This window comes from Lotus japonicus, chromosome 1, assembly GCF_012489685.1.
Source record: "Lotus japonicus ecotype B-129 chromosome 1, LjGifu_v1.2".
Classification (NCBI taxonomy): Eukaryota; Viridiplantae; Streptophyta; class Magnoliopsida; order Fabales; family Fabaceae; genus Lotus; species Lotus japonicus.
Window position 1 is genome coordinate 62,294,902 of NC_080041.1, and position 72,089 is coordinate 62,366,990.

The 72,089-nt window shown below is 38.0% G+C and overlaps 3 protein-coding genes across 3 annotated transcripts; 2 read left to right on the plus strand and 1 right to left on the minus strand.

The window, feature by feature from the left end:
• Nucleotides 1-2,952: 2,952 nt before the first annotated feature.
• Nucleotides 2,953-24,028, minus strand: LOC130736724 (uncharacterized). Its single transcript, XM_057588514.1, has 11 exons — nt 23,862-24,028; nt 23,558-23,668; nt 23,376-23,465; nt 12,377-12,526; nt 11,756-11,860; nt 10,943-11,065; nt 10,325-10,451; nt 3,760-3,837; nt 3,514-3,644; nt 3,301-3,389; nt 2,953-3,096 (listed from the first exon to the last, which is right to left on the minus strand). Exons 1-11 carry the CDS (start codon nt 23,891-23,893, stop codon nt 3,089-3,091), a joined length of 1,044 nt encoding a protein of 347 aa, XP_057444497.1. The 5' UTR covers nt 23,894-24,028; the 3' UTR covers nt 2,953-3,088.
• Nucleotides 24,029-29,594: 5,566 nt separating this feature from the next.
• On the plus strand, nt 29,595-30,471 carry LOC130741367 (uncharacterized). The gene has a single exon (XM_057594248.1). The coding sequence runs from the start codon at nt 29,595-29,597 to the stop codon at nt 30,186-30,188; it is 594 nt and encodes a 197-aa protein (XP_057450231.1). The 3' UTR covers nt 30,189-30,471.
• A 17,825-nt stretch (nt 30,472-48,296) lies between these two features.
• On the plus strand, nt 48,297-50,845 carry LOC130736729 (uncharacterized). Its single transcript, XM_057588520.1, has 2 exons — nt 48,297-48,572; nt 49,488-50,845. Exons 1-2 carry the CDS (start codon nt 48,360-48,362, stop codon nt 50,634-50,636), a joined length of 1,362 nt encoding a protein of 453 aa, XP_057444503.1. The 5' UTR covers nt 48,297-48,359; the 3' UTR covers nt 50,637-50,845.
• Nucleotides 50,846-72,089: the final 21,244 nt, after the last annotated feature.

A 72,089-nucleotide genomic window follows, 5' to 3' on the forward strand; every position in this document is an offset into this window, starting at 1 on the left:
GATTGGTAATTCTACATTTGATCAAGGAGAGTGTGTTTTCGGTCTATATGCAACAAATTGGTGCTTTTTGATGAGGGTGAAAGCGGCTCTGCTCAAAGGTAAATGGCTAGGCTTGTCTTATGATTGTTTTGACGAAGCTGCCCTCCAAGACATAGCATATCAGATTAGCTATAGGAGGTTGAGGCATAGTTAAGTGGTTGGGCTCTTTTGGGTTGGTTTTGAGTCTTGTGGTGTCTATAGGGTTTATTTTGCTTTTTGGGTGCCTTTGTTGGGCTTTACTTGGTTTTTCTCTTAGGGGGTTGATCTTAGTTGTTTGATGATTAGCTTTTTGTAGCACTAATCATCTCTTCCTTTCTGTATTCTTTTAAGCTTTGTGCCTATATATATGGGGAATGTTGTGCTACACCCATTATATTTTATGCAGGAGTAGCATAGCATGTAACACCTTTTTCTTTTGTACAAAAGGACCCTCATCTTTTCTTTTTTAAAACACTAATAGTGTGACTATTTAGGTAATTTGGGTTTTCTTTCCCTTTCTCATTCCAGCTTTCACTTTCCCCTTTCTTTTTCAGATTTTTTTTAACTTATCATCCTCTTCACCGATCACACCCAAGGATATGTAAAAAAATAAAAATTGAAATTCTGGTTCTCTCACAGGACAGATGTCCTACACGATGCTGGGACAACATGTTCAACAATTGACTAACAGTAACAGCAATAAATAAAAAACACAAGTAAACAAGACACAAGAATTGGTAACCCAGTTCAGTGAAAAACTTCACCTACGTCTGGAGAGTTTTCACCCAAAGAAAGTGTTGGGTCCAGGTGGGCCAGCATCCTGCCTGCAGGTAGCATTCGAAACGGGGCGCTGTCTGCTACGCTATAAGAAATAACGTTGCGCCCTCACTAACACCAATTGGTTTTGGCGTAGTGGTAAGCGCGTGATCCTACAAGTGGTATCAGAGCCAGGTCCCGTGTTCGAATCCCACGGAAGGCATGCTGTGCAGCTAGTTTGGCTGGCAGGTGCTGGGGGGGGATTGTTGGGTCCAGGTGGGCCAGCATCCTGCCTGCAGGTAGCATTCGAAACGGGGCGCTGTCTGCTACGCTATAAGAAATAACGTTGCGCCCTCACTAACACCAATTGGTTTTGGCGTAGTGGTAAGCGCGTGATCCTACAGAAAGGAAATCCACTATCTCAAGATTCAGGAATTACAGACACTTATGAACACAACAGTTCATAGTTCACTTCCTAATCTACCCAGTGTATTTCTACTTAGAACTTCAACCTAAGTATGAGAGCCCCTCTCACTTTCTCTCAATCACTGCCATAGTGATTGGTAACAAACACTCAACAATCAGAGTTTGCAGATGCAACTAACACAGATCATAACCTTGCTTTATAGAATCAGTGAGCAAGGTATGATAACAAGCAACAAAGAACAAAGAACAATAACAATCCTAAAATACTTGATTTCTCTATTAGCTTCGGTGGTCTTCACGCGTTAGGTCTTTGTTCTTTTATAGACTTCAGCAGCGGTGGCTTGGGCAATAGGGTTTGCTTGGCAGAAGTAACAGATTGCAGCAACAAATCAAAACCGAATCTCCAAGATATTGTTACAAAATTCAAACGTGAAGATAGAAACTCAATCTTTTATCATAGATTGTTTCAACAAATAACAACCCACAAATCAAACCCTTCTGGTACAGCTACCTGTTCCTCAAGTAACTACAAAAATATGTCTTCATAAAATCTACATGGGCCCACAAGTAACGTTCCACATAGAGGACTGATGTCCTAGCAACACAAAGGCAGATGCCACGACATTAGCTTCGACATTCGGTTGTTTTTGACAAAATGCAAGACAACAAAGTAACAACAAAAATAAAAATCACACCCTAGGACCACTGTCAGTGTGCCTCCATTCTCTCCACTGAGCGCATTGCTTGCCACCGTTTGACACTGCGTCACTGATAGAGCGTGGAACGACGAAGTGTGGAGCGTTGTTTGTTGTATGTCATCAATTCATTTGTCGTTCATCGTCGAGTCGTTCTTCGTCGAGCCAATGTTGTTTACCATCATTCACTTTGAATTTCATGTATTTAAGCTGATTTGAGTTTTGGGTCATCTATTAGGGTTGTGATTGTGAAGGAATTGGTGTATTTAGTCAAGTTTGTCATTCCTTCTTCTTTAACCAAGCCATTCTTGAGTGTGCAGTTATGAAGGATTAGGGCTAAAATTGAGAAACATTGTAATAGTTAGGATAGAAAAGAGGATAATACAGTTGTTTCCATTAAATAGTTTGCGCATATTTTGTAAGATGTAATACAATGATAAAGGAGAGTATTGATTTTCCTTGATAAAATAATGTTTGGAGTCTTGAGGATGTCTTGAAACACTTGGAGCACGGGAAGCAAAATCTGAAGAAGAAAGGGGAAAGAAAGTTATACAAAAGGGGAAAGAAGGGTTAAATTACCAAAAGAGCCACACTTTGAGTGTTTTTAAAAATGAAAAGGTGAGGGTCATTTTGTCTAAAAGAAAAAGGTGCTAGGTGTTATACCACTCCTTCATAGAAGGTAGTGGGTGTAGCATAGCATTTCCAAATATATATATATATTTCTGCTTTATAAAAAAAAACATTACCATCTAGTTAAGACATGAAAATAAGCTTAAAAAATTAAGACATGAAAAAATGTTTGCACTTACAGTTGGATTACCAAACACTGTAAAAGTTACTGGTGTGTAGGACTAGCCACTATTTTTGCAAGAGATGAATGATAAAAAAAAAAATAACAAACACCAACACCTCCCTTCTATTCTTCCAACTTCCAAATCAGCATTATAGAAAGATAAGGTTATTTATCCCAAAACCAAACATTAACGCAAGACAATATAATTAAAAATGTGCATAAACTTGCTTAGTACAATGCGAAAATAACATAGATCGTCCTAACCATATAATACATGTTCAAAAGGTTTAAAATTATAAATAACTTAGTTAGTAACATTTCTCTAGAATTGTCTGTATAGTGAAAAAAATATTTAAATTGATACACTTCGATTAACCAATGCTTCCATGAGTAGGCTGCATTATTTTCCTACATGATGAAAATCACCATTAGTCATAATAGCCAATTTTTTTCTCAAGACACGATACTAAATTTTAGTATAAATTTGTGTAATAATGTAACATTTTTTAACTATTTAGAATATCATTTTGCAATAAGACAATTTACTAGTATGATATAATAAATTTTTGCCTAAAAGAAAATTAAACAAATGGTATGAAGAACTGTAAGTACCTATAATTGTATTAAATAATTTAAGATGAGGGTCAACGAAATCACCATCCTTATGATATTTTGGGTCATAGGCAGAATTTAGATATTGCCTGAAAATTCAAAACAATGAATGTGACCAATTTTTTTCTTGCACTATCAAATTTTGGTGGTAAAGATAGAAGGAGATGGTAAAAAAGAGCATACGAGAGTGAAATTTAGATTTGTGAAATCAACCTTGGAGCAGAATATGGGTTCGTAAGTTTAGGACTCTGGTATTCATTCTGTACATTTTCAGGGGTCTTGTGCCCTACTTTGGGTTTGGCGGTCATTCCAATTGTTCTTGCTCCTGAATATCTCTTTTGAAACTACTCAAAAAAAAATTGAGTACAAAATTATCATTATCTAATTTTATTTATCATAAAAATAAAGATGTCAAACACCATATTCATGCATGTATGAAAGGCTGAGAACAACTATTACCTTTCCAAGATTAGAAAAGGACTCTCCTCCTTCACGTCGTTTTGGAGGACGACCTAGAGGTAGCGGTTGAAACTTTTCCTACATGCAACATGAATTTTCCCATGTTTAATTGTGTACTTTATTTACTCTATACACATCCACACACACGCATAAACAAAAGAGAACATTAACATTGAAGGAAGTCTTATGTGTCTTTTTAAGAAAATGAGGTGTATCTACTACTTCTTATTCTCAAGTTTGATTTTTACTATTCCTACAAGACCTCCAATCTCAACCGTCCATCTTCTTTTCTTCTTTTTTCAATCTAACGGCTGTTTTTATTCCGTTCATCTTCCTCTCATCTCATCAGACATCAATGATCAATCAAATCCCCCTTACTCTTCTACCTAACCTCTTTCTCTTATACTACTTTTTACCCACATTCCCCATGCGTTCCTGCCACTGCTGATGGCATCACCGCCGTCTCTCGCCGTTTCCGTGTTCAACGAGTCCTTGCTCGCCGGAAATGGTGGAACCAACATATTTTGACACCTCCCTCTACTATCTCTTCCTCCTTTCTGTTTGTTTTGAAATTTTTTCCTTGAAGACGTGTTCCTGGATACGTTGATGCCATCATCGTCGTTCCGTGTTTAAGGAGTACTAGCTCGTCAGAAATGGTGGAACCAACCATATTTCGACACCTCCTTTCATCCACTGTTGTCTCTTCATCCTTCTTTTTAAATTCCAAATGAATGCAGTTCCAAGGAGCAAATCGTGGATGAATAAGTTCCAAGTACGTATGATTGCCTATATCTGCTATAGTTGTAGGTATGCCAGTTAATTTATTCAAGTTCTCTATAAATACTCTCAGGACCTATTAAACCATTTGTTCCGGCACTCAATTTCAGTTTTTCAAATCTAGCATTTGCTGATTTCCTCTGATTTCTTAAATCTCTGAACCTGTAAATTCCATCAGAAGCATGAATGTATAGAAAATCAGAGCAACAGTTATTTGGAGGTGGGAGATGTTTCCTAATTATGAACCCACTAAACCAAATACCTTGCAGCTTGTGCTATTAACCACATGCCTTTTTGTTTGGTTTCTTCCCATTTAGTTGTGTTTCTTTTCTTGAATAAGCTTTAAATGACACATCAATTTTGTGATTTACTAGCCTCTTTCCAGAGAGTTGTCTTTGATTTGGATTTGGAAGTGTTAATTTTATTTGTGTGCTTTGGACAATTTTTGACAACTACCATTCAAGTGTTTCCTTTCCTTCTTTGCTATGTTAATTTCAATTGCTTTATTCTTCTGTATGCAGGCTGAGAAGAAAAGGCACCACTGGATGGATGTTGAAGCCTTGAAAGATAAACAAAAACAAGAAATTGGTAAAGAAACTACCTTTTTAGCTTCTGAAGTTGTTACCTACAGCTGCTTGATATGTGTTTGTGTCAGTGTAGTTTCAAATTTTGGCTATAAATACCCTATGTTGTCAATTTTTTTTTATCTGCATGGTGTTGTTTCTCATTGACAGTGAGGCTTTCAAGGACTTGCTAAGCAAATTGGGTTTATTAGAACTAGACAGGAAGTTTTTTACTAAATCTAAAAGTTGTTATCTTCTGGCACACTAGGTGGTGGGAGAAGTTTATAAGCATTAAGTAGCAACCAATTTGTTTTGCAGTACTCTTTTGGAAGTTTTTTATCTTTGGATTTCTCGCTTCATAAGATTTTGTTGGTGTAGAGTGGAAGAGTTGGTGATTTGATGCAGCTTTCTATTTTATTTAGAGGGCTGAAAGTCTTTTTTTTATGCTCATTCATTGGGGATGTGGTTTTGGTCTTTGGTATGTGTTTGTTACTCTAATTTCAAAGGCTTTGGTCTCTTAGACAAAGGTATTACAGGTTGAAAAAGGCCTTTCAGTTGATGTTGCAGTCCAAAGAAAAGTTTTGTGTTGTCTGCTGGCTGTTACCGGTGCATGGAAACATATCCAATAATCCAATTCAAGGCTGCAACGAGGTCTTTTTGGTATGCTTTAGCTCATGTTCTCTTGATGGTTAATGATAGAAGATTAAGTCTTTCAAGTTTGGATTGGTGGTTTCAAGCTGGTTCCTTGGGTCGTGTGTATGCTCACATGGATTATCAACAAATCTGTTATCAATTTTGATCTTTTATAATGCACTAGAAATCATGTGATTGGAATGTTACTTCCAAACAAGGACTGGGGTATTTGATTGGGTTGAGTTGGTAGGCTTTTATTGGTTGGAGTGGGATTTGTCTTTGTCTTTGTCTTCATCTTATCTGAGAGAGTTATTCTCATAAAATTTTCTCTTTAATAAATTTTCTTCTGCTTTAAAAAAATGATCTTGAATTTGCTGAAGGATTGTCTGCCACTGGTAAATTAGTATGTTCCTCTTTTTTAAATGGTAGTATTTAGTTGTTTTTGTTGGTTTTAATTTTAATGATTTTAACAAAGGAATAAGAGGAACGAGAAGTAAATTATCCTCACTGAAGAAGGATACATGATATGCCTAAAGTTCCTTTTACAATTGTCATTTACATAATGAGCTGGTATAGATTGAAGCAAGAAGTAAGGAGAGAAGAGTGATTAGAATTTAGATTTGGTGTTGATTTTATGTTTGATCGCTTGAATGATGCTTAAGGTATTTTATTTTAGAAAAGATTATGTCTCCCAAGTTGAAATTATCTTATTGGAATGGATGATGCTTCCCAAAATACTGATTAAAAAGAAAATGATTTTTTATAAAAAAAATGATTTAAAAAGGTATGATCTTTAGCTGATGTGGTTTATTGCTTTGTATTCATGATGGCCTCTTTGAAACCTGCACTTTTGATTTTGAGTTCTTCTTATGTCCCGTTTGAATCTAAGTGGGAGGTTTTGAAGTGGGCTAATTCATTATAAATAGATGTCTGCAAAAGTATTTTTGCTTCATTACTTTAATCTCTCCTTCCCATAATCCTATTGGCATCGTGGCAGTTTCTCTATTTCAGCATCTAGCAAACATGTAATATATCAGTCAGTAACTTAGTATGATAACTTTATTAGTAATTACAACTTGAGGATTGGGATTGATTATAAAAATGGGTGGCTGTGATTATTATTGCCACAGTTAGGACTTTGCATAAACAAGCAAATATGATTATTTTTTTAATATGGCCAATCACGACATAGCTACTGAGCTACTATATGTTGATGGTTGCTGTTAATTGGAAACATTAATTAAGTTTAAGGGAAAACATCTAGAATATGTGTGAGAACTCTTGGAGTATTTGATTATGTTTCATGTCTACATGGGTCTTATTTTTCTTCATTTATTCAAAACTGTTTTTAAGTTTAGGATTCTGAATTTTTTTTCATCAATAATCAGGATGGATGAATATGGAAAGAGCGAGTATCCGCTACTGTTCGTAGAAGAGGTGACATGCCAGTGAGGAAGAAAGGGGGTGCCCTTGAATCTGAGGGTGCTGTGAGAAAGCTACGGACCCAGTCTAATCGAATGATCCTACCATCTTCTTGAAGAGTGTAATGCCTCTAGCATCTAAACTGGTATTATTTCTAATGTGGTATTTTGAGTTATAAAACTTCTTAAATGTGATATCCCTTCATCTTTTTTGTCATCTTTGACTATATATAATGCCACTGAATGTGCGTATGTATGAATAATGCAAGTTAAATCTGGTACTTCTTTTACTATCTTTATATGAAGGCTTTAGTAACATATTTGGAACTCACCGTTATCATTTAGCCTATTTCTACTTTCCTTTTGTAGTGGGTACTCTTTAATGTTTATAAATGTGTTAGTTTACTTAGGCCAAGCTTGGTATAAGTTAAAACTAGATGAATGGAGAATGAAGGGTGAAAATTATCAACGTCTTAACCCATCATTTGTGTTGAACTCCTTGTGTGTATTGTATCTTCTTTCCTCAGATTTCAATTCTGAAACCCAACAGCTACTTACTAAAGTGTATAGTTTCTCTATAAAATTGACTCTTGCTTTAGAATCAGTTGTAAAATAATTTTCATACATGCACTATTTTTCCTTCTTATATTCTGTGCCTCACGATTATTACCACCCAAGTACACAAATGAGTCCCACTTTCACAATGAGAGGAACAAAGAGATGCTTTGTGAAGTCATTCGTGCTGTCTATCTGTAGCATATTTTCATTCTTCCCACTGTATTTCCCTTCTTCTCATTATTACCAAATTATGCTTTTGGAAATCTACTGCCATACTGTGAATTCATTAGCTGATTTCTTCAAAACCATGATCATGAATGAATGATATTTTGTTTATGCCTCATACCATCTTATGTTGTATAGAAAATATTTTTTTCTACTTCGCATTAAGGTGGGGGTTGCTCTCTTGATTGCAAATTATGATGACCGGAATTCTCCAGCGTTGGCCGTCAACTGTGCCATTTTAGATTAATTGGAGATACATTTTGATGGAATACTAACTGTCCTTTTTATTGTCTTAAAAGATTAAAGCACATATTAAGAAAATTAATCAATATTTTTGTTCTCATTAAAATTATTAAGGGAATATAAGGGTGTAATTGATTGAGTAGTAATTGATGTTATCTTAGAATTCTAAAATGGCAAAAAAGATATCATGCTTGTGTTATGTTTTTATTTTGTTTTGTAATATAATTTATTTGATGATTGTACGAGCAGAAGACTTCACCAGCTCTAATCTATACGTTTTGTAGGTGGATCAGGGCAAAAAGAGACCCAATGAGTATGCTTCAAGAACTCCAGTTTCTGCCAAGAAAGCCAAAAGTGCTACTCCAGAGAAGACTGGTGAGGCATGCTGTACTATAATAGTACTTGACCTATTTGTTAGTATAAATATCTTATTTTGCTTATTACTTTATCATATCTCTTACTCTTGATTGTGGCTGTTAATTTTGTATTTGCAGTATGGTGGTCGAAATTACAAAACATAATGCCATGCATCTCTCTCTCCGATTCTGGTCTCGATCATGTTTTTATTTCATAATTTTTTTTCTTATAAATGGTTTTATATGGGGTTCAGGATACTGACGAAGATGCACATCTTCTTAGTCTTCAAGCTTCGTTCCTCTTATCTCCATCTGGTACTAGACAAACAGACTTGCAAATGAGGTAACAACTAACCAGATTGATGAATATTGCTCTGAAGTGTGTACTCATTACTCAATCTCATTATAAATTTTGTTGTTTCAAAGCTTTTGGATGCTAAAATCGTTTTGTATTTCTCTGGTGTTGTCTTTGTTAATATGAATTTATCTAACCTTATTTTTATTATTTTAGGGAATACAGTCCTAATATGCGTTGTTATTTGTTTCAGGAAGAGCTGTACATTCTTCTGAAATCATGGTTTCTACTCAGTATGAAGACAATTTAGTTTTTTAAGTGGATTGGCATGGTCTTGGTGAGTGCATGAAGGAGGAAGCAAGTTAAATTGAAAAGTAGAAGTTAATTCTGGTGAATACTCTTACATGCCCACAAGCTATTTGAGTACATGCCCACAAAAATGAAACAATTTAGTTTTTTAAGCTTCAATTTGTACTTTGAAAGGTGATATGCTTACCCCTACCACACCTAGAAAAGTCACGAATTTTAATCCTTTGGTTATAGAAAAGTCAGGTGAACTTACTTGATGTGCTTTGATTGTGCAAACTACATTGTAGTTCTATTTTATTGGACTTATTTCCCCTTTGCTGCAGAGATACAGATGGACAATAAGCCAAGACGAGAGACGATACCTAAGAAAGGCTTATCCTCTAATTGCAGTCTTTGGTACCTACATAGGGTGCCATATATATATTTTGAATGAGATTCTGAGTGTATTGTAAAATGTTGAACTACAAACCTAAATTGGAATGAATTGTTATTTACTTGACTTTTTGTCTTCTAAAAGAATTACACTTTGATTTGTTGTTATTCAATTTTGTTCTCTATGATTGTTTGATGATCTGTTTAGCATAGAAACTTTCATTAGCATGAGCTACATATTGTGTGAATTCATTTTTCATTGTGTTGTGGGGGTGCTTGCTGTTATCATTGCCCTTTAGTGGTTTGGACTCATGGAATAATGTTTTTTTGACATTTCTTATCCACATCCACCTTAGATATATAGGAAGATAAAATAGAGAAATGTGTGGAAATGAGATAGGAATGAAAGTGAGATATAAATAAATCATTATTCTTGGATATGTGTATACATATTTTCTTTTAGTTTCAACTATCTCCCTAATAGTCTAATACATTATTACATTTCAGCCAACTTTTCATCTTTTTACCGTAAAGATGGCACTAAATTACAAGTCGACGGGGGTCAAACACAATTAACATTTGAAACTCATATAATTCATATAGATATATAAAAAAGATAAAACATTTAAACATAAACATAAGATAATAACGATATATAAGTGTTTGATCAATTAAAATTGTATGTCTTAGAAAATACATCATTGTATTATTCCATATATATCAAATTTTGAATAATAGTAGTTAACAGAGGAGTTCGTGAAAAATTATCCGTGCATCGCACGGACAAACGGGTATAATCCTAGTTTTACTTACCAATTGCTTTATAAGTTCTTCACTTAGTGGTTTGCGAGGTCTTCCCCTTTTGCCTTTTGAAGGAATGAAAAATGCTTCCTTATCATTTGTATTTAATATTTTGAGTATATTCGCTGAAGGTTGCTCCCTATATATATTTGAACATTCAACCATTTATATTAGAACTACATGAAATATATGTTTCTTGGTTAACACCTCAAGAAAATAAATAAAACAACAACACGTTCAATATTTACTCATTTGAGAAAATATGAAGTTAAATAAACATATATACTAATTCGACTAACAGTTAGAATCACTTTCTATTTCTACAGTGTACAAAGCAAATTGTTGACAAAACATTAAAGCGTGTAGAATAGCTAGCACACATCTTAAATACATAAAAACATTTGTATCCATTATTTCAGTTTAAAACATTTGGCATTATTAAGAGTAATTAATTAATTATTTATGCATATAAAACTGACTGTTTAAGTAGATAGAAATATATTAAATTTTAAATTATTATTTTAACATGTACAAAAATACAAGTTATATATTATTTTTTTATGATTAGACAAAGGCACTATTTCACATGCTTGAATCTAAGTAAAGATTTGAAAAGCAAAAATGACATACCTTGTAAGGAGTGAAGTCTTAGCATTTGTGGAGATTAAAACATGTGAGCTTAGTCCATCTTCTATTGTTGTGGGACTTGAGAATCCTAAAATTGTTGAGTTGAATTCTTGTAAACTTGGAAAGCTAGAAGAAAGAAAAAATGTATGTTAGAAGAAGAAATGGAGGATAAAGAAAGACTAACATTGAATGTCAAATTTATCCATATATTCAACATTGAAGATTTCTTATAAAAACTTATACAAGTCTTGTAACACAATTTATTTTCTATTTTTCTCAACCTTAACCAAATAAGGGGAAATTTTCACTTTAATATATTTCCTTTTTTAATGTCTTTTTATTCTAATAACATATTAAATTATCCTATTTTAATTGTTTATCCTTTTAATATTCTCTCAGCTTCTTCCCAGATTCAAACAAATAATTACATAATGAAGCAACAAATAGAAAATATGAAGTTAATTAGTTCATCCATAACGAGGGTGTTCTCATAAATGATGTTTGAAGCTCTATGATAATGAATTTGATCTTTCAATTAAAAATCTTTACATTGTTATTAGACTCATAAAAATATACCCGATATAATTTTCCAGGTAATGGCTTAAGAAAATATAAATCAATGAGAACACCTTCAAATTAAATTAATTTGGGAGTAAATTGGATAAATTTAAAGTTAGAATATTTTTATAATTTCAACACACTTATTACACTCTTAGATTACGTAAGATTACGTTATTTATACTTGGAGTAAATTAAGTAACTCATTGAAGCATCCATGCACTCTACACAAAAGTAATCATGTAGAAGATGTATTACCTAGTTGATGAAGATTCAAGATTTTTTCCTTTGTTGCATTGGGTAACTCCATTCATTGAAGCAGAGGCCGTTAGGTTCTTCTGCATTTCATAAGCTCTTACATGCCTACTTAAAATTAAGAACTAGTTAATATCTAAAGAGAAAATATTAATAGATTTGCAAAAAGTGCTCTGTGTATATTTTAACATATTTTAAATTTCTACATAGGCTCTAAATTTAGCAGTTTTCCATATATGCTAGAATTTCTCATAAATACATATCAACTTTTTTTATTTTAAAAACATCATCGTCAAAATAGAATAAATTATCATATTTTCTTTCAACACAAATAAATATTGTCAATTTTTATGACTAGATCATTATTATTCCCTTCATGTTTAAAAATTTGAATAATTTTTTTATTATTTGAAATTTCAATTACATTTATTATTATTATTATACTAATAATATAATTTAATTAAACTATAAAGACATATTATTAAAATATGAATTAAAATATTAATAATTTTTTTAACATGAATAAAAATATCAATTATATTTTTAATCTTTATACTACTAAATTAGAATAATATTTCACACCCATAGATGCGAGCAAAAATCTCAAAGGGAAAATTTTGTTACCCTAAAAGGCGTTCAATCTCAAGATCCTGGGAACATTGAATATTGGAAGATAGAGTTGTAGTTTGATGCAAGATGTCCCTCTGCCCTTGTATATCGCATGTATTCGGCTCTAGGTTGAATTCACTTATCCAATATTCCACATCATGTAACCTTTATTTGAACATAAATAAAGTATTAATTAGCATTTATGAATAATTATTTATTAGAATCTTACATTAACGCACTACAACTTTCCTTTTTTTGAGAGATTTATGGATCATTATTGAGTAGCTTTACCTTGGGACTTGCACATAGACTACATCTTGTTGAAGACGACCCAAGACCTCACGATTTGAATGTGGAAACACACACTTACTACTTTTTATAAATCAATATAAAAGTATTTTACTTTAAAATAAATTCTTTTTCACATTCCTCCATTTAACCAAATAATGATAGAAGATTTCTTAAATTTATATATTTCATTTTTTAGGTGTTCTACAATATCTAAATCATTTTTCTTTTCTTTTTGTTTTATGACTACCCTTTTAATCCTCTCATTCTTTCCACATTATACAATATTCATACAAGCAATTACACAATGAACAATTTTTTTTTTATAAAATTATACAATGATCCAAACTGTTTTTTAAGAAAAGTTCATAGAACAAACTGGGGAAGGCCAAAATTAGATGGAATAAATTTTAAATCCTTGAGCAATGAGAGTAAGCAATATTTAACAAAAATATTTGATTTGGAAGAAATTAAGATTGCAGTTTGGGAGTGTGATGGAAACATGTGCCCCGTGCCTGATGGCTTCAACTTCAAGTTCATCAAGGCAAACTGGCACATCTTAAAGGATGATATAGGGAGGGTTATGCAGAAATTTTGGGTTAATGCAAATCTGCCAAAAGGATGTAATCTCTATTTCTTAGGTTTGATACCCAAGATAGAGGCGTCGAGTGGGTTAGGAGACTATAGACCGATCTCCCTAATGGAGAGCTTATACAAAATCCTAGCAAAAGTCCTAGCTAGGAGGCTTAAGGGGGTGATAGGCTCGATAATAGAGGAGAATCAATTTGTGTTTGTGGGTGGTAGAAATGTGTTAGATTAGGGTATTCATAGCAAACGAGATAGTCGATGAGGCCAAACGATAAAAAAAACTGTGTTTTATCTTTGAGATAGACTTTGTTCTCGCCAAGAACATAGAATCAAGGCATAGTGCCAAGAGTGTGTGGAATGTGATCGGAGATTTTAGAGAGATGAGCTCATAACTACTTAGAGAGAGAAAATATAACTGAATTTCAATATGGTTATTGCCAAATGAGCTAAGAGTCCCTTACAATTGGTAACCGTCCCCTATTTATAGGTTTGGGGTTGGGCCTTCGTGCCTTTAATCTGTCTAAATGGGCCGGTTGGGCCTTGGGGAGAGCGGCCCAAGGTCCAGGCATGTTCCGCGCCTAAGGCTGAGTCCCCTGGGCGAGGGACACTGGGGTCTCGCGCAGTCCACAAGACACCGAACTTGAAGCATGAGAGCTAAGTGTGTCTTTAAACAGAAGAAACCAACGCGAGGACTATGAAAGACTAAACAATGATAAAACTTAAAGTTTTAAACAAAATGAAAAAAACAATTGCCAAAATGGCCGGGAGAATAAAGTCAAAAAATCTTCGTATTCCAAACTTTTCGCTGCACCACCCTTTCCTAGGAAAACTGAGTCCACAAGCAGTCCCAGGGCGATGGCACTTGACCTGCTCGCATTGCCAGCCCTGCACACGTGCCCTAAATCATGACATTGTGACAGGTGTCGTGCGTTCGCCACTCGTTGCGCCCTGAAGTAGTTTTTAAGTCAGCAAATCCACTGAATCTCAACTGCCACTTTCGAAACGTCTTTTCAGATCGTTTCAGAACCTGTCAGTTTGAATTCGAGTCAATCAACGTCCACGGTTACAGCTTTTCTCTTAATGCATCCTTCCCACTCCCCAAAATCTCGCAACCACTCTTACGTCTTTTCCTGACGTCATGGGGCACGATCCCCCTCTTCATGCCCCTACCCTTGACACGTTACCTCCCGCTTCTAGAACCATTCCTTCATAAATCATAACCCTCTCAAAAAGCTCAAACCTTTAGTCCTCTAATTTGCTCCCTTCCAATTGCCATTGTGACCTTCACACTTCACCATTTTCCTGTAAAGATGCCGAAACGTCAAACCAAGAACTCCAATCGTGACGTTACCGTCGCTACTCCCCTTCGGTATGTTCCCCCTTCGGGGGGCGCTCCTCTTGAAGAAAAAGACATTGCTTATTTCCGGATAAAAACCTGGGAATCCCTGAAGGCCCCTATCTAGGTAGCTCTTCCCGGCGGGACAATGCCCAATCAGCGATCCAGCATAGAGCAGGAATCGTCCATTTGGGAGATTTCCTCGAAATCTAGTGGATTCTGACACGAAAAAGCTCTTGACAATCTCATGCGCTTTAGCGCTTGTTCGCCCACTGAACGCCCTTGGCTTCACCCCTCGGATCGCTTCGTGGGTGCCCTCCACTTCTTTTACACCTACGAGTTTATGTTCACAAACTTGAGAATCAAATTTCCCTTTTCCCCATTCATTTGTTCAGTTCTCCAGAGCATCAATGTCGCCCCTAGCCGACTTCCTCCCAACAGCTGGGCCTTCTTGCGCTGCTTCGAAATTCTTTGTGACGCAATTCAGCAAGAGCCTGAACCTTCCCAATTCTTCTACTTCTACCACGTGCCTGTCCAGCCCTCTTCCCCACGTAGTTAGGTCGCTCTGGAAGCCAGGGCCGGCCTGCAGCGTTTCAACCCCTTTTGGCCCAACATTACTGTCGACATGGCTCGGAAGTTCTTCAGAGTTGTGGTTTCCCATGAATATCCTGAGGTTTTTACTCATAGAGACGGGGTTGCCCGATTCCCGCTTTACTGGACCCGAGAAGTGCACCAGGTGATAGACCCGCCTGAGGACTCCTTGACTTCTGTTAATAAAGCAATTATCAGCTTCTTAGCCAAACTTCCGGTTTCGGATTGTGCCCGTGTGATTGGTGAACTTTTCTTCCTTTCTTCTACTTTACGTTTTATTTCTTTTTTTTTTTTTGTAAACTGCCTCACCCTCGCTCTTTTTATCCCAGGAGAAATGCACAATGTTAGTGGGGAGATCTTAGGTTTATTCAAGAGTCAGAAATTTTTTTCCTTTCCTCCCCGAGTAAATCTAAACGGTGACAAGGCATCCATGCCGAAAATCCAGGCGGGCGAGAAGCGACCTCTTGGCGAGGAATCTCATCGCCCTTCCCTAAAAAAGCTACAGCCTTCCAACAGCTTAACCCGCCCTGGCGAATCTTCGCGGGTGATGCCGGTTCCTCCTCCAAATTCTCAAAGTAAATCTGTGGATAGGGTCTGCTCCCAGCCAATAGTTGTCTAGCCGTCCCTTGGTCAAGGCGCGGCATCGGCCGGCGAAACACCTCCGCCACTGCCGAATGCTCCCTCTTCGAGCTCTGAGAGTTGAGGGCTGCCATACTCCATATCCCTTTCGCCTGCCCAGGTGGCTAAGATGAATGAGAGGGTTCAAGAGCACGGATTAGGCAGAGTGTCCGAAGGCGCGTTGGCGACGGTTCTCCACGCTTTTCACTGCTATAGTCACTCCGCAGAGACGCTGACGCGTTGCGATCTGAGGTATCTCGCCTCCATACCCTCAACGCCCAACTTGCCAAGGAACGTGAGGCACTCACTGCTCAGTTCTTCACCAAGGAGACTTCCTTTTCCAAAGAGCTAAACGAGCAGTCCTCCCGTGCTGAAGTTAGCTTGGAGTTCCGTGATAGGAAGATTTCTGAATTGGAGAGGAAACTTTACGAACTGCAGCAAGAGGTGCGGCTGGAATCAAATGCCAGGGAATATCTATTAGCTTCGATGGACGTTGACATTGAGAATCTCCGCTCTGAACTGGAAAGGAAAGACAATGAGTTGGCGAGGAAAGGTGATGAGCTGGCGAAGAAGAACGAGGAACTAGCAAAGAAAGACGAGGCCTTGTCCTTGGCGAAGCCCCTGGCCCCTTTCGAAGCAGAAGCTTCAGAGGCGAAAATCAAGTCCGAAGCTGTTACCGCTGCCCTTTTCGAACGCGGCCGAGGTTTTTTCCTCGCCAAGGCTCAAATCGAGCATCTCCATCCTCGGATTGATCTAAGCCAGATGGGGCGTTCAAAAATGTTACTCCTGCTGGGCTAATTGGGGACCCCGACCCTCCAGGCTTCTCTGCCGAGCATTTCCTATCAAACAAAGATGTAGAACGACCATGAAAATGTTAATAACTTTTCTTGTATTAATGCCCCATCCTCTTACTTTTTGAATGAGAATCTTTCGCGCTTTTTTTTTTTTTTTTTTTTTTTTTTTTTTAAGTTCCTTGAACACGTTCCTTAAATCCAACACGTTCCTCAAATCCCAACAGTCTATCGCTGACCACCGTCCTTGGGCATTTAAGCCTTTCAACAAAAATTGCACCTCCTTTCAAGGCAAACTCCTCGTAAAACTGCTTCATTATTAACTCTCCGGAGATAAAACTGAAGCTATAAATGGAGTCTAACCGCCGAGTAAAGCTCATATCTCCTCATCTTCCAGAAACATCAAACTCCATCTTTCTTTCAAACATCAAACGCCACAGGAAATGGCATGTTACATCGCTTGTTTGGAATAGCTCAGGAAAAAAGCTTTTGATGAAGATCTCTTCATCAACGTCAGGTATCCAAAAGATCCCAATGTCTTTGACTTGACCAACAAACTGTTGGGAATGGATCTGAGCCCTGAAATGGACGCCATCCTCCGGGATTTTCTCTCCTTCGTGGAAGAAATTCAAGAGCTCTGCCAGCGGGAGCTGGATCGGCTGGAGGAGAAGGAAACGGTGATAACAGCTCTGGAGGCGGTAGAAGAAGGTCCTGAGAAGGAGGAGTTAAGCCGGAAACTCTGTAACTTGATGTACAGGCAACACCGGTTGGAGCTCGAGAGAACAGAGCAGCGCGAAGAATGTAGGAGAATGAAGAGAGACCCTCCCTTCTAAATGTACTAAGTCGAGTATTTGAATAAAAGTTTGTGTCCCGAATTGTTTTGTCGTGCACTAATAAGATCATGCGAGCAAACAAATAATTGAGTTAGGAAATCATAACGGCGTAAGCAAATAAATGAAAGAAGGAATGAATATTTAAATGAACAAAAGGTAATTATCCGGGCGAGGCGAGCAGACCGCAACTTATCTCCGCCTTTTGTTCGTCGTCATCTAGCACGTGTTTTCAGCGCTAGCCTCCCGGTTCCGTGTGAGTAATTTTTCGAGAGTGTGCTACACATAACTAGGACTTTCGCTCGGTATTTCACCAAGGCTTTCGTTTGCAACAATATTTCCCGTAAGAGCAGGTGCGGCCCCTCCAGCATTATTAGGTGGGGACTTATAACGTTGGGGGCCCAATGGCCATATGGGTGTACCCAGACTTTTAGCCTAGTTAAAAGTGCTTCCCGCGTTTCAGGTAGACTTGACTCGCCCAAATTTCGGGGAGCTTCTTTGGATAAGGAGCTTTATTCACGCACGCCACCAACCAGTGGCGACGGGAAGCTCATCCGCACACGTCGCCTGCATAGGCTACGGTCAGCGCCGGACTTTCCGGAGCGATCCCCAGACATCAAGGTCGTGTTGGGATTGCCACCTTCAGGGAATTTTTCTCACCGGGCTGCCGTCTCAGTTCGATAGCTAGGAGTATTGCTAAGAATATCCTTTTGTATTTGATTTGTTTAAATTTTTACACCGAGGGATGCCTCGTTAAAAAACTCCGGTGTCAGAGAAAAAGAGTGCATCTTTATTTTTAGTCCTAACTTTCTGGCAGCTTCCTTGATTAGAGTATTACACCTAGCACCTCATTCTCGTCGCCCAGCCCAACTTTCTCACCGTAGGAGGAAGGGAACCATTGTTGCTCATCTTCACTCTCGGCGTACCTTGGCCTCTTCCTACCGTCCACTGACTATTCGTATCCTCTCTTCTTGTATCTCGACGACTTTCACACCGTTTGTTCTTTCTATTAGCTTTCCCAAAGAGCTGGTCCAATGTAGGTGGCCCCCTAGGAGAGGTTCCTCCTTGTTCTCCGCCAAACAAATCGATGTTGTCTTTTACAGCGTATTCAAGCGTCGCTCTTGCTCCATGGTGAGTCTGGGCTCGATCGCCAATATTCCTCTACTCTTTCCCCTATCTCTCCCCTTTACCTTCTTTCCCCTGTCCAACTTTCCGCCGACCTGCCTTTCTAACTCGCCCGCGACGTCTTGGTACTGCGCCGCTGGATGTCCCTACTCGCCCTCAGTCCCTTGATTCTCGTGACTCCCGTGTCCACCATTATCCTTCTCACGGCCATACAAGTTAAGGCTACGGTCGCGACATTTCTTCACTCCTCCCTGATCTATTGTTATCCTTCCCACCCGTCCGCAGGGTAGCGGGTATTTCATCACGAGGTGAGCTGAGGATATAATTGCACGAAGGTGATTCAAAGTGTTCCGCCCTATAATGATATTATAAGCTGCCGCAACCTGCAAGACCAAGTACCTTATCTTCAGAAGTTTGGAATCCTCGCCTACTCCAAAAACCGTGTCCAATTCCACATAACCGCGCACTTGAACTTGCTTTCCTGAGAATCCCACCAAATTCCCTGTGTATGGCCTTAGGTCTTCGTCCCCCAGTCCCAGCTGCTCGAATGCATTCCCGTAGATTATATCGGCTGAGCTACCTTGGTCTAACAACACCCTCCTCATGTTGAAACCCCTGATTCTTACCATTACCACTAAGGGATTGTCTGTATAGGTCTTGACTCCTTCAAAATCTGCGGACGACACTATTATGTCTGAGTGGTTGCCCTCGAACCAAGCCGAGCAGACTTCCATCGGCGGTGTTTCCCCTGTTCGTTTTTGCCCCCTTATCGATGTACCGTCGTCGCCCCCGTGGCTCCCAACAATGATCACGTTAGCCGTTTCCACAATTCCTTCGTCCTCGCCACCTTCGACTTCCTCAGCTTCCTTTCTCTTTGCCACCCACGGTTGTCTCGCCTTGATTAGCCGCTTGATTTGACCCTTGAGTGTAAAACAGTCGGTGGTGTCGTGGCCTTCCAAGTTGTGATATTCACACCATTTGAGCCTATTCCTCACTTCGCGTCCTAGCTTCGTGCTGTACTTACCTTCCTTGCTTATGTCCTCGACTCCCGCTTCCAAGAGGGACTTTTTTAGCTCCTTACTTGTGCGTCCCTTCAGCCTCATTCGCCGGTTCGCCTCAACTGTTCGGCGAGATCGCCGACTGAGTTGTTCTCCCTTGCCTTTCTTAACAGGTCGATCAGCTTTTTCAGACCTTCGCTCACGATTTTCTTCCTCCTCCTGTATCCGTTTTCTCGCCAGCTCTACGCTCGCCGCCCTCTCTTGCTTCCTTTTGTACGCTTCAATTCCTTCTTCGAGGATGTAGTCTTGCGCTCTGGCACGGACTTCTATCATTGAACTTGCCAGTTCCCTGCTTAGCTCGCGCTTAAACCTTCCCCAGGATAAACCACCTTTGAAAGCGCACACGCACATGCGTGGCTCCAGTTCTTCAAACCTTGTGGACGCGACACTATATCGTTCTGTATACTGTTCCAAGGTTTCACGCTCCTGCTGCTGCATGTCAAACAAGTCCTCGATCGCTCTCGCAGAAAAGTGATCGAGGAATTTTGATGAGAAGTCGCGGAACTTGGCTAGGGATCCCAGAGGGAAAGCCACAAACCAATTCTAGCTTCTCCTCGGAGCGTGGATGGGAATATTCTACACTTTACCGCGTCAGAAACAGCGTTTATTGCTATCCTTGCATTGAAATGAAGCAAATGATCCTTCGGATCGGTTTCCCCGTCGTACGCCTCCAACGCGAGGTGTGTCATACCGTCTGGCGCTATCACCTCCCGCATTGCTGCCGAGAAAGGCTTGACCTCAGCAGCGGCCTCAGCTACATTTTCCTCTTGATTCCACTGCCGAAGGTGATAGTAACTCAACTGTTCCTGAAGGCACTCATTTTGTAAACGCAAGTCTTTGCTCAAAGCACGGCGTACCTCTGCACGGCGGTGCCGATTCAACCTCGCAGTGCGCGGGGAAGAGACGTAGCTTTGTTCCAGCTCCTTGCCTTGTTGTTGTCGAGAAGGCTCCATCGGGCTTTGTTGACTGGCTGAGAATTCAGCCACAAAAACTCACGCAAATTCTCGTAGAAAATCGAACTTCTCCCAATCGAATCGTGGATCGCGCAGGATCTGTATCACAATCTTCCAAGAAAAATTGCAAAGAAGACGAGCTTCACGCAACTGAATCGCGTTCCACGTAGTCCGGGAATTGAAATCTACCGTTCCCCACAGACGGCGCCAATGTTCTCGCCAAGAACATAGAATCAAGGCATAGTGCCAAGAGTGTGTGGAATGTGATCGGAGATTTTAGAGAGATGAGCTCATAACTACTTAGAGAGAGAAAATTAACTGAATTTCAATATGGTTATAGCCAAATGAGCTAAGAGTCCCTTACAATTGGTAACCGTCCCCTATTTATAGGTTTGGGGTTGGGCCTTCGTGCCTTTAATCTGTCTAAATGGGCCGGTTGGGCCTTGGGGAGAGCAGCCCAAGGTCCAGGCATGTTCCGCGCCTAAGGTTGAGTCCCTTGGGCGAGGGACCCTGGGGTCTCGCCCAGTCCAGACATTAAGAAGGTCTACGATTCGGTGAATAAAGAGTTCTTGTATTATATGTTGTATAGAATGGGGTTTGGTGATAAGTGGGTCAGCTGGATGAGAATTTGTATGGATTATGGCTCGATATCAATTCTGGTTAACAGTAATCTAACTGAGGAATTTAAAATGCACAAGGGACTGCAGCAAGGTGACCCACTTGCCCTTTTCCTTTTTTATTATTGTAGCTGAGGGTCTAGGAGGCCTACTGAAGAGGGCAGTTATTCTTAAACAGTTTCAAGGATACAGGGTGGGCACAGATGAGGTGGAGATCTCACATTTACAGTTTGCGAATGGCACTTTAATTATAGGAGACATGACAACAACAAATATAGGTACAATTAAGGGAATTATGAGGTGGTTCGAGCTAATTTTGAGCATAAAAGTGGAATTTTTCAAAAGAAAATATGCCAGATTCCTTAATTGTAGAACCATGAATGTCCCTTTTGTATATCTTGGAATTCAAGTGGGTGCAAACCCAAAAAGAGCAACGACTTGGGAATGTGTGATAAGAAAATTTCAGAAGAGGTTGACTCCTTGGAAGCGCAAGTGCTTGTCCTTTGGTGGTCGTATTTGCCTAGTAAATTCAGTTTTATCATCTCTTCCTCTCTTTTATCTCTATTTCTATAAATTTTCTATTATAGTTGCTAACAAACTTCAAAAGATGTAGATAAATTTTCTGTGGGGAGGGGTAAGGAAGAAAGAAAAATACCTTGGGTAAAACGGGAAAAGGTGTAAAATCCAAAGGAGAGTGAGGGCTTGGGCATAAAATATATCGTGATGTTTAATGTAGCGTTGTTAGGCAAATGGAGATGGAGCCTTCTAAATGAGGGAGATAGTTTATGGGTGAGGGTGTTGTGTTCAAAGTATGGGGATAATGGTTTGGAGAATATTGAGTGCTTCTCAAGGGAGTCCACATTGTGGAAGGATTTAGGTAAAGTTTGTGAGAGGGGAGCTGTAGGAATTGGTTCAGAGGGAACGTGAGGAAGAAAGAAGGGGAAGGAACAGAGACTAGCTTCTGGACATATATATGGATAGGGAGGGAGTATTTAGAGACAAAGCAAATAGATTATACCTTGTATCTGAACAAAAGAGGTGTAGCATGTGGGTGATGGGAGGGTGGGGTTAGGATGGGTGGGAATGGAAGCTATGTTGGTGGAGACCTTTTTTTTAGTGGGAAAATAGTTTTTTTATAAGCGAATGGGAAAAGAGTACTGTTAATGATCTTATGTAGGAAATGGAGGCTAATCATATGAAAAAAGGGGTGAAGGATAAGTGGATGTGAGCACAAGAACTTATAGGAGCTTATTGAGTAAAAACATCGTACACAGAAATTAGATCAGCAAAGGAGACAACAGAGGCAGCTGGACCGAATGGAGTGGACATTAAGTTCTTCAAAGGAATCTGGTGCAACGTTGTCCCCTAAAAGGTGTGGTATATATGGAGAATCGGGCCTCAAAGAGTACCAACTCTTGAAAATCTCATCGAAAGAGGCATGGTACCTCTCACAATTCAGGAGGTGTGTGTGGTTTGTACAACGAGCAAGTGGAGACAATAAATCATTTGTTCTTCATCGGTAAGTGTTTCCATTATATCTGGGTTGCTTGTAACAATTGGATGAGCATCTCAAGTTTAATACCACAAGAAGGGAAATGCCATTTTCATGTACATGGGCTAGAGGGAAAAGGTGATATGGTATCTCGGTTGTGGAAAGTCTCATGGTATACTACTATATCGACCATTTGGCTACTGAGGAATTCAATCTTTTTCAACGGTGGAATCCTTAATGCAGAACAAGCTTTGGATTTGATCAAATTAAGGTCCTGGGTGTGGCTAAATGATAAAGTCCAAAGCTTCAAAGCTTCTTTCTATGAACAGGAGGTGGACTCGGGTTATTTCTTAAGGGCCTACTCCAAACCTTAGATTGATTAAGTAGGTGGCCAATCTTGACAAAGATGGTAGTACTGTAGCTGTTTCTCCAGGTTTGTTGATAGGATCATTGTAATTGCATCACTTTCTTTTTCAATTCTCATGGGTAAGTGGAATATGACGGGGGAGTTAAGACTATTAAGATTATTTCTTTAGAGGGGATTTAATTTGAAGGCTACTGTGCTTATAATTAGCAGTTGTTTCTTTGAGACAAGTATTTTGTTTTGGGTTGGGTGGAAGCACCCCTTATGCTTCATTTTTAGTATCAATGAATTTTTTGGCCTTTTAAAATAAAATCACAATGAACCATAAAACATTAAATTTGAAATCAATAATTTCATACGTACGCAGGAGACATTGGAGTAGTGAAGCCTAAGGAATTTTCTGTCATCGCCACCGGGTCGGGTTCTTGAACATGATTAGAGTAACTTGGAGACCTATATCAATAACATTGAATTACACAACTTAGTCTCGAGAGATCAATTAGATAATCAACTAAACCATAAAATAAGTTAGAGCAAGGGAGTACACAGAAGAAGATGCTTGATCAAGCAGCATAGGTCCATAGCCATATTGATGAATTGTAGGATTTTGTGGCATTGATACAAAACCTTGTTGAATATATAAATCTGGTTCTGACCTAAAACAAAAAACAATAACATGATTGGAACTTTATGCGGGTTTTTTAAGCGAACAAATCATTTATTGAGGTGGTTTGTGTGGTTTGTGAAACGAGCAAGTGGAGACCATAAATCATTTGTTCTTCACTAGTAATTTTCTCTATTATATGTTGGTTGCATGTAACAACTGGATGAGCATCTAAAGTGTAATACCAGAAGAAGAGAAATGCCATTTTCTTCAACATGTGCTTGAGGGAAAAGGAGATATGGTATCTCGGTTGTAGAAAGTCTCATGGTATGCTACTATATGGACCATTTGGTTACTGAGAAATTTTCAATGTTTGAATCCTTAATGCAGAATAGGCTATGGATTTGATCAAAGTAAGGTCCTAGATGTGGCTAAAGGATAAAGTCCAAAGCTTCAAAGTTTCTTTATATGAATGAGAGGTGGACACGAGTTATTGCTTAAGGGCCTACTCCAAACCTTAGATTGATTAAGTAGGTGGCCAATCTAGACAAGGACGCTAGTATTGTAGTTATTTCTTCAGGTTTGTTGATAGGACCATTGTAATTGTATAACTTTCTTTTTCAATTCTCATGGGTAAGTGGGGTATGATGGGGGAGTTAAGACTCTTAAGATTATTTCTTTAGAGGGGATTTAATTTGAAGGCCATTGTGCTTATAATTAGCAGCTGTTTCTTTGAGACATGTATTTTGTTTAGGGTTGGATTGAAGCACCCCTTCTGATTCATTTTTAGTATCAATGAAGTCTTTGGCCTTTTTAAAAGAAAAACACAATGAACCATAAAGCAATAAATTTGAAATCAAATTTCATACGTACGCAGGAAACATTGGAGTAGTAAAGCCTAAGGAATTTTCTGTCATCGCCACTGGGTCGGGTTCTTGAACATGATTAGAGTAACTTGGAGACCTATATCAATAACATTGAATTACACCACTTAGTCTCAAGAGATCAATTAGATAATAAACTAAACCATAAAATAAGTTAGTGAAGTGAGTACACAGAAGAAGATGCTTGCTCAAGCATAGGTCCATAGCCATATTGATGAATTGTAGGATTTTGTGGCATTGATGCAAAACCTTGTTGAAGATGTAAATCTGGTTCTGACCTGAAACAAAAAAACAATAACAAGATTGGAAATTTATGCGGAATTTTTAAGCGAACAAATCATTTATTCATGAGGTTTGTGAAACGAGCAAGTGGAGACAATAAATCATTTGTTCTTCACCGGTAATTTTCTCCATTATATGTTGGTTGCATGTAACAACTGGATGAACAATTCAAGTGTAATACCACAAGAAGGGAAATGTCATTTTCTTCAACGTGTGCTAGAGGGAAAAGGAAATATGGTATCTCGGTTGTGGAAAGTCTCATGGTATGCTACTGTATGGACCATTTGGTTACTGAGAAATTCAATATCTTTCAATGTTTGAATCCTTAATGCAGAACAGGCTATGGATTTGATCAAAGTAAGGTCCTAGATGTGGCTAAAGGATAAAGTCCAAAGCTTCAAAGTTTCTTTCTATGAATGGGAGGTGGACTCGAGTTATTTCTTAAGGGCCTACTCTAAACCTTTGATTGATTATGTTGGTGGCCAATCTTGACAAGGAAGTTAGTATTTTAGCTGTTTCTTCAGGTTTGTTGATAGGACCTTTGTAATTGTATCACTTTCTTTTTCAATTCTCATGGTTAAGTGGGGTATGACAGGGGATTTAAGACTATTAAGTTATTTCTTTAGAGGGGATTTAATTTGAAGGCTACTATGCTTATTATTTGCATGTGTTTCTTTGAGACAGGTCTTTTGTTTTGGGTTGTGTTGAAGCACCCCTTATGCATCATTTTTGGTATCAATGAAGTCTTTGGTCTTTTTAAAGGAAAAACACGATGAACCATAAAGCAGTAAATTTGAAATCAATAATTTCATACGTACATAGGAGACATTGGAGTAGTGAAGCCAATGAAATTTTCTGCCATCGCCACTGGGCCGGATTCTTGAACATGATTAAAGTAACTTGGAGACCTATATTAATAACATTGAGTTACATCCCTCAGTCTCAATAGCTCAATTAGATAATCAACTAAACCATAAAATAAGTTAGAGCAAGTGAGTACACAGAGGAAAACGCTTGCTCAAGTAGCATAGGTCCATAACCATATTGATGAATAGTAGGATTTTGTGGCATTGATAAAAAACCTTGTTGAAGATCTAAGTCTGGTTCTGACCTAAAACAAAAAACAATAGCACGATGGAACAAAAGTATATTTTAATGAAAGAAATTTTAGGAAAATGAAATACTAGATACCTAGGAATGGGAAGGGCAGGCAACAAAGAGTTTTGAGAATTTGTACCAAAGAACTTTTGCACTCCATGGTGCGCCATTGCTTTGAATGATTTGGGAAACCTGAATTAAAAATAAATATGCAACCAATCACTTAGGCACACACTTCTTTACTAGAAGTACAACCAGAGTCCCGCACAAAATAAAACAAAAATGGATGGACTCAAGTACATGTTAATAATGTAAAACTAACACAAAGCTTAAATCACCGTTGTGCTAAATATTGTACTGTTTAATAAGTTATTGTAATATCAATTTATTAAAAATAAAATCCAACCTAATATTGTGGAGTACACATAATAAGGTAATTTATTTTTGCATTTAATATTCTATGGCCTACAATGTTTTTATATGGAAAGTCGCATAGATTAATAAATGAGGTACAAATCAAGTTTATTTTCACCAAAGAAAATTTTAAAAAAAAATTATTGCATAAATACATGTAATTTATTGTCGCGTATTTTCCTCTTGTAACCCAAAAAAATTTAATTCTGCATTCAATATTCTAAGGCCCATAATAAGTTTATATGGAAATTGACACAGATAAGTAAATGAGGTACATATCACGTGTATTAATGACCAAAAGAAAAATTTTAAAATATATTGAATAAGTTAAAGTAATTTATTGTTGCATTTAATATTCTAGGGCCCACAATACGTTACGTTTATATCAATAGTCGCACAGCTAAATAAATGAGGTACATATCAAATTTATTAAATTGGCAGAGGTTAATTTTAAAAAAGATATACAGAATAAGTTGACTTTTACATAAAACTCGCCGAAAAAATATACAAAATTTATACTTTTGCTAAAATCCAAATAGTACATGTTTCCCAAAATTTAATGTCTACCCCCCCCCCCCAATCAAATTTCAAATAAAAAAACTAATTTTAGTATTTTTCTGAAATTTATATCTTCTAACATAAAAATCTTTTGGTTTCTGAACATGTGTTACAACAAGCAGTTCATCAGTAGTTCACATTTTGTAAACTTCTCTTATATCTATTGTATGTTTGGACAATATTAAAAATCATGGTGGTAGAAGCAACTTTCCTTGTCTTTTAGGGTCGTCTTCCATGATTTTAGCTTCACCATAATTTTCTACTATGCAACCAAACATGCAGTTACAACTTTTTAAAATGGTTTATTTACTTTTTTTCTTTAAAACAAAACAAAGGCATCTCCTTAAGATGAAAAAAGAAATCCTAGGTAGTGCTACTTAATGGTGCTTCAACATCCACACCACATGTAACACCCCATATTTTTCTATTAATAAATTATTTATTATTTTAGTTTAATTATTAGTATGTTATATGATAATTTGATAAATATATGATTTTATTAGATAATTAGTGAGTAGTTGGGAGTGGGCCCATTGTAAGACTATTTAAGGGTTAGGAGTGAATTAGAAAGGGAGAAATCAAAATTTGAGAATTGGAGAAGTTAGCAGAGCAGAAGAAAAGAAGCGTGAAAGAGAGAAGGGGAGAAAAAAAGAAGAAAAGCCTAGAATTTGATCTTCAAGAGGTAAGGGTTTGGATTCATGTTCTATGGATTAGTATGATAGTGGGTAATGACAGGAAGCATGATTTAAGAACCCTAGAACCTTGCTTGAAAAACATGTTTTGGGTTTTATTTTGGAGATTAGATATGTTTAATCACCAGATGTTTTGCTCGTCGTTCTTTATGGGTTGAATTGCAAACTTTTGATTTATATATATTATTCACAACACTAGCTATGAGTATTGATTGTGAACAAGGGGATGCATGCGTAGAGGTTCCTTGTTATGCATGACGAACAAGGGGCCATGAGTATTGATTGTCAAAAAATTTCCTCTGTTCTTGCCGTTGTTTCCTCTGCCTGATGCACCATTAATTCGACCCAAATCCATTAAGATGAAACCATGTTAAGTGCAGGTCTCTCGTAACATGCTTTAATACTCTAGATAATTGTACACTTGAAGACAAAACAATTTTTAATTTAACGAAATTAAATACCCTTTATAGATGCACATATCAAATCTTTGGAGAGAAAGTTAGACAAGATCTAAGCCAGATGGTGGCATCACCCCATGAAGGTAGTGGCCCGTAGCATCAACAGTGGTGATGGAATGAAAGGATTCAAAAGTGAGGATGATAAAAACAAGATTAATCGTTAGGTTAATTTTGGGATTTAATTTGGGTTTGGGTTAGGTTAGTTAGTGAATTATACGTAGGAAAGGCTTAGTGTAGGAGAGTTTGAGGTGTGCGTGCACATGGCGAGTTGCGCAGGGAGATGTCACAAGATGTCGCGAGATGGCGAGCATGAGCATGTCGCGAGTTTTTGAAAAATTGGGAGAAAATCCAGTTTTGTATAATTAATTTCAGAACCTGTTAAATGTGAATTATATTTGATTTATATATGTTTAATAGTTTATTATTTTGGTGTTATTTTTCTGAATTGATGTTATGTGTTGAGTTGCTAAGTTACTGTGACTGCAAGTTGTATAATTGATTACATGTAATATGTGTTTTGTGCAACTGGTGATGAATATGCTAAAATAATTAGGACTTGTAGATGGTCTGAATATGTATATGTTAGTTGAGTTGTGCACAATACACTGCATAGTTGTCAAGAGGCAATGTTTGCTAGTTCTCGTGGAGACTAGTGACTTGTCCCAAAACTGGAGTGATTTTAAAGCCTAGAGCGAGGGCTTTATTGGTGGTTATCTGTCTGGAGTGGACGCGGTGATACCGCTAAGGATAACAACTTTGGTACCAAAGGAATTTGCACGGGTCTCACTTGAGTCATATGTGTTAGGGAGTTGTTGATGCTAATTAATGATAATTGTGATATTTTTTTGAGATTGATGTTGTGGTAATTGGAGACAATAATATTTGCTTACTTGATGCTATGAATTATGGAGTATTGTCATAACTGTGAGATTGATTGATTATATTAAATTACATAATTTATTATTTGTTAGTGAAGTGTGAAGAATTTATGTGGAACATAGATAAGCTTTTACATTATTTATTATTATGCTTATCCATATGATATGAGTTCTCACCCTTCTGTTGGAATGATGTTTTATGCGACATCGCTCAGGTACCGAGGATAGTGGAGTTTCTCGCGACGGTTAGTTGGAGGAGCTAGTCTTTTAGATATGCTTTTAGTGAAGGGAGTCATGTTATATTATGTAACACTGGGGAACCGCTTAGTTTGTACCTTGATGTTAAGATTTATTTTGTGAACTCTCTTCATTTATTTTTGGATTATGTTTTATTTTGAAGCTGAAATAAATCCGATGTGCTATGCATATGATGTTATGACATTAAAGTTGGAAATTTATATATTTATTATGAGCATGACACGTGTTTTGATTTATGTTCTGGAGAATTAAATGTGACGCCCTCGGTGTTATGCATTTTACTCTGTTTTGAGCTTTAGTAATTGCCAGGGTTTAGAGGGTGTTACATTAGTGGTATCAGAGCATGACCGGTCAGTAGGCTACGTTTATTAGCATGTCTATTAGCATGTTTAAATCCTTTTTGTATTCAATATGTGTTTTTGACGCAATCGATACTGTTTTGGAATTCTCAGGACAATGGTTGCAGGAAGGAATGATGAAGCTATCGCTGAGGCATTCGCATTGTTGGTTGGCGCCATTGGGCAAGGTCAGCAGGAGAATCCTGGAAACCAGAATCAGGATGAATTCCGTGCTTTGGGGAAGTTTCAGAGGAACAATCCACCAACCTTTGAAGGAGCATACAACCCTGACAAAGCACAGGCATGGCTGAAAGCAATTGAGAAGATCTTTCGAGTCATGAATTGTACTGATGCGCAGAAGGTGCAGTTTGGCACCCATATGCTTGAGAAAGAAGCTGAAGATTGGTGGGACAACACTGTCCAGAGGTTTGAAGGTGATGGGATGGAGATTACTTGGGATCTTTTCAAGGGTGTATTTCTTGAGAAGTACTATCCAGAAGATGTGCGTGGAAAGAAGGAAATTGAGTTTCTTGAACTGAAGCAGGGTAATGGAACTGTGGCGGAGTATGCTGCAAAGTTTGAGGAATTGATTAAGTTTTGTCCCCACTACAATACTGCTGAAGTTGAGAGATCTAAGTGTAACAAATTTGTGAATGGTTTGAGACCTGATCAAGAAGGCTGTGGGCTATCAATAGATTGTCCGATTCTCTGATCTGGTTAACAGGAGTAGGATCTATGATGAAGATAGCAGGGAGAGTGCTGCTCACTACAAGTCTTTGAAAGAGAAGAAAGAAAAGGGGCAATTTAGAGGAAAACCGCATGGGAAACCTGCTGATATGAGTAAACAGAAAGCCGGTCATGACAAGAAACCAAGTGGGGGGGACCTCCTAATCCGGTTAGGTGCTACAAGTGTGGTGTTGAAGGACATCGTTCTCCTGAGTGTCCCGATTCTGAGGTGAAATGTTTCAGGTGTGGCAAGCTAGGTCACAAGTCTTATGATTGTAAAGATGGCCCGATGGTGACTTGCTACAACTATGGTGAGCAAGGTCACATAAGTACCAAGTGTGACAAGCCGAAGAAGGATCAGGCAAGAGGAAAGGTGTTTGCTTTATCTGGTGCTGAGACTACTGCTGAGGATAGACTAATCCGAGGAACGTCCTTTATTAATAGTACACCTTTGATTGCTATTATTGATACTGGTGCAACACATTCTTTCATTTCTTTGAATTGTGTCAAGGAGTTGAATAGAAATATGGTTATTGATACTCCAGCTATCGGATTTGTGAGACACAAGTTTTTAAGCTTAGAATAAACCGATAAAATTCCTATTCACGATTAGTTTCGATGTAACGTGAAGGAAAACCTGAACAAGTGTTTATCAAATGGAATTAATTTATGAAGGAGAAAGTTCAGGAAAAGGCTAAGGATAGTATTAAAGTCGATATAGGTTATAGCGCAAGTAGTATTCGCTTATACCTAGGACGAGAGCGTTAGTAAACGACTAATTTGCACTTAAAGACATGATGGAAACTAATTCCAAAAATCTTCAGAGAAATTTTAGCACTTCTCTTAATCTTTCCATGACAAGCATTTCGATACGAAACCCTGAAATGTACGAACGTCCGATTCTAGTTCTCGGAGGTTTGCCGAAACTAAATCCCTGATAACTCAAGAAACTTAAAATAAACGGTCGATGAAGACTTTTTCTATTCGGAGCTTCAAACGAAGATTCCACACGCATACACCTATTTCTTTCGAGGTTTCTAATCTTTCTTCAGAAAGAAGTTTTCTCATCCGACATCAACTGCAAAAAGTAGTTTTTCAGGTAAAATAAATTTACGCCGACTTTGGATCGTTTGTCTTAATTCCAAGAAACCCATTCTGAGTTTTGGAATTCTGTCACCAGAACCTATCTTAGAATTCACAGAGGAAGGCACAGGAAAAATCGGAATCGCGAAATTTTCATTTTTCCGCATTTTCCATTAACTATAAATAGCTTGAAAAAAATCAAAAAAATTCTCACCACCATTAACACCAAACCCGCGAGCTTGAGAGGAGGAGGGGGAGAAAAGATTTTTCGCCGTTTCTTGCCTGATTGCTGCACCGTTCGTTGCTGCTCGAAGACCTCGAGGTATAGATGCTATTCCTTACTTCTGATCGTTAATTCTGTCGCTTTTCTCTATGTCTTTCTGTGCTCAAAGTTTTGAGCTTTTTATAAAACTGTTCAAATAACTTGATTTCTCTGTCTAAACTTATTCCCTGCATGCCCTAGAGCATGTTTAGCGGATTACATTTTGCCGAATCTCGCCAAATTGCCGCCGAGTTTCAATTCTGCTCGAAAACCCCATTTTTGGCCAAAGCTTCGTCCTTTAGACTTAAAACTCTCGACTGAGCTTAGCGCTAGTAGGATTAATTGTCATAAACGTCGTTGGTGACGTCCCCATCTAATTTGTTTTTCGAAATTCCAATTTTGAAATTCCGAGCTAAAAACACTGACCAAAATACCCCTGCGACAGTTTTCGATCCGATAATTTTTCCGAGCTTTAATTCGCCTTAGTTACGACTAATGATAACCTAGGAACCAAGTTTGATCGAAGAAAAAGCGCCGCACATAATTAGTGTGTGTGGCCGAGAGCACCCTTTAATGGGGGAGGAAATTTCTTTTTTTCGAAAACTTGTCTTATCGCGTTAGATTATCATACTTCGGAGTTTATGATGCTTCGTGTAACTTTAGTAATTGTTGTCTGCTGAGTTTCTGACTGATTGTGATTGAATTCTGTGGTTTTCGCTCTAAGGTTCGTTTGAGGAATTCCAAGGAGTGGAAGGAGGAGATTGTGAAGGAACGCTACAGGATCACACTGGAGGAGCTACAGGTGAGGGCTACTCACTGAATACTAGATAATTCTTTAGGTGTCGACGAATTCGACTTGATTTATTGTTTATACACTTGATTGTGATTGACTGGGAAATGTTTTCTGAGGCTTCGGCTGACAATGATGAGTATTTATCGCTGGAATTGTTTTTGATATTGATTCACATGCTATGTGCTAAATGGTTAATCTAGGATGTGTTGATATATGTGCCATGACTGTTGGATTGTGTTACTTTGATTATGAAATTACACATATATCTGATGTTTTTCAGAGAGGATAACGGGCAGTTATGCCAAATTTATCATGAGATTTTGGGAAAGTTTGACGGGACGAACAGAGGTGGGCCTTGTTATTGTTTTAGTGGATCGAGACCTTCTCTGGGAGTTACTTGGGATTATGGGATCTTTTAAACTCATAAGAATAGAGATAAAACTAAATGGAAACTATTTTACGAGGAAAATTCATAAGACACTAAACAACCTCTGAACCCTTTAAATAATGATAACAATCTCAGATGAAAGCTTAGGGTTTGAACATTAGTTTCGGAAAAAGAGAAGTGTCGTCGAATCCAAGTTTTGGGGAAACTAATAAGTTTATGAGTATGTTAATACTCTTTTGCTCGATGAGCAGTTTTGTTGTTTGGCTATCTAAAAGATAAGTCGGGAAACAGATAGTTTCCGAGTATGTTGATACTCTTTGCTCGCTGAGCAGTTTTGGACCATCAGATGGAGATGAGTCGGATGATTCGAGAAGTCATCATGAGATAATACATTTTTTTTATATTTAATTGTCTTTTGTCGCAAAATCGACATTTACCTTAGGGTATTCCTTTTAAAGACAATAAGTTAGCTAGAACACGTGACGACGTGACGAGTGAGGTCGGAGACGTTGTTTGGCTAATCACTTTGCATTCATGCACACATTTCTGGGGTTAATACAAGGTGGGATGCCGGACCTCGGTGGATTCCAAAATGGTCATAAGACCCGGATTTCCACATAAGAACACTGCGGTGATCTTAGAAGCAGACGGAAATGCCAGGCCTGCGAGTATACTGCTGATTTGACTACATTTTGTTTGGTATAAGAGACACCCGAGCAGAAATGGTCCCACTTTGGCCGGTGCTAGGATTGACTCGTTGGTGCCCATCCTTCCGGATTGCATCTTGTTCCTCGTCATCTCATTCATGCATCATGCATACTGACTTAGTTGCCGAGTGTGATTGTTACTTGTCAATTTTATTTGATACATGTTAATTGTCATTATTTGTCATTTATATTTCTTGGAAGATATACAATTTATAATGCTATCACAAACTTCTAAGCCTAAGTAGCTATCCCTTAAACTTTATCTACTGGGTGTATTACTTATGTAATTCTTTGGAGTTGACCCTCGCGCCTTCTGTTTGTGTTTTGGCGGACTACGCCCAGTGTCAGATGTCCATGGCAGATTGGTTCACAATGGTCCACCCTTCGGGGGGACTAGGTTTGAGATGCTTGATCAGGAGATCCCCGGCTCATGGGTGGTCGACCCCGCTGGCCACAGAGCGATCTACTCGGGGAGAATAATGGAAGATCGTGTCGACAGTCTGGGACACTTGACGGAGGGAGTTCTGAGGCGTTACACTGTCAGCTTCAACCTGCCACCCGGTGTGCACTGTGGACCCGGTGTAGGAGTACCACCACCACCATCGCCTTCTGACGACGAGGACCCCTCGGAGGAGGAGCCTGTGGGAGGGACTTCATCGGACTCTAGCTCACCTACTGTTGCCGTTGCTGATGGCCTTGGTTCGGGTCCTGGACCCGTGAGACCAGCACAGGAGCATGTTGCAGTAGCGAGAGGAGGGATGGTTGCAGACATTGACCTAGTCGTCTTGGATTCTGATTCGGACGATGATCACGCTAGCATGTAGTTGTGAGTGCTGGGGTGTACTCCTCTGGACAGGATTAGGGTAGGAGTAGAGTTATAGCTCTGGTCGTCATGTTCGTATTTTGGGGCAGGGTAGGTTCCCGACCGTTAGCTTTTTGTGTGGTTTTCTTTATGGAAATCATAGAGAGTTGGCTGGACTAGGAGGTCTTATTCAGGCCGTTTGGGACTGACCTATTTTCATTTTGGAGGAGTGTATTGCGAACACTTGACCTTTCACTTTGGTTTGTACATATTGCCCACGGGCACTACTTTCGGTTACTTCCCGTCACTGGAGGTTACTCGTGACGTGGTTCACTACTTACAGCGGGGGCTGTAAATATATTGTACATTAGTTATGCTTATCATTCGCTGAAGAGTCTTTATTTCGACAAGTCGTCAAGTTTATTATTTAAACAAATCGAAAAAAAAATATTCACGTTTTTCAGCTTTATTTTCTTTTTGGTTACTAAAGTGACGCCACCGAAATCGGGGTGTTACAGGATTAGTGACTACTTCTCATGCATGTTTGCGTTGCCCGTTAAGTATTTGTGATAAAGACTTTGAAGTCGATTTAGTGTGCCTTTCTTTAGACCAACTTGATGTTATTCTTGGTATGGATTGGTTGAGATCCAACCATGTCTATATCAATTGCTTTGCTAAGGCAATTCTTTTTCTTGAACCTGAAAAGAACGCGGATATGTTTATGTCCACTAAGCAAGTGAATGAGTCACTGCGGGAGGGCGCTGAGGTGTTTATGCTATTGGCAACCTTGAGTCTTACTGAGAAGGAAGCGACTGGTGAGTTAGCGATCGTTTGTGATTTTCCAGAGGTCTTTCCTGCGGAGATAAGTGATTTGCCGCCAGAACGTGGAGTGGAGTTTGCGATCGACTTAGTTCCTGGAACTAGGCGATATCGATGGCCCCATATCGGATGTCAGCACCTGAATTGAAAGAATTGAAGAGTCAATTGGAGGATTTGCTCAAGAAGAAGTTTATACGCCCTAGTGTGTCACCATGGGGCGCACCGGTTTTGTTGGTTAAGAAGAAGGAGGGTACTATGAGATTATGTGTGCATTATAGACAGCTGAATAAAGTGACTATCAAGAATAAGTATCCACTTCCAAGAATCGACGATTTGATGGATCAGTTGGTTGGTGCAAGTGTGTTTAGTAAGATAGATTTGAGGTATGGGTATCATCAAATTTGTGTGAAGCCTGAAGATATTCAGAAAACTGCTTTTAGAACCAGATATGGTCACTATGAGTATTCTGTAATGCCATTCGGAGTGACTAATGCTCCTGGTGTATTTATGGAATACATGAACAAAATTTTCCATCATTACTTGGATAAGTTCGTTGTTGTTTTCATTGATGATATTTTGATTTATTCCAAGAGTGAAGAAGATCATGCTGAGCATCTGCGAATTGTGATGTCTGTGTTGAAGGAGAAACAGTTGTATGCTAAACTTTCTAAGTGTAAGTTTTGGTTGAGAGAACTAAGTTTCCTTGGCCATGTGATATCGAGTGAAGGTATTGTTGTTGATCCGTCGAAGGTTGAGGTCGTGCCGCAGTGGGAAGCTCTGAAGTCTGTCTCTGAGATCCGAAGTTTTCTGGGTTTAGCAGGCTATTACCGGAAATTTATTGAAGGCTTTTCCAAGTTAGCTTTGCCAATGACGCAGTTGACTAGGAAGGGTCAAGCTTTTGTTTGGACCGCGGAGTGTGAAACTAGTTTCTGAGAGTTGAAGAGAAGGTTGACAACCGCTCCTGTTTTGATTTTGCCTAAACCGGTGGAACCGTTCGAAGTGTATTGTGATGCTTCTTTGATGGGTTTAGGTGGTGTGTTAATGCAGAATCAACAAGTTGTCGCTTATGCTTCAAGGCAACTTAAAGTACACGAGAGGAATTATCTGACTCACTATCTGGAGTTAGCTGCTGTGGTGTTTGTTTTAAAACTCTAGAGGCATTATTTGTTCGGATCAAGATTTGAGGTGTTTAGTGATCACAAGAGTTTGAAGTATCTATTTGATCAAAAAGAGTTGAACATGAGGCAGAGAAGATGGCTAGAGTTCTTGAAGGATTATGATTTTAGTTTGAATTACCATCCGGGTAAAGCGAATGTGGTAGCTGATGCATTGAGTAGAAAGTCTCTACATATGTCGATGTTGATGGTGCGAGAGATGGAGTTACTCGAGCAATTTAGAGAATTGAGTTTAGTTTGTGAAGAGACTTCTAATGGGGTGAAGCTTGGTATGTTGAAGCTTACTAGTGGCATTCTTGATGAGATTCGAGAGGGTCAACAATCTGATTTGAGTTTGGTGGATCGATTGACTTTGATCAATCAAGGGCGAGGTGGTGATTTTAGGATCGATGAAAATGGTATCATGAGATGTCATGACAGGGTTTGTGTTCCGGCTGTATCTGATTTGAGGAAGAGGATTCTTGAGGAGGGGCATCGTAGTGGACTCAGTACTCATCCTGGAGCTACGAAAATGTATCAAGATTAGAGAAAATTATTTTGGTGGCCGGGAATGAAGAAAGAAATTGTGGAGTTTGTGTATTCTTATTTGACTTGTCAGAAGTCGAAAATTGAGCATCAGAAGTCGTCTGGTTTGATGCAATCGCTATCCATTCCTGAATGGAAGTGGGATAGTATTTCCATGGATTTTGTGTCTGGTTTTCCTAGGACACCGAGTAATTGTGATGCTGTTTGGGTGGTTGTGGATAGGTTGATGAAATCTGCCCACTTTATTCCTATAAGGATGGATTATCCAATGGAGAAGTTGGCAAAGTTGTACATTGAGAAGATTGTCGGTTTTCTTGGTATTCCATCTAGTATTGTGTCGGACCGAGATCCGAGGTTTACCTCTAGATTCTGGGAAGGATTGCAAAGTTCTTTAGGTACGAAATTGCGTATGAGTTCTGCTTACCATCCGCAAACAGATGGTCAGACGGAGAGGACAATTTAGTTACTGGTAGATCTTTTGAGAGCTTGTGTGTTAGAACAAGGAGATGCTTGGGATAATTTCTTGCCTTTGATTGAATTTACTTATAACAATAGTTTCCATTCTAGTATTAGGATGGCACCATTTGAAGCTTTGTATGGTAGGAGATGTAAGATGCCTATATGTTGGTGTGAATCTGGAGAGAATGTGGTTGTAGGACCGGAGATAGTTCAGCAGACCACTGATAAGATTAAGATGATTCAGAAGATGATGAGGGCTTCTCAGAGTCGTCAGAAAAGTTACCATGATATGAGGAGGAAGGAACTCGAATTTGAGAAGGGAGATCATGTATTTCTTAGAGTTACTCCAGTAACGGGTGTTGGACGAGCATTGAAGTCATGGAAGTTGACGCCGCGTTTCATTGGTCCTTATCAGATTTTAGAGATAGTAGGTGCAGTGGCTTATCGGATTGCTTTGCCACCGTCACTTGCTAATCTCCATGACATATTCCATGTGTCTCAGTTGAGGAGATACATTGCAGATCCGTCTCATGTGATCCAAGTAGATGATGTACAAGTAAGACATAGCTTGACTGTGGAGACATCACCTATGCGGGTAGAGGATAGAGGAGTGAAGCAGCTTCGTGGCAAGGAGATTGCCTTGGTGAAGGTTACTTGGGGAGGACCAGTAGGTGGAAATGCCACTTTGGAGCTTGAGAGTCAGATGAAGGAGTCCTACCCTGAGTTGTTCGTTTAAGGTAATTTTCGAGGGCGAAAATCCTTAATTGGGGGAGAGTTGTAACACCCCATATTTTTCTATTAATAAATTATTTATTATTTTAGTTTAATTATTAGTATGTTATATGATAATTTGATAAATATATGATTTTATTAGATAATAAAGTGAGTAGTTGGGAGTGGGGCCCATTGTAAGACTATTTAAGGGTTAAGAGTGAATTAGAAAGGGAGAAATCAGAATTTGAGAATTGGAGAAGTTAGCAGAGCAGAAGAAAATAAGCGTGAAAAAGAGAAGGGGAGAAAAAAGAAGAAAAACCTAGAATTTGATCTTCAAGAGGTAAAGGTTTGGATTCATGTTTTATGGATTAGTATGATAGTGGGTAATGACAGGAAGCATGATTTAAAACCCTAGAACCTTGCTTGAAAAACATATTTTGGGTTTTATTTTGGAGATTAGATATGTTTAATCACCAGATGTTTTGCTCGTCGTTCTTTATGGGTTGAATTGCAAACTTTTGATTTATATATATTATTCACAACACTAGCTATGAGTATTGATTGTGAACAAGGGGCTGAATGCATAGAGGTTCCTTGTTATGCATGACGAACAAGGGGCCATGAGTATTAATTGTCAAAAAATTTCCTCTGTTCTTGGCGTTGTTTCCTCTGCCTGATGCACCATTAATTCGACCCAAATCCATTAAGATGAAACCATGTTAAGTGCAGGTCTCTCGTAACATGCTTTAATACTCTAGATAATTGTACACTTGAAGACAAAACAATTTTTAATTTAACGAAATTAAATACCCTTTATAGATGCACATATCAAATCTTTGGAGAGAACGTTAGACAAGATCTAAGCCAGATGGTGGCATCACCTAATGAAGGTAGTGGCCCGTAGCATCAATAGTGGTGATGGAATTAAAGGATTCAAAAGTGAGGATGATAAAAACAGGCTTTGGATGCTTAGAAATTTAATTTTTTTCAATGGTTGAACCCTAATGCAGAACAAGCTTTGGATTTGATCAAAGTAAGGTCCTAGGTGTGGCTAAAGGCTAAAGTCCAAAGCTTCAAAGCTTCTTTCTATGAATAGGAGGTGGACTCGGGTTATTGCTTAAGGGCCTTCTCCAAACCTTTGATTGATTAAGTTGGTGGCCAATCTTGACAAGGAAGGTAGGATTTTAGCTGTTTCTTCAGGTTTGTTGATAGGACCTTTGTAATTGTATCACTTTCTTTTTCAATTCTCATGGTTAAGTGGGGTATGACAGGGGATTTAAGACTATTAAGTTATTTTTTTAGAGGGGATTTAATTTGAAGGCTACTATGCTTATTATTTGCACGTGTTTCTTTGAGACAAGTCTTTTGTTTTGGGTTGGGTTGAAGCACCCCTTATGCTTCATTTTTGGTATCAATGAAGTCTTTGGTCTTTTTAAAAGAAAAACACAATGAACCATAAAGCAGTAAATTTGAAATCAATAATTTCATACGTATGTAGGAGACATTGGAGTAGTGAAGCCAAAGAAATTTTCTGTGATCGCCACTGGGCCGGATTCTTGAGCATGATTAAAGTAACTTGGAGACCTATATTAATAACATTTAATTACACCCCCTCAGTCTCAATAGCTCAATTAGATAATCAACTAAACCATAAAATAAGTTAGAGCAAGTGAGTACACAGAAGAAGATGCTTGCTCAAGCAGCATAGGTCCATAACCATATTGATGAATAGTAGGATTTTGTGGCATTGATAAAAAACCTTGTTGAAGATCTAAGTTTGGTTCTGACCTAAAACAAAAAACAATAGCACGATTGGAACTTTATGCAGATTTTTTAAGCGAAGAAATCATTTATATGATGGAACAAAAGTATATTTTAATGAAAGAAATTTTAGGAAATGAAATACTAGATACCTAGGAATGGGAAGTTTTTAAGCGAAGAAATCATTTATATGATGGAACAAAAGTATATTTTAATGAAAGAAATTTTAGGAAATGAAATACTAGATACCTAGGAATGGGAAGGGCAGGCAACAAAGAGTTTTGAGAATTTGTACCAAAGAACTTTTGCATTCCATGGTGCGCCATTGCTTTGAATGATTTGGGAAATCTGAATTAAAAATAAATATGCAACCAATCACCTAGGCACACATTTCTTTACTGGAAGTACAACCAGAGTCCCGCACAAAATAAAACAAAAATGGATGGACTCAACTACATGTTAATAATGTAAAACTAACAAAAAGTTTAAATCATCATTGTGCCAAATATTGTACTGTTTAATAAGTTATTGTAATATAAATTTATTAAAAATAAAATCCAACCTAATATTGTGGAGTACACATAATAAGGTAATTTATTGTTGCATTTAATATTCTATGGCCTACAATGTTTTTATATGGAAAGTCGCATAGATAAATAAATGAGGTACAAATCAAGTTTATTCAATCACCAAAGAAAATTTTTAAAAAAATTATTGAATAAATTCATGTAATTTATTGTCGTGTATTTTATTCTTGTAACCCAAAAAATTTTAATTCTGCATTCAATGTTCTAAGGCCCATAATAAGTTTATATGGAAATTGGCATAGATAAGTAAATGAGGTACATATCACGTGTATTAATGACTAAAAGAAATTTTTTAAAATATATTGAATAAGTTAAAGTAATGTATTGTTGCATTTAATATTCTAGGGCCCACAATACGTTACGTTTATATCAATAGTCGCACAGATAAATAAATGAGGTACATATCAAATTTATTAATTGGGCAAGAGTTAATTTTAAAAAAGATATACTGAATAAGTTGACTTTTACATAAGACTCGCCTAAAAAATATACAAAATTTATACTTTTGCTAAAATTCAAATAGTACATGTTTCCCAAAATTTAATGTCTAAACCCCCCCCCCCCCCCAGGTTTCTAAACATGTGTTACAACAAGCAGTTCATCAGTAGTTCACATTTTGTAAACTTCTCTTATATATGTTGTATGTTTGGACAATATTAAAAATCAAGGGGGAAGAAGCAACTTTCCTTGACTTTTAGGGTCGTCTTCCATGATTTTAGCTTCACCATAATTTTCTACTATGCAGCCAAACATGCAGTTACGACTTTTTAAAATGGTTTATTTACTTTTTTTCTTTAAAACAAAATAAAGGCATCTCCTTTAGATGAAAAAAAAAATCCTAGGTAGCGCTACTTAATGGTGCTTCAACATCCACACCACATGTAACACCCCATATTTTTCTATTAATAAATTATTTATTATTTTAGTTTAATTATTTGTATGTTATCTGATAATTTGATAAATATATGATTTTATTATATAATTAAGTTAGTAGTTAGGAGTGGGGCCCATTGTAAGACTATTTAAGGGTTATGAGTGAATTAGAAAGGGAGAAATCAGAATTAGAGAATTGGAGAAGTTAGCAGAGCAGAAGAAAAGAAGCGTGAAAGAGAGAAGGGGAGAAAAAAGAAGAAAAACCTAGAATTTGATCTTCAAGAGGTAAGAATTTGGATTCATGTTCTATGGATTAGTATGATAGTGGGTAATGACAGGAAGCATGATTTAAGAACCCTAGAACCTTGCTTGAAAAACATGTTTTGGGTTTTATTTTGGAGATTAGATATGTTTAATCACCAGATGTTTTTCTCGTCGTTCTTTATGGGTTGAATTGCAAACTTTTGATTTATATATATATTATTCACAACACTAGCTATGAGTATTGATTGTGAACAAGGGGTTGAATGCGTAGAGGTTCCTTGTTATGCATGACGAACAAGGGGTCATGAGGATTGATTGTCAAAAAATTTCCTCTGTTCTTGTCGTTGTTTCCTCTGCCTGATGCACCATTAATTCGACCCAAATCCATTAAGATGAAACCATGTTAAGTGCAGGTCTCTCGTAACATGCTTTAATACTCTAGATAATTGTACACTTGAAGACAAAACAATTTTTAATTTAACGAAATTAAATACCCTTTATAGATGCACATATCAAATCTTTGGAGAGAAAGTTAGACAAGATCTAAGCCAAATGGTGGCATCACCCAATGAAGGTAGTGGCCTGTAGCATCAACAGTGGTGATGGAATGAAAGGATTCAAAAGTGAGGATGATAAAAACATGATTAATCGTTAGGTTAATTTTGGGATTTAATTTGGGTTTGGGTTAGGTTAGTTAGTGAATTATACGTAGGAAAGGATTAGTGTAGGAGAGTTTGAGGTGCGCGTGCCCATGGCGAGTTGCGCAGGGAGATGTCGCGAGATGGCGAGCATGAGCATGTCGCGAGTTTTTGAAAAATTGGGAGAAAATCCAGTTTTGTATAATTAATTTCAGAACCTGTTAAATGTGAATTATATTTGATTTATATATGTTTAATAGTTTATTATTTTGGTGTTATTTTTCTGAATTGATGTTATGTGTTGAGTTGCTAAGTTACTGTGACTGCAAGTTGTATAATTGATTACATGTAATAAATGTTTTGTGCAACTGGTGATGAATATGCTAAAATAATTAGGACTTTGAGATGGTCTGAATATGCATATGTTAGTTGAGTTGTGCACAATACACTGCATAGTTGTCAAGAGGCAATGTTTGCTTGTTCGCGTGGAGACTAGTGACTTGTCACAAAACTAGAGTGGTTTTGAAGCCTAGAGCGAGGGCTTTATTGGTGGTTATATGTCTGGAGTGGACGCGGTGATACCGCTAAGGATAACAACTTTGGTACCAAAGGCATTTGCACGGGTCTCACTTGAGTCATATGTGTTAGGGAGTTGTTGATGCTAATTAATGATAACTGTGATATTTTTTTGAGATTGATGTTGTGGTAATTGGAGACAATAATATTTGCTTACTTGATGCTATGAATTATGGAATATTGTCATAACTGTGAGATTGATTGATTATATTAAATTACATAATTTATTATTTGTTAGTGAAGTGTGAAGAATTTATGTGGAACATAGATAAGCTCTTACATTATTTATTATTATGCTTATCCATATGATATGAGTTCTCACCCTTCTGTTGGAATGATGTTCTATGCAACATCGCTCAGGTACAGAGGATAGTGGAGCTTCTCACGAGGGTTAGTTAGAGGAGCTAGTCTTTCAGATATGCTTTTAGTGATGGGAGTCATGTTATATTATGTAACACTGGGGAACCGCTTAGTTTGTACCTTGATGTTAAGAGTTATTTTGTGAACTCTCTTCATTTATTTTTGGATTATGTTTTATTTTGAAGCTGAAATAAATCCGTTGTGCTATGCATATGATGTTATGACATTAAAGTTGGAAATTTATATATTTATTATGAGCATGACACGTGTTTTGATTTATCTTCTGGAGAATTAAATGTGACGCCCTCTGTGTTATGCATTTAACTCTGATTTGAGCTTTAGTAATTACCGGGGTTTAGAGGGTGTTACATCACACAACATCACTCTAAGATATTTCAATTAGCTGAGGTTCATTTTTGAATATAGTTCCATGGAGCGACTATAAGAGGATGACTTACAAGACAAATTTAACATAAAAAGACACATTGAATCAAAACAAGTTGATTATCAACAAATCATAAAAAGTATATGTATATTTAGTTGAGTATAATTACCTCAAATTTATGCCTTTCTTGCGTATAAAGGGATGTGCCAAATTAAACCCTGTAAGCGACCCAAAGAGAAATATATAAGTAGCTGAACTGAAATAACATACACATACTTTTCAATCAAGTTATGAAAATGAGCAGAGCTTTACGATCTTTTTCAGGTAAGCCATATCCCTCTAAATGAAATAAAAAAATTTAAAAACATATTTTCAACTATAATTCAATGAGAGGAATAACTGTTGATATAACCCCATCACTCTTCTCATGGGGCATTTTGGTTGATGGTTCAAACACAATTTACAGCCCCAAAATTCAGAAATTTATATTTTACAACTTTACCCAAAAAACAATAATGGGTCCATCTGTGGCTTAACCAAACATCCTCTCAAAAAAAGAAAATCAATTTGGGTGTGAAAATGATATTCAATTAGGATAGGACCTCAACTTCTCGCTGCAGAAATTAGGGAGATTAGGGATAAAATAAAGGCGGAAGGTGACATATTGATTGTCAAAGCTGAAGCGAAAACTTGTACACTCTTCTATCGAATGAGCCTTCTTTTATAAGACAATAATCCAAAGGACAATTAATGGCATGATAAAAAAATCACTTAATACTTATTAATATATTTTGTTGGTTACCAATTTAATTGGGATAATTTTGATAATCAATTATAAGACACTTTTACGAGATAATATACTACTTAGATAAATAAATTTTATTTCTATATATCTATCCACTTAGACTTTAAAGAGAGTCTTAATTAGTTTTTTTTTCTTTCAAATAATGTCATTTTTAAAAGAAAAAGTGAGAGATTAAAATATATTTTAAAAAGTAAAATATGTGAACAAAAATACTTTTTTGAAATTTAAAAAAATCAATTGCATTTCTTAATATGTGCATTACTTTTCTTTCTAGACAGTTAATATGAAACAAATGTATTATTTTCTAGATTAAGTAAAACAAAATCACTTTTTAAAGTCTTTCATATTAGTCATGTGTTCAGAGGTAAAAAGAGAACAAAAAATAAAAAGATAAAATGTGACAAACTTGATGGTGGAAAAAGAATGACATAAGAAGCTGTAAAATAGGTGTGAAATATAATTCGTACCAAAAAAGTATTTCCTAGTTGATGTAAAAAAAAAGTAGATAATATGAATAAATTAATTTGATGAATAAGACTTTAATGTCATTCTATTCATTACCTAATTCATCATTTGTTCATTCAAAAAATAATAATTCATCATTTGTATTATCTATTTAATTTCTTAATAAAGAAAATAATATAGTAACATAATACATATTTATAGATTAAAAAGAATGTAAATATATATTATTTGAAAAAATAAATTGGTTGGACATTTTTAATGCAATTTCAACGATACCCATGGTGGGCTCTCCTAGTGTTTTCTCTCCTTCAGCAGCCAAGCTACAGGGGGATGCTCCTTGCTATGGTGTCGTTGAGAATGTAAGTCACCTTCCTAACACCTCCATTAAGAAGGTCCCACGTTGACTTAACTACTGCAATTAGTTTTACTCCTTGCAATTCTCCTTACTAATTTTTATATACACTTACATTCATTCTCTCTTCTCATTTTGATTATCTTATGTATACTCACTCTAGTCGATTCGACTCGTTCTTTCTTTTTGTTTATCCTTCCTCATATTTATTTACTAATGAATACGAAACAGAAATGTAATGGAAAATCATACATTTAACACACTAACCATCACGAATATATTACAAGCACAAGATAATTATACATAAATAATGTATTGAGAAAGACATGCTCAAACTACCTAAGTCATAGAGTCGTCAACTGGTACAGTCATCCATAACATAGTCATAAGCACAGTCAAAGATATGATCAATCCATAACTTAGTCATAAACACAGTCAAATATATGATCAAGATAGTCACACATAACATATAAGTCATGTCCTTGGTTTCATCAGTTGAAAAAAATAATGCTTTGCTATTGAAATGAGCTTGGAGATATGGGGCGGAAACGGAGAGCTTATGGAGAAAGGTAATGTATAGAAAGTATGGCTTAGATGTTAGAAGGATGCTATTGCACACAGTATTCAATCAAGCGAGAAGATGGTCACCAATCATGCAAGATTTGGTCAAAGTGCTACAACAGGATTCAGTTCTCTCTCGTGGTTTGAAAGAGGGCAGCGTTTGTGGAGTTGGGAATGGCAGGAATATTTTATTTTGGGATGATCCCCGGGATGGGGGAGACCTGATGCTTTGTGGTTTTTCTCTGAACTTTAAAAGTGTTGTGGCTTTTTGAACTCTGCTGGAGTAGCCATGATGGCTGTTTGTTTTTTCTCTCATGAGTTTTGTGGTAGTTAGCGAAAGCTGATTGTAGAAAAGCAAGCCTTAATTTCTTCCCTGGCTGTGTGGTGATTATTGTGAAGCTGTTGCAAGTCCGTTTTTTTGTGTTCAGTGTTTTTCCTTATTTTATTCTGTCAGTTGTAATTTCTTTGCTTTTTTTAGTGCTTTATTGTATTGTTTTTCTTTGTGTTTTTGTTGTTTGTATTATCTTTGTACTGGACCTGAAGTAATTGGGGTTTTTTTCCATTACTTCCTTATTTATATATATTTTTGGTTTCCAAAAAAAAAAGGTATAATACACAAATAACGCCACTAATATCAATTTCTAACAACACCATCTCCACCCCAGCAGAGCCTAATCAAACTCAGTCTCGCTAGAAAAGGGATCCCGGGTTACAGGAACCCGTATTTGTGTGGAAGTCTCCGCGGGACTAAACTTAGTCTCATATGCTCGAGCATCACCATCATTCCTACTGGGATTGGGAACCTCATTATGTGAAGTCATTATAAAGTGGGGGAAGATCTATCTTGTGTCTGGTACTGCATGGTTCCACCCTGCAAGAACTCTAAATCACCTTTTGCTACAGGTACATCTACTGGAATATCTGGCTCAGTGGTGGGGTCAGGTACAAATGAGTTAACACGAGGTGCAGGTGGAATATCAAGTTCCGCATCGACATAATAATATGGTACAAGATAAAGAGGTGATATGTTGAAAGTGAAAGCTCTAGGGAAAGATACAAGGTAACTAAGGTCTCGGAATTCCGAACGACAATGATAGAGAGTAGACATCTCAGTATAAGTACATATGCCAGTGGCTGGGTCAACAAACCAGCCCATGGATGTGATGAAGTCAGTGGTAATGCTCTCCACGAGATATCTGCCCATCCCTCGATTCCCTGTCAAGGTCTAAAAACAAGGTGCAAGGGTGAGCCACAATACAACAAAAGCACAGACATCCATATAAATCATCAAGACATAAATCATGTGAATACATCATATTCAATCAACACTCATGTTTCATATCTCAAACTTGCAAAGATAGCACACTCAAATAATAACAGATATTAATTTATGAGGATGCAATGCATGCCACCATCATTGTACAGTTACCTTTCTATCTAGAAGAAGTAATTGAAACCCATCCATATACTCATGTATGTTAGGCCCATTGGTTACATTTTTCCATTATCTTCAGAACGTCTTTATCAAGCAATGATTACCATTTTAGCTTTCAGTCGGGATGATGCAACCTCTCATGGCCTTACCACTCCATTACCTAAGACACAGGATTCCAAAAACATCGGCTTAGTGTTGAGTTGTATCATTGAATCATCCCTAGGCCACTTCATATCTAAATCGCCACCGCCCAACCACCACCTTCCATCACTATCGTCATTGCCACCACTACTACTAATGTCGCTTCCACCACCACCACCACGACCACCACAACCACCAAGCATCACCAACCATCACCACCCACGAACCTCATCATCATTTTTATACTATCTATCATTATTTAATATTTCACGAAATATATAATTATATAACGAAATGATAAATTATACAGTGTGTGGCCAAACGTTGTATAATATTGAATTTTTATCAGACCTAATACTATCAGGATTTATACTATCAAACTTTACACCATACAATATACTAAATAGAAACCAAAGAGCAAAACCCGCGTATAAAGCACCGGTAAACACACTAGTAAGAAAATAGGCTTAATAGCATTTTTTTGTCCCTCACTTATCACGATTTGACAGTTATGGTTCCTCAAGGAATTTATTAGCCTACAATGTCTCCCACGTTTACTAACGGTCGCAGTTTTGATTTTTTGTCAACTTTCATCCAATATTTAACATTTTTTAATTAAAAAATCAATTAAAATTAAGACTTGAATAATAGTTTTATTTTTTCTAATTAACAATTATATGGTTTCTAGTTTTTTAATTAAAAACCGTCAAAATTTTGATGGAAGTTAATGGAAAACCAAAACTGCAACAATTAGTATACATGTGGGATGTCATAGGCTAATAAATTTCATGAGGGGTCATAACTGTCAAATTGTGAGAAGTGAGAGACCAAAAATGTTACTCCCTCCGTTCCTATTTAACTGTCAACTTTGAGTGGAGCCACATATATTAAGGGTGTGATTAATTTTGTTGATTTTTAGAAAAAGTGAGGGTTATTTTTCTATTTTACCCTTTAAAGTTAATGTTATATCTCCTCATTTATTGTACTGACAAGGGAATTTGTTGTAAAAACATCATTTAATACTCTTTTGAAATGCTAAGTAGACGGTTAAATAGGAAAAAAAAATTCTTTAAAATTGACAGTTAAATATGAACGGATGAAGTATTAAACAATAAAATAAAATAAAATATATATGACTATATGTCACACACTCCCACAGTCTCAGTCTCGGGCCGTTATTGAGCAGTGGGCATTTAGTTTGGTCAGAAAGAATCAAATTCCATATCTATGCAGGTCTACAGAACCTGCACCTGCCCTCATTTGGGGTCGAGATTCATGCCTTCCTCCAAACTACTACTATCATTAAACTTTACAAATCATTTCATCACACCCTCTAATCTTCCAACCCCAAAGTTCCCATCTTCGATTGCAGCCACCATGTCCACCACTGTTTCCACCCAGAATGACACCACTGCCCAGAAGACGCATCATCCTGTGCAGGTTCCACACTCTTCTCTTGTTCCCCATTTTTAGATCCTTCAAATCAAATTACACTTTCTTTCATTTTCCCTGATCCGTAAATTACACATATAGTATCGTTTTTCCCTTTGTCAATGTGAAATTGATTCACTCCAGTTAAATATTTTAGCTTTCATTAGTTTATCTAATACACTAGGGACATAGTATCTGTCAGTGTTCACGGGCACATAGTATCTGTTTGTCCAGGGTTTTAAATTGTGCTCGCGGATGTGGTAATGTTGTGGAACTGTGGACAAATGTGGGTTGATGTGGCTGCAATTGCAATTGTGATGCTGTTGCGGGGGGCTAAAAACCCTCTACACTGCGGAATCAATTGCAGCTGTGGACCGCGATTTAAAACCCTAGGTTTATGTTAGCCTTATAGTTGACTAAATAGCTACTATTATTTTGTACTTGCATCATGATACTGTGTGCTTGACCATGGAGCATCCAGGTAAGGGCACCAGAGGAGAATTGATCATATATATATATATGAATGGATGAAGAATTAGTTTTAAGTAAATTAATATTTGACCTTAGCTCTCAATTTCTCACCTGATATGCCCTATAATAACATGGGATTGGACATTCACAGACCATAAATTACCCTTGTATTTCATGCATATTCATATTCTTTTGAATTACATGCTGTCTTTGTGAAGGGTGTATTTGCAACAATTTAGTTTATTTGAGGATGCTGTCCTGTCTTGCTTGCAAGTCCATACCAGTGTCAGTGATCATACCTAGCCTAGTAGACAGGGGAAGGTTTTTTACAGGAAGGATTTTAGTTCTATTTGTATTGTACCTGGTATCTGCATTGAATAAAATTGAAATTCTTAGTACATAGTTGAGCCATGTATTTGCATTTATCCTTGCTGATTGCCATTTGTTTGTTAGGTTGCAAAGCGCTTGGAGAAGTTCAAAACAACAATCTTCACCCAAATAAGCACGCTTGCTGTCAAACATGGAGCCATAAACCTTGGTCAGGGCTTCCCCAACTTTGATGGGCCAGAATTTGTAAAGGAAGCTGCTATTCAGGCAATCAGGGACGGGAAAAATCAGTATGCCAGGGGTTATGGAGTTCCTGACCTGAACATTGCCATTGCTGAGAGATTTAAGAAAGATACTGGACTAGATGTAGACCCTGAAAAGGAAGTTACTGTTACATCTGGATGCACAGAAGCAATAGCTGCAACCATGTTAGGATTAATAAATCCTGGTGATGAGGTTATCCTATTTGCTCCTTTTTATGATTCTTATGAAGCAACTTTATCCATGGCTGGTGCTAAAGTAAAAAGCATCACTCTGCGCCCTCCGGATTTTGCTGTCCCGATTGAAGAGTTGAGATCCACTATCTCAAAGAACACCCGTGCCATTCTTTTAAATACCCCTCACAACCCTACTGGAAAGATGTTCACTAGAGAGGAACTCAATACCATTGCATCTCTTTGTATTGAGAATGATGTTCTGGTTTTCACTGATGAAGTTTATGATAAATTGGCATTTGATATGGAGCACATTTCGTTGGCTTCTTTGCCTGGAATGTTTGAAAGGACAGTGACAATGAACTCCTTGGGGAAGACATTCTCCTTGACAGGGTGGAAGATCGGGTGGGCAATAGCACCACCACACTTAACATGGGGAGTGCGGCAAGCGCATGCTTTTCTCACATTCGCAACCTCCAATGCTAACCAATGGGCTGCTGCGGTGGCTCTTCGAGCACCGGATTCTTACTTTGTTGATCTAAAGAGGGATTATCTGGCGAAAAGAGCTATTTTGGTGGAAGGATTGAATGCTGTTGGCTTCAAGGTGTTCCCATCCAGTGGAACTTACTTTGTGGTTGTAGATCACACCCCTTTTGGACATGAAAATGATGTTGCATTCTGTGAATATCTTATTAAGGAGGTGGGAGTGGCAGCGATCCCGACTAGTGTGTTTTACTTGAATCCAGAAGAGGGAAAGAATCTGGTCAGATTTACTTTCTGCAAGGATGAGGAAACTCTTAGGGCTGCTGTTGAGAGGATGAAGGAGAAGCTTAGAAAATGATTCCATTGCAGGATCTAGTCATGTGATATATATCATTATATTGGATTGAAGACATTTACCTTTTTAGAAACCTAAGTGCAGGATTTGTAATAACTTCCAATTGATTCTCGGCAGTGTGAGACATTACCAAAAACTTATCTGCTAAAATTGTTTTTCTTCTCCTGAATCTCAATGTTATGAATGAGTATCTACTGGTTAACGAAGCATCATCTGAAGGGCATATAATTCAATCACCAGCTAGTAAGTAATGTCATTCAGATTTTATTCAACTTGTTCAGGCAGGGTTGTATTTCCATGATCATGTTGATGTTGAATCTTATCATTGGGATGCATAGAATCAATTATAAAACGTCGCATGACCCAATATTCCCCCCTTTAAACTTAGGATGTTAGAGCATGTTTGGTTGCAAGTTTAGAATTCATGTTCGACCTCAAAATCACGTTAGCATAGAAGCTACAATGTGGATCTTCTCCCCTAACGTGCTTTGGAGTGTGTATCGAACACACATCCAAACATCCATGTGCATCTCATGAGAGGGCAATTTATGTTTTTTATATCTGGATTAAGTAATGTCATTCAGATTTTATAGCCGGTAAATGTAAAACTAGCTGATATCTTGACTATGTGTCAATTAGTAGGATAAGACTTTTGTTGTTATCGTCGTTGCGGTAGTTGTTGTATCTGTGGAATACGAAATTAGGATCTTATAACTCAATAATAGTCAATAGACACCGATTTAGTCTCATTGATATTTATACTCGGCTTAAATAAGTTTAGTCCTCGATTTGACACTGAAATTTGGTTTTAGTTCCTATCATCTATGTTTTATTGTTTTGTTCCCGACGTCTATAATAATTTTTTGTTTCAGTCCTCACCCTTAAATTTCTGCTGTTAAGCTCATGGCATATATTTTCTGTTAGTTTATTTTGTTGTTGCTGATTTTTCATTTAGAAGTAGAACACCACCTTATTCTAAAATATATCCAGCTTTAGCTTATATTGATTTTGGACCAAATTGTAAATGGTGCATATCCAGCTTTAGCTTTATTGATTTTGGACCATATTGTAAATGGTGGTCTAATATGATTTTTTTTTTTTACATAAAGGAAAATAAAGAACAACTACGTTATAGCATCCTGCACTTGCAGAGCAATTAAATCAGCGGGAAGTTGTCTCCAGAAACGCCTGGGGCAAGCATCCCGAGCAGCCTGCTGCGCCAAAGAACCCGCTGTAGAATTCTTTTCGCGGGGTATTAAGCGAAAAGTCACCCTCTAATCTCGACTAAGCACACTCCTAACGCGACGGATAACATCACGAGCCCAATAATGGTCAACATTGGTATCCCCTTGGAGAACATCTCGTACAACAGCACAATTTGTACAACAAATAACCTGTCGCAACCCAAGGTCCCAGCCAATTTGTAAGCCAAGCTCAACCACAAGGAGCTCTGCCATAAACGCCAAACTAGCGTCGTGGCTTTCCGAAGCACTAGACAACCACCGGTCTACTGCATCAATCCTAATGGCGCTACACCCCATTTGCATGGTCTACGGATTCCAACTCCCATCTATTGTGATGCACGCTGAGCCCTCCGGTCTCTGCGAGACTTGCGAAGAGATAATGAATCACCTACGCCAGCCCAACGTTGCCAACTCCTGATATCTTCCATGACTTGCCGTGAAACATAACTGATGTGTCAATGATTATCTCCAAATACACGATTGTTTCTCCACCTCCAGCTCCACCACAGAACTGCCACAACCGATACATTGTCCCTGCTAGCAATCAGCGAAACCAGACTTGGAAGGGCTCGTGGTTGGCCAGGGAGGGAAGACTATGGCGAAATAACTGCCATAGTTGTTGTGACTCAGCACAACATCTGAAGAGGCGGTTCACGTCCTCAACATCAGCATCACACCGCGGACAGACCGAGGACACCGCGAGATGGTTGTGCCTCTGTTTGGAGTTCGTATGTATTACTTCCCTCGCTATCTGCTAGAGAAAGAATCTGATCCGCTCAGGTACCTTGGTACGCCAAATTTGCTTCCAACAGGGACTGTGGCTCGCTGTCCCTTCACCAGCGAGGAATGCATAAGCCGATTGTGAAGAAAAAACCCCATCAATTGTGTGGCTCCCCTGGGGTGTATCGCTTCCATCCGGGTTTGAGGGGACTGAGGTTAAACAAATTTTGGTTCTGATACTGGACAGTAGAGGAGTATACAGCTCTTGAAAGTACCAAGTTCCATGTTTCCATATATCAGCAACTGTGAGCAAAGTGTCTAAAATATGTACAAAGGGAACCCAATAACACGACTTCTCGGAGCCTATCCAATCGTCATACCAAAAAGAGGAGCTCCCATCGCCTAGCAATGGTCAAAATCCTTTTTTAATCTCATTCTTTTCTGTGATAACCCCTTTCCAAATATACAAGTCTCCTTGTTTATATTCCCCACTCAAGAGCAGCTTGTTTGGAAAGTACTTCTCTGTCAATACCCTCACCCACACCTTATCATGGTCATGAAGGAGGTTTTCAACCAACTTTCCAAGAAGTGCAACATTGTTATGTCTAGAGCTGCGCAAACCTAGCCCCCCAGCCTCTTTAGGACAACTCACATCACGCCATGGTACGAGATTCCACCCTCTAGATTGTCCATCCTTAGCCCAAAGGCAACTCTTGTCGATGTAATCACAAGTGGATTCGGGTAGCCAGAGAGCTTGCATAGCATACACTGGAAGAGAAGACAACACTGATTTGGCTAGGAAAAATCTTCCCGGCCTATTAAGTAACTTATGTTTCCAAGAGGCCAGCCGTGTGTTCACCTTGTCAATGATGGGAGAAAAATTCTCTTTTGTGACTCTACCTTTGAGAAGTGGTAGACCAAGGTATTTACCCAAATTACTTGCACGGGTAATACCTATAATATCAGAAAGCTCGTGTTGAAGGTGATCATCAATACTGTTAGAGCAAAACATTCGTGATTTTTCCAAGTTCACTTTCATACCAGACACTTCACAAAAATCATTCCGGGTTTTGTCTATCAAATGAATTTGCTCCTTGTTGGCCCGACTAAAGAACAATCCATCATCCGTAAATAAGAGATGGGATATGTCAATCCCTTCCTTGGTGGTTCTGATCGATTGTCAAGCACCCTCATCTACTAGTTTTTGTATCTGAATGACGAGACGCTCCATACACAGCACAAAAAGATAAGGAAGAGTGGATCACCTTGTCGAAGCCCTCGTTGGGGAGTGAACGATGGCAACTTTGAGCCATTCCAAAGAATAGAGATACTAGCATCCTGGATACGCCACATAATCAAGCTAACAATAGTGGGAGGGAAACCAAAATCATGTAAAGTAGCTCTCAGGAATTCCCAACTCACCCTATCATAAGCTTTTTTCTAGATCCACCTTCAATGCTACTAGACCCCCACGCTTTTTGTAGGTGTGAATAGTGTGCATGACCTCCTAAGCAAGAATGATGTTGTCCTTGGTGCCCCGTCCGGGAATGAAACTGTCCTGCAAGGGGCCAACCAACTCCGCAAGCAAGGGGCGAAATATATTCACCAATACCTTCGTGATGACCTTATAAGCCATGTTGCACAAGCTGATTGGTCTCAAATCCTTGAACAGGAGAGGATCCGCAACTTTGGGAATGAGGATAAGTAATATCTCAAGGAGCCTAGGATCAACTTTGCCCACCCGGAAAGCTTCCGCCACCATTTTATGAAGATCATTCCCTATGATGTGTCATTATTGTTTGTAAAAGAGAGCTTGGAAAACATCAACTCCTAGGGCTTTCAAATAATGCATAACCATGACCACTTGGCGTACCTCCTCAATAGATACAGGAAGAACTAGGTCAGCTCTGTCCTCTAAAGAGATGGTTGGTGTTGCATTCTCCAATAAATAATTCCTGCTAACCTGTACATCAACGAAAAAAAGGTTAGTGAAAAAACGTTGTGCCTCTTCCTTCAGAGCCTCCTGATCAGTGGTCCATGCATTATTTCCAACAAACAAACCATGGATTTTATTTCTCTTTCGTCTGACAATCGTTTTAGTATGGAAGAATTTGGTGTTGCGATCACCAAATTTAGATTTTCAATACCACGACAGTTCTTCCTGCAACAAGGTTTGCTCATACTCCTCACGTAAAGACTTTTCAAGATGAAGAAGTGACTTAGTTTGCCGCGACTCGAGCTCTCTTTGCACACCATTCAATCTTTGTTCGACCTTCCTTTTCCTTCTATGAATGAGACCAAAGGTTTCCTTGCTAAATTGGATCGACGCTGCCCTCATCATCTCTAACTTTCCTACCACCGATTCTGGGGGTCGCGCCCAGGTTTGTTGCACCAAGGGCTCGAATGCGGGGGTGTGTGGTCCATACAGCTTGAAAACGGAATGGTCGAGAGCGGTAATCCCCCTGGTCAGCATCACAACAAACCAAAAGAGGACTATGGTCGGAGTATACACAAGGTAAGTGCTCCACATAAGCTTCTGGGAAGAGGTGGCGCCAAGAGATATCCCCCAGGTGCACGGCCAAGGCGTTTAGCAATAGTTCGCACCCCATTCTTCCGTTTCTCCCAAGTAAACTTGCTACCAACTACACCCAAGTCTATGAAATTGCAGTCATCGATCATGTCTGTCATATTTGTAGCACGGACTTTACTGTACTCGCCTCCAACAACCTCCAACGGGGAGCACACCTCGTTATAGGCACCCACGACAAACCATGGGACTACCAAGCGTTGGCGGAGGCTGCAAAGGTGTGACCACAACTGTTGTCACGTTGAGGGATTCGGTCTGCCATATATAATGGAGCACCACCACCGCTAAGTGCCTTGGGTTACTTCTACTGAGACCGCTTGAGGGTGAACATCAATGGTCCGTAGACTGAAATTGCGTGCTACTAACATCAATATCCAGATACCACCACTATGTCCATTATGAGGTTCAAGATGACAAAGTATGAATATTGTTGTGTCGTGGGAAGCCCAAAATTCCATCACCACACTTGAGATAAAGGCGATGCAAAGAAGAGAAAGCAAAAAGTCTAGGCCAAATAACTACCTATAAGTCACCACAATTATAAAATTCTGAACTTTGGTTCTACTCAACCTTAGCCTTAGGTATATGCAACATTTTCGTTGAAGAATTAGAAGCCAACTTAATATTATCTGTAGTCAAAACTTCGTAAACCAATTTGAAAATAAAAATCATGGAATCATTGATTTTGTCATGCCAAGCACACCAACTAAAATATTGCATATGAAACAGTGGAGATCTGGATACTTATATGTAACAATTTGTTTCCTCTTTATTTTGCTTCAAGGCAGTCGCTTGCCACGACACAATCTCTATCTCTATTTCTGAGTAATCGAGTGTTATATGTTATATATATTGTCCAATTTTAATTTATTAATATATTTTAGATCGAAAAATTAATGAGTTGGACAATTTTATAGTTTTAAAAGTATATTAATTAAAAGTGATTATCAACATGTATGTTTTCACTTATGCATAAAATTATAAAAGAATAAGTAACTTTTTTACTTGTTTATACATATAATATAAAACAATTTTTTTAAACCCATATTAAGCAATGATACATGGCAATATAATTAGTTTTAAAATTTATATTTTTTATATTCTAGCTCGATGACTCGAACTAAACAAACTTGATTAAAAATAGGATTCTATTTTACCCTAAACCGCAACTAATACAACCCATGAGCGCTCCCTAGCAAATAATGTCAAAATATCAAGTCCAAGGATCCCAGAAACAATGAAGAAGGGTGATTGGGCCATTAGGGTATAAACTTAACCTCACGCGAAAGGGTGACTTTTATTGATGTGTTCACCAAAAATAATATTGATGTTGATGATGCATTACTATTTCTCTGAAGAAAGAAATTAAACCCATAAAAAAACATGGGGCCGAAACTTACTTACCCAATAATATGTGGGGAATTGTTATTCAGACTCCCTCACAGCTATTTAAACTCCTAAAAAAGTGCAAAAATACTAAAATACCTTTAATGAAAAAAAATATAAAAAAACCCTACCCCCATCTCACATTCTCTGTCCTCTCTCCTTACCTCTTTTCTCTTTCTTCCACCCACCACCACCACCACCCACAACCACCACCGCTGCCACCACCACCACCACCACAACCTCCATCTTATGTCGTTTTTGAAAACTTTCAACTGTAGGGAGTTGTTTATGTTGTTTTTAATTTTTTTCTGCAAATAAACGCACTTATAAAGTGCGAAGTAAACACACTTTTAAGGGCGAATTGCTGTAAATTTGTACATAACTGATGTTAGATGATTTTAAAAATCATGAGATTACTAGAAAGTGTAGGAATTTGGAGATTCTGACTGCATATTTGAGCTCAGAGTGGGTCCTATTACCTTAACTAAGAAGTGACAGTCCAAAATTCCTTCCAAATTTTAAAACGGAAAAAAAACAAAGAAATATGTGTGTTGCGCTTGCACTCCAAAATTGCTATAACTGTCGCACTTTCAAAGTGCTATAACTTTCGCACTTTCAAAGTGCGAGCGAAAAAAATTTATAAGGATTTTTTTAGATTTTACGAATTTACAGGGTACGAATAGATGTGGTGGGGTCTGAATAACAATTCTCTAATATATGACCACTGACCAGTGTATTCGCTTACTGTAAAAAAAGAACATTGAGCTAGACATATATTGATTTTAAAATAATTACTATTCAATTTTCAACATAAAATTCTAAAAAATATTTTATTAATTTAGTAAAATATAAGCTTATTTCATTAACTTTTATTTAAGTTACTATATTTAAAGTGATAATTATTTTAATATTAGTATCATGTAGCTAGGTATTTATAAATAAAATAATGTTGAATATAAAAAGAATTATACAAATATGACGTCAATTTACAATTTCAGCTTGTTTAACAACTAGCTTTGTCAAATGCTTTTTTTTGTTCAATCAAGTAGCTCTTTTAGCTAACTTTAAGCTTTCAGGCTAGCTTATCAGTTAGGCGAGTCAAACATATCCTTAAATTTTCATTAAGTTGGCACATATATTATTCACATTTTATTTAACTTAAGCCATTATTTTGATTGAGGAGGCTAAAATCAAAGAGTACTAGACATATATGTGAAAAAGAGTTTAAATACCGAATATAATATATAGAGTTTAAATACCAAATATATATATATATATATATATGTACTAGACAAATATAAATTCATAGAAATCTAATTGTATAGTCGACATTTTCTTATATTTTAATACGTACATTATCCATTAAGGGCCCGTTTGGTATGATGTATAATATAAGGCCTGATAGTATAAGGCATGATTGTATTAGGCCTGATAGGATAAGGTCTGATAAAATTTTAATACTATACAACGTTTGGTCATACACTGTATAATTTGGTGGCAACACTGGTGGTGTGGTAGTGGTGGTATTGGAATGTGATGATGGGGGCAGCGGTGGTGGATGGTGGTGGCGGCGGCGTTAGTGGCAGTGACAGTGGTGGTGGATGGTGGTGTTGGTGGCGACGGTGGCGGTGGTGGTGGAGAGTGGGGGCGGCGACGGTGGTGGTATGAAGGTATCAATGATTGTGGCAGTGGTGGCGGCAACGGTGGTGGTAGTGGATGCAGTAGTGGCGGTGGTGATGGTGGAGGGTGGTGGTAGTGGCGATAACTATGACTAGAGCGTGGTGGTGGCGGCGGTGGTGGAGGGTGGTTGTGGTGGCGGCGACGATGGGGTGGCGGCGGCGGTGGTGGTGGCGACGGTGGTGGTGGAGGGTGTTGTGGTGGTGGTGGCGACGGTGGTGGTGGTGGAGGTGGTGGTGGCGGAGGGTGGTTGTGGTGGCAACAATAGTGGTGGTGGTGGTGGTGTCGACGATGGTAGTGGTGGCGGCGACGGTGGTGGCGACAGTGACGGTGGTGGTGGTGGTGCCGGCAACGGTGGTGGTGGTGGAGGGTGATTGTGGTGACGGTTGATTAAATATATTGAAGTAGTTTATACATTGCACTCTTATCATGCCTTATCCATCATCTATAGGGTAGATTAAATAATCCATCATTTTAATGTATGAGAGGAGATTGATGTATAAGCTTATACAATACAATGTGAGCACTAAACAATGTATAAGCCCATGATGTATTGTATAAGCTGATACTATCATGCCTAATACGGTGTATCAAACGAGCTCTAGATTGAAGCTTTTTATGAAGTATCTAATGGTTTTGAAATTTTATGTAATTTTGACACTTTATCTACTTACTTGAAACTTTCATTTCAATGTTAAATTCATATTCTATAAAAAATTATTAAGGGAGTAACTAAAATAACTTGAACCCTTCAAATCTATCTTATGAATGAGTGTGGGGTGGGAGGGTAGCTCATTTGGTTGAGTTCATTTGGTTGAGCTAAGGGTAAAAATTGGTGTTGGAGATGGAGGTCCAGGGTTCGAACCTGAGGAGGAGCATTTGTAATTACTAACAACTCACCACTAATATTTGCCTATAAGAAAAAAAAAATCTTATGAATGAATGTTTGCTTTCGAAAAAGAATAGTTTAATTTATTAACTAATTATTATTGCCGACACTAACCACATTTCTCATTCTGAAATGAAAGCAACAAATAGTTTACAATGGGGATAAGAGACAGTAAAACAACTAGCCAACTTTATGAATTGCAAATAATTAGTCATCTTCAATGTACCCAGCCAATTTTGACCAAAAACACAAAAAATGCACCCAGCCTCTCACATATGATGCGGATGCTTAGTTGCTACTTGCTAACCAATAACTTTCTGCATACCTTCGTTGAATAATACAGTAGAAAAGAGAAATTTGTCCAAGCCTCCAAATTGAGAACATGAATACATGATCACATGAAGTATACTGCTCATTTGTTTGGATGGCTACAATTAAAATGGGAGCTGGATTTGGTTAAATGGGGAGAAATTGGACTGCTATGATAATTATTTTAAATTCGATAGTATTAGGGAAGTAAAACAATAATACAATATATTAAAATCAAACAATTTTCAATTTGATAGTGTTAAGGCAATAAATAATACAACGAATCAAGGGATCAATTGTGAGGGAGAAGCAAAAGTTTTAATTTTTCTATTGACAATACTTGATTTTAGGGATAGTATAGGACCCCCAAAACACATGTGATTAGGAATTGGGAAGGTTTCTAATCACATGTGTTTTGGGGTCCTATACTATCCCTAAAATCAAGTATTGTCAATAGAAAAATTAAAACTCTCAGAAATTTTTCAGCTTTAAAAAAAGGCTTAAAGGGTCCAAAGGCCCCTGAGATTACAAAGGGAATCAAATCCATGACCTAGAAAATTATTTCATCAAATTGGGTCCCTAAAAATGTTTTTTAATTCAATTAAAGACAAAGGCCGCCAGATTTCACTTTTATCCTAGTCAGCTTTTCCATGTGACATTTTTAATTTTTTTTAATTAAAAAATTATAAAATTTTTATTTTTTAATTCCAACTGATAAAATAAAACCTTAATAAAATCTTAATATAAACCTAAACTTAAATAAATCCCTGAACAAAAATCTTAATATTTTGTGTCTGGGTTTTACCCCTCACCCACCGCAGTCCCACCCAAAACGTGACCTCCACCGCCACAATCCATCCAACCCCCGCCGCTTGCAACCCCTGCCCCCACCGCTGCAACCCACATCCAACCCCACCCATTGCAACTCAACCATTTTATCCTTCTTCACCTATGAATTTTGCTCTATTTTAGCACATGAAGTCAATTACAGAACAAACGTATCATGTTGGATCCCCTAGCTTAGGGTCATATCAAGCATCACCTTTTCCTTCCACCGCCGCAACCCCCATCCAACCCCCGCCGCTTGCAACCCCTGCCCCCACCGCTCACAACCCCCACCCCCACCGCTGCAACCCACATCCAACCCCACCCATCGCAACCCAACCGAAACCCATAAACCCTCACCCACCGAAACCCAGAACCAAGAACCTTCACCCACCGCAGACCCACCCAAAACACCACACCCACCACCACGCACCAGATCCACCAATCGCACCACCACCGCGCACCCTATCCACCATCACGCTAACCCTCCTTCATCTCCTCCAACCGTCGCCATTCCCTTCTCCTCCACCCCGATCGGACCCTACCCACCATCTCAATCTCCCTTCTTCTTCCTTCTCTGCCTTATCTCCTTCTTCATGGTTCTTCAGATTAGGTTAGATTTATTTGTTTTTGAAAAGAGATTAGGTTAGATTTATTTAGTTTTAATTAGTTTAGGTTATTGTTCAGATTAGGATTTTATTAAAAAAAACTGCATATTTAACTGATTTGAATTTAAAAATAAATTTTAATTAATTTTTCTAATTAAAAATAAATAAAAAAAGTCACGTGGTATTGTTGACAGGGACAAAATTGATATGTGGCAACATTTGGCCTTAACTGAATTAAAAAAAAAATTAGGGGACCCAATTTGATGAAAAAAATTTCTAGGTCCTGGGACTGATTCCCTTTGTAATCTCAGGGGCCTTTGGACCCTTTAAACCTTAAAAAAATTATGAGCGAATCAATTAATAATAGTAGTTTTTATGAGGGGTACAAATACTTCTACTATCATACATATAAGGCTTAAATACTCTTTTAGTCCTTGAAATTGTAAAGGGAATCAAACCCAGTCCCTGTAATTTTTCGCATCAAATTGAGTCCCTAAATTTGTTTTTTTTTAATCTAATTAAGTCTTTTTCCTCAATTTTGATTGTCAACGGTCCAGTGGCAATCATAGTCAGCTGAGGATAGCCACGTAGACTTTTTCACATCAATTTTAGTCCCTTGAAAAATATTTTAATCAATTTTAGTCCTTATTCTTCCACCTTCATCTTCTTCCTCTTCCACCTTCTTCCCTACCTTCATAATTCAAATCCTTAAACCCATAAATTGAAAATCCTAAAAAAATTATATGTTCATCATATTCACCTTGTTCTTCCAAAACCTAGAAAATCAGAGGGAACAAACAAATATTTTTCAAGGTGAAAGAACAGGGGCTAAAATTGATTAAAATATTTTTCAAGGGACTAAAATTGATGTGAAAAGGTCTACGTGGTCATCCTCAGCTGACTAGGCTTGCCAGCGGACCGTTGACCGGTCAAAATTGAGCAAAATGACTTAATTTGATTAAAAATATATTCTAGTGATCCAATTTGATGCAGAAATTTTCCAAGGACTCAATTTGATTCCCTTTACAATTTTAAGGACCAAAAGTTTATTTAAGCCTACAAATAAAGCTCATGTTTAGAAAGTTACTGGAAAATTGGTGAAACGTAAGCTATTCATATTATTTTTTGAATCTCTTACACAACTCTACGAACTTTGAATCAATCATGACCAAAAATCATTTTAGTTAAATTCGCTTCATACACAAAAGCAAATGACGGTGCTTGGGTGAATGAGAGGCGTTGGCAATCGAATTTGACCTTTGACTCACGGTGTTCAATATGTCATGATGAAAGCGAGTTGCTTCTCCACCTATTTCGTGATTGTGTTGTTGTTCAACCTCTCTGGTTGCAGCTTGTTAGCTCGCAGCACATCACACTGTTCTTTGTCAGGGAGTTTCGCTCTTGGATAGTGTAGAATATGGATGATGTGGCGTTGCAGAGGTTCGGAAGTGGTGGTGCTCCAAGCTTTGGCTTCCTCATATGGGCCATTTAGAAAGAGAGAGCCAATATGATTTTTCAGGGTGCTACTTTCGATCTGCAACATATTTTGAATGCTGCATTGAGGCCATTGTCGAAGGGCTCTTCAAGCGTCTTCCTTGTCGACGAACCATGGTTACAGGTTGATGGAGGTCCACTTGTGTCCTCCCACTAATCCTTGGACGATAAAGTGCAACACCAATGGGTCTGTTATGTTGCCAGGTAATGCAGCGGGCTGTGGAGGGGTATGTTGTGATGCCTCTGGTCTGGTCGTTGGCTAACTGGTTTTAGCATGAACCTAGGTATGGAGAGTGTTCTATGGGCAGAGTTGTGGGCGATCTTCGCTATGCTACTGTTGGCTTGGAGTAAAGGTTATTCCAGGATTATAGTGGAGAGTGATTCTAGGGTCGTTGTTTTGCTAATTAATGAGGGTTGTGGTGCCTCTCACTCACACTTGGCGTGAGGCTAATTAGATGGCAGATTGCTTGGGGAACCTAGCTCATGATCTAGGATTGGGTATGTCTTTCTCGAGCACGACTCGTTTACAGTTTCTTTCTGGGCTTGACCCTCACGTAAAAAAAAAAACAAATAATTTATTTTAAAATAATTTGTTCCAAAATCTAATTAACTTAACAGATATTTTCAGTCAAAATTAAACTGACCCTACCCTACATGAATGAAGTGCCCATTTGGCTTGTATATACGCATATTTTGACTAGAATAAATGTCAGCTGTTATTTAAATATTGTAAGACCAGGATGTGGTACAACTCTATGTTTTGATGATAACAAGTTTATTATTGTGTATGAACAATTATTGTACTCTGACGTTTGTCTTTTAAGTGTTTTACAAACAGGTTCTGATTCTGACTTCAAGGCATATACATCAGAAGTTGAAGACCAAAGAGTAATCAATGAAACGCTTCTGCAATCACTACGTTCTTCTGAACGGTAGTAAACGCTTCAGATGTTCTGAAGATTAAAGCTCTGATATGGGCTCTGAAGATTCAAGTGTTGAAATTCTGAAGACCAGAAGTTCTGAGTGAACGGTCCAGAAGCTGAGACTTGAAGATTCTGAAGTCCAAGAGTAAGCTGGCTCTCTAGACCAAAGTACTTCCAATTCTGAAGACCGGATGTTCAGAGTGAACGGTCCAGAAGCAGAAGTTCTGAAGGTTAGAGGATCCAAGCTTCCTTCTGACTTTGATCAATTGTTTCACAAGTTCCAACATGAAGCGTCGCCAAGATCAGAAGTCAACTAGGCTAAGGCAATGTCATTGTCAATAGTACAAAAGCAGTGTACTATTCTGACCGCCTTACCTACGAGGTTCAGCCATAGCAGGTTCTGGAATTTCTAAAATTTCCCTCTAACGAGTAGATTCTTTCAACGAATACAACACTACACCTTGGAGTATAAATAGGCTGAAGATAGAAGAAATTGGCTAAGAAACTATTGAGCAATACAAGTGAAAACCTTCAAGCAAAATACCTTAGCAATATTTCTTCATTGTTCTTATTGTGTTTACTTCTGCTTGTTTAGAAGCAACTCATTGTAAACCTAAACCTTCTACAAATTGTTTGTAGTTCCTTGAGAGACCAATGAGGTCAGATTTCTTGAGAAGACTAAGGCTTGTTTGTCTCAGTGTTGTTAGTTCTTAGATTTGTTAGTCACTGAGCAAGGTGTGCTAGTGAAGTTGTAACAATCTTTGAATAGTGGATTACCTTCATTCTACGAAGGAAGAAATATCCATTTTGTCTTAACCTAATTAATAAATTTATATCTCAAAGACTTTGTTACATTTGGTACTCATTAAAAAATTTGTGCATAAAACTTTAATCATCATTTTGTATAGGCAAATTCAGAGAAGAAAAGCATGATGACTATTGAGATTCAAAGAAGGGTACATACACTCCAATCAAGGAAAGCAACTACCTATTTGAAATAGCATCACGACATTTAAGAATTAATTTACACGCCCCGTATACTCACACATAGTTACATCTTCAAGAAGTCAAAGATTTTTAAAATGTGATATTTTGACTAATTCAACCAAGATTTAAATGAAGGAGGGTGGGAGTGGGAGTGTTGTCGAATGAGGTGAATATTTATTATTGACTGGTTTAACCGTTTAACTATGTTTTGATAACAACAACTAGGGGTGGGAATAGGCTGGGCCTAGGTAGGCTTTGCTTAAATAGGCCTAGCCTATTTAAAAATCTTAAGGCCTGAGCCTGGCCTATGGCCTATCAAAGGCTTTTTTTCGAGCCTGGCCTGAGCCTTCCGAAAGCCTGGCTTGGCCTGGTAGCCTGTTTAAAGGCCCGTTTCACAACAACAGTTTTACGTTTGTTAACAAATTTATCTGTAAAAAGCTATCAAACTTATAAGCTAACGGGTTAAATTATACTAAAATAATCTTTCAACGATCAGACTTATAATATTATTAGCTAATAAGTAGTGAAGAAACTAAACGAGATTATGTTGGTTTCTTAGAGTTGGAGAGCCAATTTAAAATCACACTTCATTTTTAAAAAGACTTATAACTTTGACTCGTTATATAAGTCAATTTGCTTAAATATATAAAAATCTCAATAAGTATATAATATCAAGATATTATAATAAATTTCTAATATATAGACATCATCAAGGGTAAAATATATTTATACTTATCATATTTACAATTTACCAAAAAAATACTAATCATATTTACTTAAATAGGCTAGTCTGTAAGGCTTACAAGGCTTGTTGAATGGCCTGAGCCTGACCTTTTTAACTAAATAGGCTTTTCAAAAAGCCTAAGCCTTGCCTATTTACCATTTTGGTCTGGCCTGGCCTGGGCCTGTGGTAGGCTAGGCCATAGGCCCCTACGAACGGCCTGGCCTATTCCCACCCCTAACAACTAGGGGTGGGAATAGGCTGGGCCTAGGTAGGCTTTGCTTAAATAGGCCTAGCCTATTTAAAAATCTTAAGGCCTGAGCCTGGCCTATGGCCTATCAAAGGCTTTTTTTCGAGCCTGGCCTGAGCCTTCCGAAAGCCTGGCTTGGCCTGGTAGCCTGTTTAAAGGCCCGTTTCACAACAACAGTTTTACGTTTGTTAACAAATTTATCTGTAAAAAGCTATCAAACTTATAAGCTAACGGGTTAAATTATACTAAAATAATCTTTCAACGATCAGACTTATAATATTATTAGCTAATAAGTAGTGAAGAAACTAAACGAGATTATGTTGGTTTCTTAGAGTTGGAGAGCCAATTTAAAATCACACTTCATTTTTAAAAAGACTTATAACTTTGACTCGTTATATAAGTCAATTTGCTTAAATATATAAAAATCTCAATAAGTATATAATATCAAGATATTATAATAAATTTCTAATATATAGACATCATCAAGGGTAAAATATATTTATACTTATCATATTTACAATTTACCAAAAAAATACTAATCATATTTACTTAAATAGGCTAGTCTGTAAGGCTTACAAGGCTTGTTGAATGGCCTGAGCCTGACCTTTTTAACTAAATAGGCTTTTCAAAAAGCCTAAGCCTTGCCTATTTACCATTTTGGTCTGGCCTGGCCTGGGCCTGTGGTAGGCTAGGCCATAGGCCCCTACGAACGGCCTGGCCTATTCCCACCCCTACTAACAACAACAATCAAATCTTTTCCCATTAATGTGTTTATTGTTTTCCCAAGAAGGGGGAAACAAATTCACCTTTAAATACGTGAATAAAATCCTGTCATGCATTTGATATCATTTATTTTCTCATTTTTTCATGTATGACAGTATGAGTCTCACTGTTATTAAATTAATCTCTTTTTTCCTCTCCAACCTCTAATAAGAATCAACATGAATCGTCTTCAGCTATTGTCTTTGCAACTAGCTCTCTATTATAAATTCTTAGCTTTTTTATTCTTAGGGTTCATATTGATTAATAAAAAAAGTTTAAATACTATGGAAGTCCCTGAAATTGTCTGCCGTACGAAAATAAGTCCTTGAATTTTTTTTCCGATTCCGAATCTCTGGAAATTTTTTTAATCAAAATAAGTTCATACTCGTGTTTCCAGCCTATGTGGCTCAATTTTTGCTGCGTCATTTATTCCACGTGGTTTTTTTTTTAAATACACATGGATTAAAAAAATAAACTTAAACATGTGTATTTAAAAAAAATAGAAAAGTCATGTGAAATAAATGACTCAGCAAAAATTGAGCCACATATGTTGGAAACATGAGTAGGGACTTATTCTGATTAAAAAAAGTTCAGGGATTCGGAATCGGAAATTTTGTTTTCAGGGACTTATTTTCGTACGGCAGACAATTTTAGGGACCTACAGAGTATTTAAGCCAAAATTGAATTGGCAAAAATCTTTTAAAACATAACATTTTACCCGAATTCAATAAAATTTACCGTTGATTTATTTATGAAGTTAATTTTTTTTTACTATTTTATGAAGATATTCCTTTGTACGTATATACGTTTTATAAATTAGTCATTATTTGAATTTTGATATTTATATACCTTATATAAAATCATAGTGTACTATATTAGTTCTCAGTTAGGTTTTTTTAGTAAAGTGAAAAAGAAGTTTGAAGATGAACAGAGTGGCATAAGAAAGGGGGGAGGGGTTGAATTGTGCTCATCTAAAACTTAGTTTTTTAATGATATGAAGATTTATCATCTTTGATGGTATCGTTTGGTGCAACGGAAGTGTAAGAGCAGAGAAGGTAGACAATGCACAACAACAATTTTATCCCGGTTTACCCCTAGAACGATAGGGTTATGTCCAGTCCTTGGCAACGTCAAGATTTCACTAAGCTTAAGTATTCAGGACTTCTTCATACAAGTATTATTGTACATGCCTCTTCAGGCATAATGAGTATTCTTGTATCGTTGCCCCTCCAAGCAGGGCCGGCCCTGGGCCTGTGCAAGCAGGCCCACAGCCCAGGGCTTCCAAAAAGAAGGGACCCTCAAAAAAATTCGAATATTTTTTATAGCGTTTTTCCTTAAAAAAGCGTTGTAAATAGTCCATCTTTTACAGCGCTTCGTACCACTGTATACTATTTTACAGCGGCGAAAGGTCCGAACCGCTGTAAAAGGCCTTTTTTGGCTTAGTGTTCCCATTAAATTTTCTCCAAAAAAAAATTTAGGGGTCCATTTTTATAATTAACCCAGGGCCTCCAAGCATAACAAGTATTATTTTCCCACTGCCTCTTTAGGGATTACTGAATATTCTTTGGCCACTGCCTCACTAAGCATTGTTGAGTATTCTTTTGCTCATTCCTCTCCAGTCACAAGTATTCGAAGGACTCCACCTTACAAGTATTATTAGGACTTCTCCTTACTAAGTATTAGAAGGACTCCTCATTTACAACAAGTATTGTACAGGACTTCTCCCAAAACAATCTTTCTCAAGATTGCTTTCTTCTACTCTAAATATCTTCTTCTCTAAGAGGGATAATAGATCAATTAAGCCTAGGAACTATAAAATTTTGTTTGTCAAATTTGACTCTTAGGCATATACTTTATGTTCAGTTACATGATAGAGGTAGAGAGAATTTGACTCTAAAAAATGTACTTCACATGTTGAAGCAGACGATGATATAGGATTGTTCATTGAAGTGTATCATCAGGGTCTCTCATGATGAGCTCTAAGAGTTTTTTGGGCTTTATCGGTTGTGAGCTTAAAAGTTGAGAGGGCTTCGCCAACTTTTCAAAGTCTTCAGTTCTTCCCTTTATAGCCGTTGGAGCTTGTTCATCACAAAGATTCTAGATGTTGGATCAAACTGTACAAAGTGTACTTTCGTCAGAGCATAGTACTGTTTGATTGACACCTTTTTTTCGTAAAGATGTATTATGTCAACGAGCAGATAGCACAGGTCTGAGTTTCTATCTGTTGGTGTAGAGATATGACAATCTGATAGTGACACAACGATACCTTTATCTTCATCACAACATTTGTGACAGACAAGTGAGTTTTCTTTGAGATTTCTGCACAAAGCTTTCTTGGCTTCTTCTTCAACGGGAAGTATATTGATTTGATGTGTGGCTTTCTTTCAGTATAAGCTTTCTTGTTCAGATTCTCCTTATGATTCTATCATCTTTCCTTTCTTTAGACGATCTTTCTTCATCGTTCTTCATTTCTTCAGACGATGAACTTTCTTCAATCATTCTGCTTTCTTCCAGATGATCTTCCGATGAGCTCATTCTTCTTTTCTTTCTTTTGATACTGCAGTCTTCATATGATAGATGTTGGTTGCTTTAGACATTCTGCACTCATCATTCTTCTTTTCAACATACGATGTAGCTTGCTTTAGTCATTCTTATTTCAGATGATTTATCAGTTCAATGCAAGCTTCATTCCTTTCTTCAGTTGGTTGATCAATAGTTGAGGCTTTCAGCTTTGACCAAATCTTCTTCTTCTGCAGAAATGGATTGTCTTGAGTTTCCTAAATCAGATTGATGTGTGTAGGTGTAGACAATAATCTTGCCTCCATTTCTTCTGTAACACCCCGATTTCGGTGGCGTCACTTTAGTAACCAACAATAAACTTAATGCGGAAAAACGTGAATATTTTTTTTTTGATAATAACTAAGACAAGACTGAATTAAATAAAACCCAAATGCGAAAAGTAATAAAACTAATATACAATATATAAACAGCCCCCGCTGTAAGTAGCAACCTCGTCACGAGTAAACCTCCAGTGACGGGTAATAGAAGAGTAGCGCTCGTAGGCAATATGTACAAACCGAATGAAAGGGTGAAGTGTCCGCAACACCATCCCTCAAAACTGAGAATAAGCTGACCCAATGGTCTGAAAATAAGACCTCCTAAGTCCAACCAACTCTCTGTGATTCCCGTAAAGAAACCACACAAAAAGCTATAGGCGGAACTACCCTGTCCCCTGAGTAACAAATGACGCTCAGAGCTACGACTCTACTCCTACACTAATCCTAACTCGAGGAGCTCACACCAGCACTAAACCTACGTGCTAGCATGATCGTCGTCTGAATCAGAATCCAGAACGACTAAGTCTACCAACCCTATCCGTCCTCCCCTCGCAACCGCAGTACGCTACGATGTTGGACTCACGGGCTTAGGGCTCGAACCCTGATCATCAATGATCGCAACGGTGGGTGCACTAGACCCTGCCGAAGGCACTCCCACTGGAATCTCCTCTGAGGGATCCTCGTCCTCTGAAGATGACGGTGGCGGTGGTGCTCCTCCGAATCCTGGTCCACAGTGAACGCCCGGTGGCAAGTTGAAGCTGACAGAGCATCTCCTCAACACTCCTGACCTCAAGAGTCCTCCACTATCTACATGGTCCTCCATGATACGCCCCGAATACGTCGCTCGATGGCTCGCGGGGTCAACCACCCACGAACCGGGGTCATCCTGATCAATCATCTCATATCTGATCCCCCCCGAAGGGTGGACCATTGTGAACCAGTCCGCAATGGACATCTGACAAAAGGTGTTGTCCGCCAAAACACACACAGAAGACGCGAGGGTCAACTCCAAAGAACTATGTAGATAATAAACCCAATAGGTACAGGTAATAAGTCGCCGCGTAGGCTTATAACTAGAGATAACATCCTAGGGTTGCATGTTCCACAAAATCATAACGACAATAATAACACTTAACATGTTCCAAGTAAGATTATCAAATAGCAATCACACTCAGCAACTAAGTCAGTATGCATGTTGCATGAAATGATATGCAGGTTAACCCAGTCAACCAATATGCAATCCGGAACGGATGGACATCAACGGATCAGCCCTAGCACCAGCCATGGTGGGACCATTTCGGCCCATGTGCCTCTTACTCCAACAACAACGGTAGTCAGATCAGCCGTAACCCGTAGGTCTGCCATTTCGGTCTGCTACAAGAGACGTCTACAAACGCTCTTACACGGCATTCCGGGTCTTATGACCATTTTGGAAACCGACGAGGTCCAGAGTACGTCCTGTGTTAATACCTCATTAATGTTGCATGAATGCAGGATGATTAGTCAAACAACGTCTCCGATCTCACTCGACACGTCGCCACGTGTTCTAGGTAAATTAAAGTCTCTAAAAGCTTACCCTAAGGTAAAGTCGATTCTACGACAAAAGACACTTCTTCCCAACAACACATAACCCATGATGATCTCCAAATCATCCGACTCATCTCAATCCGATGGTCACATCTGCTCAACGAGCACAGAGTATCACACTCTCGGAAACTAACGGTTTCCCGGACTTATCCCCAGGATAGCCCAACAACATAGCTGCTCCAACAGCACAACAACAAACGCTGCTCCAACAGCACAACAACAACAGCTGCTCCAACAGCACAACAACATCAACATACTCGACACTTGGATCCGACGACACTTCTCGTTTTCCGAAACTAAGATTTGCATCCGAAACTTCCTTTCGAGTTTATTATCCTTATTTGAAGATTTAGAGGTTGTTTAATGTCTTATGAGTTTTCTTTTCAAAATAATATCCTTTTTAGTCTTATCGCAATTCCTATAAGTTCTCGGGATCTCCTAATCCCCAAATGACTCCAGAGAATGTCTCGATCCATAAACATCATAACAAGGCCCGAATCTCATTCGTCCTATCAAACTTTCTCAAAACTCTCAAAATAAAATCGGCATGACCTGCCCGCTATTCTCACGATTCAGAATCTCAGATCTCATTGCAAAAGCATAAATAACTCAGCACAATCAATCAGTATGTCATATATCAACATATTAAGCAATAACCACATAGCACTTAGCATATAAGGCATGCATCACACATCCTAAATTACCCAATTAGCACTTAGCATGTAATTCACTCATCAAAAACATTCAGTAGATGCATCATCTACATTGTCAGCCGAAGCCTCAGAAAACGTTTTTCCAATCAAACACAAACAATTGCATAAACAGTAAACAATGTCGAAAGCATCGACCCTAAGCATTAACTAAAGATTCAGTGAGAAGCCCTCACCTGTAGGTTCTCCAGAATGATCTTCGAACGTTTCCTCACAATCAAAGCGTTGTTCCTCAGGGAAATCCTCAAAAGCACCTTTAAAATAAAACCACAGAATACTATCAGAACCTATCGGAAACTAAGCTATCGATGCTCACTAAGGTTACCTGAAGTAGTACATACTCCGAGGTATGATAATCTAGCGCGGAAGGACAAGTTTTCGGAAAAGGTAATTTTCCTCCTCCCCCCTAATAGGTTCGGCCACTTTTGGTAATTGGGGAACTCGATTTTTCTTCGATCAAACTTGGTTCCTATGCTATCATTAGCCGTAACTAAGGGTATTCTGAACTCGGAAAAATTATCGGATCAAAAACTGTCGCAGGGGTATTTTGGTCATGATTTTTAACTTAGAATTTTCAAAACTGAAATCCCAAAAATCAAATTTGACAGGGACGTCACCAACGACGTTTATGACAACTAATCCTACTAGCACTAAGCTAAGGCGATAGTTTTTAGCCTAAAGGTTGAAGCTTTACTCCAAAAATGAGTATTTAAGGCTAAAATTGATTCCGGCGGAAATCCGACTACATAACGGAAAATCTAACCCGGCAGAAGTGATCTTGGGCACATAAGGAAGAGGTTTAGAATCATAAATGAAATATTCAGGATAGTTTTGCAAAAACCTCAAAACTATCAGCTCAGAAAAGTCTACAGAAAAGCTATGGAAAAAGCGATCAGAGGTAAGGATTAGCGACTATACCTCGAAGCCTTGAAGCAGCAAC

What these genes read in the sequence shown, in the direction of transcription:
- LOC130736729 (XM_057588520.1), top strand. Translation starts at nt 48,360, where the DNA reads ATGCAGGTCTACAGAACCTGCACCTGCCCTCATTTGGGGTCGAGATTC. An exon ending in AGACGCATCATCCTGTGCAG is followed by an intron (nt 48,573 to 49,487) that starts GTTCCACACTCT and finishes TTTGTTTGTTAG; the next exon opens with GTTGCAAAGCGCTTGGAGAA.
- LOC130736724 (XM_057588514.1), bottom strand. Translation starts at nt 23,893, where the DNA reads ATGTTGAAGAAAATGGCATTTCTCTTCTTCTG. An exon ending in GATCAAGCATCTTCTTCTGT is followed by an intron (nt 23,466 to 23,557) that starts GTACTCCCTTGC and finishes TTATTGATATAG; the next exon opens with GTCTCCAAGTTACTCTAATC. An exon ending in GAGATTGAACGCCTTTTAGG is followed by an intron (nt 11,861 to 12,376) that starts GTAACAAAATTT and finishes AATTTTAAGTAG; the next exon opens with GCATGTAAGAGCTTATGAAA.
- LOC130741367 (XM_057594248.1), top strand. Translation starts at nt 29,595, where the DNA reads ATGGTTGCAGGAAGGAATGATGAAGCTATCGCTGAGGCATTCGCATTG.